We start from the raw sequence: 59,877 nt of genomic DNA, 5'->3' as shown, positions 1-59,877 counted from the left end.
CATGTTATTAAGAGGGGAGAGTGTTCGCTTTAGCAGCACAGGAAGCGGAGATGGGTTGAGAGAAGAGGGGAGAGGCTTCTCGAGGGACATGGCTGCACAGCAAGAGGATGAGGAAGCAGAGCATTGACAGGAGCGGCGGAGGGATGTGGAGATTTGGCCCAGTTCATGCCTGATGTTTTCTATTTCGCCAAAAATATTTTGGAGAGAGTGGGTGGGGGGCTTCAGAAGAGGGTAAAAGGTTTTGGAAAAGGGTTTGGCCAGTCATGTACATGAGGATCAGCCGAGGGGAGTTTCGTGGAATATGAATTCCAAGCACTGAGGTCTCCAGCTTCGGCGGGAGTGAGAGTGTGTGGTGGAATGAGGTCAGCCCGTGGAGGCTGGGTGGTGCCTGTCAGCCGCTGTGGTCCCGCCACGTGGAGGCCAGAGCTGAGGAAGCTGACGCTGAGAAAGAGGAGAGGATGTAGGGAGAGGCCAGCAGCGTTCTCCCCGGGCAGCTGGCCTCTTTTTGTAACATGCTCCAATTTGCAAAGGATTCTGGATCCTCCATCCCCTTCTGGGAGAGGAGGGGTGAGCAGCGTGGCTGGTCCATGGTCCCTCTCTCCATCTTGGCCCACCTCCTCACCATGCTTCCTCTGCTCTCGTCCTGGGGCCTCAGGTGGAAATCCCGTCCTCAGGCTCACCTTGTCCAGCTCATACTTCCTCACCTGCTCCCAACTCTGCCCTCTCTTCTGCTCAGCGTCATGGCTTCTGTGCTCTCCCTTGCTCACTGCCACATCCGTTCTCACTGCCACAGCCAGTTACCCCAGAACTTTAACTCGGTCGTGAAAGCCCCAAAGTCCTGACCTCCTCCTCCCGGTGACCTCGCCAGCTACTCTCTTGACAAAATGGACTTTGTTGGCGTGAGGTCCCCAGAGCGTCTCCCTCATCTCCCCTCCCTGCCCGCCGCTTCCCCTCTCTCTCATCCTTCTCAGGCACCCCTTGACATGTCTCCCACCTGGTTGTGACATCTTCCCCCTGCACTGGTGCTGCTGACCCTCTCCCTTCTCACCATCTAAGCCTGGGGTCAGGGGACACATAACACAACTCAAAAGTCAGGTGTATCCCCCTCTGGCAGAGTTCAGGGAGAGAGTGGCCACCAGTTAGCCAAGTCATCTCTGGAGCCTCTATATACACATATATGTGTGTCTGTACACCTATCCATTTATATATATATAAATATACAATATATATAATGGTACTTGTTAAGCACTTAGAAGCACAAATGCCAAACACTGATCTAAGTGCCGGGGTAGATAAAAGTTAATCAGGTTGGACATAGTACCTGTCCTACCTGGATCTCACAGTCTCGGAAGGAGGGAGTAGGATTTAGTCCCCATTTTACAGATGAGCTCACTGAGGTACAGAAAAGTCAGTCAATTGTGTTTAGTGAGCGCTTACTCTGTGCAGAGCAATGAGAGTGAAATAGAACAGTATAACAGACACATTCCCTACCCACCAGAGTTTACAGTCTAGTGGGGGAGACGAACATTAATAGAAATGAATGACAGATATGTACATAAGTGCTGTAGGGCCGGGGCGGGGGGGGGGGGGTGAATAAAGGGAGTGAGTCAGGGTGACTCAGAAGGGAGTGGAAGAAAAGGAAAAGAGGTCTTGGGGAAGGCCTCTTGGAAGCTGTGTACTGTACATTAGGCTTTGAAGGTTGGGGAGAGTCACAATGTTTTTTGGACAGGAGAGAGGGTGTTCCAGGCCATAAGCAGGACATGGGTGAAGGTTGGTGGCGAGATAGATGAGATGGAAATACAGTGAGAAGGTTGGCATTAGAAGAGCGAAGTGTGTGGTTTGAGTCAGAGAGAGTAGCGAGGTGAGGTAGGAGGGGTAGAGAAGTGAAGTGATTTACCCAAGGTGTGGCAGGTTCAGGTCAAAGGCGGGGCAAGAACCCAGGTCGTTCTGACTCCCGGGCCCGTGCTTTTTCCATTAGGCCACACCGCTTCTCTGGCCTGAGCAGGGTGGGCGGCCGCACTGCCGATGGAAATATTGTCGTTGGTCTGAAGTGGGGCGAGGCTGAAGGCAGGGAGGTCCGTGAGGAGGCTGATGCAGTACTCGAGACAGGATACGATTAGTGCTTGGACCAGTGTGGTAGCAGTTGGGAAAGGAAGAGACAGAGTCTAAAGAGATGCCGTGAAGGTAAAACTGACGGGATCTGTGGCAGACTGAACCCATGAGTTGAGGATAATGCCAAGTTTGCAGGCTTGAGACGGAGGGTGAGGGTGTTGTCTACAGTGATGGGAAAGTCAGTGAGGAGGAGAGGTCTGGGGATGGGAACGTGAGTTCAGTTTGGACATGTCACCTTTGAGGTGTCAGCAGGACATCCGGGTAGAGATGGCCTGAAAGCTGGAGGAAATGCGGGTCTGCAGAGGAGGGGAGAGGGCCGGGCTGGAGAAGTGGATTTGGGAATAATCTGCGTAGAGATGACAGCTGCAGCCGTGTGAGCAAATGACTTCTCCAAGGGTTCTAGTCCAGGCTGCCACTTACCCGCTGGGTGGTCTTGGGCAAGTTACTTGAATTGTCTGTGCCTCATTTTGCTCATTTGTAAAATGGGGATTAAATATCCATTCTCTCTCCATCTGAGGCTGTGAGCCCCGAGCGGGACAGGGACTGTGTCTGATGGGATTGTACTGTAACTACCCCCGGTGCTTAGCATACAGGAATTACTTAAAACAATGCCACAGCCATTAGTACAGTCGTGCAGGGTGAGGGTGTTAGGCGGCAGTCCTGCACAGCCTCCGCTCTGTCTCCAAACTTGCAGTTCCCTTGGAGCCTCCTCCGACCCGAATCTCCCCACAGAGAAGAAACACTACCAGGAGTGGTACATCAGCGACACACCGGACGGGGACCGGTCCTCCCCGGGCAGCGTCGAAAGCGGAGGGGCCCAAGGCGGTGGGCGGACTAGGAGGAGGAGAAGCAGGAGCCCCCCCACAGCTGGACTCGTGTAGAGGCTCTGCGGGCAGTCGCCAGTCCTCCGGGAGCGAGGTGGGCTCGGGGCAGCAGGTGTCCGGCGAGATGAGCGTGGACGGGCCCAGCTCCAGCAGCAACGGTGATGCCCTGGGGAGAGACGACGGGGTCCCCGACGGCCACAGTGAGTGGGTCGGGGCACCGTTGGGAAGGGGCTGCAGGCGGTGGCGAACTCCCCAGCCTGCCTCCCCACCTGACCCTTTCCTCTCTGCTGCAGAGTTGGGGCCGGTGTCGGATAAGCCTGGGGACACCGTCTGGGGATACCCCTGGGACTGGGGCCAGTGGGACGGGTCAGATGACGGGCTATCTGTGGACGGCCCTGCCTTTGGCTATCTGAACAACTGTGGTGGTGAGGAGGGTCCGGGCCCAGGGGGTGGAGTCGGGCATCGGGGATCTGGGGTGGAGAGAGAGACGGGCAAACAGACCTCCCGCCCAGATCTAATGTGAAAGGCTCCAGGGGAGGGTGGATTCGTTGTGCAGCATGATAGAGTGAAAAGAGCACAGACCTGGGAGTTAGAAGGTCATGGGTTCTAATCCCCACCCTGCCACTCGTCTGCTCCATGACTTAGGGCAAGTCACTTCACTTCTCTGAGAAGCAGCGTGGCTCAGTGGAAAGAGCACGGGCTTTGGAGTCAGGGCTCATGAGTTCGAATCCCACCTCTGCCACTTGTCGGCTGTGTGACTGTGGGCAAGTCACTTAACTTCTCTGTGCCTCAGTTCCCTCATCTGTAAAATGGGGATGAAGACTGTGAGCCCCACGTGGGACAACCTGATTCCCCTATGTCTACCCCAGCGCTTAGAACAGTGCTCGGCACGTAGTAAGTGCTTAACAAATACCAACATTATTATTCTCTGGGCCTCAGTTACCTCATCTGGAAAATGGGGATTGAGACTGTGAGTCTTACATGAGACAGGGACTTTGTCCAACCTCATTTGATAATAATAATAACGTTGGTATTTGTTATTTGGTATTTGCCGAGCACTGTTCTAAGATCTGGGGTAGATATAGGGTAATCAGGTTGTCCCACATGAGGTTCACAGTCTTAATCCCCATTTTACAGATGTGGTAACTGAGGCACCGCAAAATTAAGTGACTTGCCCAAAGTCACACCGCTGAGAGGTGGCGGAACCGGGATTAGAACCCATGACCTCTGAATCCTAAACCCGTACTTTTTCCACTGAGCCATGCTGCTTCTCTGCGTTTGCTTGTACCCACCACAGCACTTAGTACAGTGCCTGGCACATAGTAAGTGCTTAACAAATACCAAATGCCTGCCCCCTCTGCTTTCATTCATCCCCCTAGCTGCACAGGGACAGCTTCAGGGGAAAGTGGCCCAGTTGGTGAATTAGGCAGGGGCCAGTTGTACTGCCTGGTGGGTCACAGGGTCGGAAGGAAGAGCCAGAGCAGGCCCTGCGTTGCAGATGCAGGTCCTGCCCTGAGGTGGGAAGAAGAAGGTCCTGCCCCACATGGACTAGGGCAGATGCAGGCCCCAGACTGAGGTGGGTAGACTCTGGCCCTGCCCCTCGCAGAAGTGGGCAGTTGCAGACCTCGCTTGTAGTGCGTGGTCACAGGCCCCACCCCAAGTGAAGTCCGGTGGACACAGGTCCGGCCTGCAGGAGTTCCGGGTCTGGTTGGCACAGACCAGCCGTGTCCAGCAGAGGTCATTATGGAACCTCCGCCTCCAGCCGCCGCCAGCTTAGTGCTCCATCCTGTTGCCCCAGACCGGAGCTTGGTCACAAGCCCTGGGTGAGGGTCCTCTGTGCAGGTATGTGCTTGTGCTCTCATATCAAAGCAAACAATCAATCCATGGTAGTATCGAGCACTCACTGTTTGCAGAGCACTGAACTAAGCACATTTTTATGGTGTTTCTTAAGCACTTACTACGTCCCAGGCACCGTACTAAGCGCTGGAGTAGATACAAGCTACCCGGGGTGGGCCCAGTCCATGTCCCCCATGGGCCTTGCGGTCTTAATCCCCATTTTACGGTAGAGGTAACTGAGGCACAGAGAAGTGAAGTGAATTGCCCAAAGTCACTCAGCAGACTAGTGGTAGCGGTGGGATTAGAACCCAGGTCCTTCTGGCACCCAGTCCTGGGCTTGATCCACTAGGTCATGCTGCTTATTGAGCATTTATTCTGTGCAGAGCACTGTACTAAATCCTTGGGACAATATAATATAACAGATTTGGTAGTCACGATTCCTGTCTACATTTCTGCTTTCTAGATGGGAAGACAAACATTAAAATAAATGAATAAATCATTTATGGATATGTACATAGTGGATAGAGCATGGGTTTGGGAGTCAGGTCATGAATTCTAATCCTGGCTACTCCAACCTGTCTACTTTGTGACCTGGGGTAAGTCACTTCACTTCTTGAGGCCTCACTTTCTGCATCTGTAAAATGGGGATAGAGACTGTGAGCCCCACATAGGACGGGGACTATATCCAACCTGTTTTGCTTATATCCGCCCCAGCACTTAGCAAAGTGCTTGACATATAGTAAGTGCTTAACAAATACTGTATTATTATTATTAAGTGTGGTAAGGCTGAGGATGAATAATATTAATAGTAATAGAAATAATTTTTTAATTTGTTCAGCGCTTACTCTGTTCCACGAACTGTACTAAGCACTGGGATAGATCCAAGATAATCAGGTCCCACATAGGGCTCACATTTTAAGTAGGAAGTCTAAGTAGTCTAAGATGAGGGGGGGTGCCCAAAGGGTAGAGATCCAACAAGGCAGGAAGCACGTGGCCACCTAAAATTCCTGGCTTAGTGGCACTTGGACCAGCCCACTGGCCTCTCTGTTCGTGCCAGCCTCCGGCTCACTTGAGGGCATCTGAGTGCCGGAAACACGGACTCTTTCTGAGACTGGAGAAATCAGGAGTGCCCAGCCCCCACCGCACTCCTTGCAGTCTCCTGCCCCATTCTGGCCTCTGTGGGCCTCCATTCCAGCCAGCCCCATCCCTGGAGGGCGTGCTGGAGACATTCTCCCTTCCTCACCTCAGTTGCACTGGCAGCCTGCTCTCTCACCTCCCGTCCCCTAACAGTGAGCAAGGTTGGATCTTGCTTCAGGGGTAGCTGGGAGCAGCAGGGGTCAAGAGGGAGGACATGGGGCTTCCCCCGGCCCCCCTCCCAGCCTCCTGTCTCTCTCCACTCCAGTCCACACTTCACTCTGCTCTCTGGATCATTTTCCTACAAAAACGTTCAGCCCATATTTCCCCTCTCCTCAAAAACTACAGTGTTTGCCCATCCACCTCCAAATCAAACAAAAACTCTCCTCACCAATAGTTTTAAAGCACTCTGTCTCCTCGCCCCCTTCTACTTCACCTCACTACTCTCATACTACAACCAGCACACACACTTTGCTCCTCTAATGCTAACCTCACTGTGCCTCGATCTCGTTTATCTCGCTGCCGACCCCTCACCCACATCCTGCTTCTGGCCTGGAATGCCCTCCTTTCTCAAATCTGACAGACAATGACTCTCCCCACTTATGAAGTCTTATTGAAAGCACATCTCCTCCAAGAGACCTTCCCTTTCCTCTTTTCCCACTTTTCCCACAGATTAAGCCCCTTTCCTCTTTTCCCACTGCCTTCTGTGTTGCCCTGACTTGCTCCCTTTATTCATCCCCCATCCCACAGCACTTATGTACTTATCTGTCATTTGTTTTATGTTAATGTCAGCCTTCCCCTCTAAATTGTAAGCTCCTTGTGGGCAGGGAATGTGTCTGTTAATTGTTATAGTGTACTCTCCCAAGGACTTGGTACAGTGCTCTGCACGCAGCAAGCACTCAAAAAATACAATTGAATGAGTGAATGAATTACCAATGGCCAAAAGGCTACCCGGCCTCCCCGTCCCCCTCTCCCCACTGCATTCTGACCTCCACGCCATGAGGGGAGGGAGGGAAGGGGACTCTGTAGGGCCGAAGCATGGATGGAGCAGGTGCCTGATCCTGGGGTGGGAGGATGGAGGGACACTGCCCGGGCAAGTGCCCAGGTCGATGCCCGGGTTAGCCCATTCTTGAAACTGGTATTCCCCTTTTCTGACCCCATCTCCCTGCAGGCCCACTGCAGGACGCCATCGCTGTGGTTCAGATCACGCTGCTGAAAACCATGGGACAGAGTGCAGATGCTCTCCATCAGGTAGGATGGCCCGCCCGGGCAGGTGGGCTTCAGAGCGGCCCTGCCGGGAACCGGGCAGATACAGTTGGCATCACACGTAGCATAGCCTAGTGATGACCTACCCATCACTAGGAGAAGCAGTGTGCCCTAGTGGATAGAGCACAGGCCTGGGAGTTAGAGGGACCTGGGATCTTATCCTGGCTCTGCCACTTGTCTGCTGGGTGACCTTGGGGAAATCATTTTACTTCTCTGGGCTTCAGTTCCCTCATCTGTAAAATGGGGATTAAGACTGTGAGGCCCACATGGGATAACTTGATTACCTTATATTTACCCCAGTGCTTAGAACAGTGCTTGACACATAGTAAGCACTTAACAAATACCATTATTATTATTATCATAGTTACGATTATCATTATTACTTTCATTATTATAACCACTACCTTGCTGAGGTCTGCCCAGGACCAGAACTCAGAGCCTTTTTCCGAGGGGGAGATTCCAGGCCTTCCTCTCACTCCAGACATCTTGGGTTCCCCTCCTAGCCCCCTCTAAACAGAGGTGGCACTCCTGAGCTGGCCCAGAGGACGGTTTGGTGCCAGAGCCGGAGGCATCCTGGGCCTCTGTGAAGGGGGCAGGGGATGGATTAGATTGCTGGAAACCAGGCTGTTCGAGCCCTGATGTTTGGTCACCCATGCCAGCCAACCTGTCTAGATGCAGATGGCAGAGCAGTCTGCAGGGCAGGGGCAGGGAATGGGATGGGACAGAGCGGAAAAGCAGCTGACCGGAGGCTGGGGCAGTGAGCCGGTCAATTCTACTGGGAGCCTGTCCTCAGAGGACCCCAGAGCTGATGGACGGGCTGGGCTGGGGGACGCCGTAGTCCAGAGGGCCGGCCTTACTCGACTTCTGCCCCATCCTGCCCCCCTGCAGATCACCGCGGGAGGCTGCCGGGACTCCCACAGCCGCAGTTTGGATGACGTCCATCTTGGCCGGTGCCAGGGCCAACTCTCGCCCCCGGGCCCCACCCTGGGCTCCCCCGCCTTCCACAGCTACACCTTCGGCTATGTTCCAGAGGGCAAAGCGCTGGCCTCCAGCCCTGCCCACCAGCTGGCGGGGGGTGGGACCCAGGGGGACCTGTACAGGAGTAGGTCTGGCCAATGCATATCCCTGAGCCTCCTGGGGGATGACGGAATTTGCCATGTAGGCAGGGAGGTGCTGGGGCCACCTCCTACTCTGTGCTGGCATCCCTCTCCCTTCTTCCTCTCTGCCCCATAGTGATCCCACCAGGGCCCGGACGGACCCTACCCCATCTCCGGCCCGGTCACCCGCCTCCAGTCACTTTGGTGTGTGACACGGCCGGCGGGCCATTCCAGGGAGTTTGGTGGCCGGCAGGTTCATGTTTGGGTGTCACCTGTCACATCTGAGTGGGATGGAAGGACCCCATTATCCCAGACGCGCTTAACTGCTGCCTGAGTTTCTGCATCTTCTGCTGGGATAACCAGCTGGTTTCCGGCTGCTGAGCTGGATATGGGGAAGAATCCCAGAAATCCCTTCCAGCTGCACCTTTTGAGAAGGTGGTGTGGTGTGTTGGGGTGATGATGCGGGTTGGTGTGGGGGGGGGGCAGATTGGTGCTCGATATTGAACTCTCCCCTGCCTCTCCATCAAGAACTCTAGGCCCATCCTGCCTTTTTTGGAGGGGGTGGAGTTGCCCTTTTTATGTGACATGCCCAGTTCTGCCATTCTGGAACAGGGGGTCATAGGGTCCCATTCCTAGCAGTATATCTTCAGAATCTGGGGCTCGGGGGGCCAGCTGAGATGCCCCCTCGGTCCTGATAGCAGAGTGGTCTCCGGGGAGACACCAGAGTTCCTTCTGGGCAGAGGAATTGGCTCTACTACCCTCCTTCCTCCAGGCTATTGACTTCTCCTCCCTCTTGGGACCCAGTGTTCCCTTTTCCAGTTGTTCCTAGGGCTGCCCAGGTATTGGGTTCCTGGTCTCGAACATTGCTGGCGGGCCAGTGTGGGGGGAGTACCTCCTTGCTTTCCTCCCCACCCCAGGATGATGCCCTGGCCCACTAGGGCTGCCGAGAAAGCCAGCATAGTATGGGTGGGGCTGTGCTCTAGGGGTCTGGTGTTGCAGGGAGGGATGAGGAGAGAGGCTTCAGTCACCATCCCCATGTGATTCCCAGGACACCTTGGATGCAGAGGGGGAAGGGATGGACTCTGTCCTTGTGGACCCCTGCCGCTCCCTGCCCCAAGCAACCGACTTTCTGCTTGCGAGAGTGCCTGAGTCCCACTCTAGAAAGTCTTGGCTCCTGCCCATAGTTACAAGCCCACACCTCATCCTCAATGACCAGAGACGGGCAGGGGCAACGCTGCCCAGGACTTTCCCCCTTTGCCCACTCCCTTGGCCATTTTCTACGGAATTATTTGAGCACCTCCTCCTCCCCCGAGAAGAGCCCACGGACCCCAAACAGACTACCTTGCTTGCCAAAATGGCCACCAGCCCCCAGACCACCCTCACAGTCTTCCTGGATCAGGCTGGTAGGGTGGAGGGGCCAGCTGCCACCCTGATATTTGAATTCCCATCCCCTTGGGAATGGTGGTCCAGGCTGGGGCCTCAGCGGTCCACGGTCTCTCCCTCATCCTCTAGTCGAAAGGTCACGTGCAGAGCCTGAAGCTACTGGTGACGGCTTAGGTCAAACCTTGGCTTCGGCCAAAGGCTAGTGAAAGCCATCCCTCCCCCAGGCCAGCCGGCTCTCTTAACGGAGTGGTCTCGGGTGCTTGCTTGTGGAAAGGAGGAGGAGGGCTCCGGCCAGGTAAGGCCGTGACACCTGGGACCTTTTAGCTTCTGACATTTGCCTCAGCCCACAGGGCCGGCGACACCACGAGTTGTAAGTGCCATCCGGTTTCCCCAGGCTCTCTTCTCCAGCCACAGACTGAAGAGGAACTGGGCTCTGGCACTGGCAGGCCCAGAGGGGCCTAGGATGACTCCTCCCCCCCTCCCCCCCAGCCCCAGAAGGCCAACGAGCTGCTTTGGGGCTAAGGTGGGCCCTGGGTTGGCTTGGTGGGGATTTCATTCCTAAAAGAGCAGTTGGGAGCAGGAAAAAATCTTTGCTGCTACCTTTCTTTTGAAGGGTCCCATTTTCAGGGCCGGGGCGATCCCAGATGTCTGGTGAAATGGTCTCTGTGCTGGACACAAAGACTCCATCTCAGGGACTGTGGGGGTTTGGTTGGGGGTGGGAGGGGTTTTGTGGGTCTGTGTCTCCTCCCCCTTGGGCCAGCACCGGACCCAGTCAGACTGTGCAGCGAGCTCGTCTCTGCCGGATAAGACTGCCGAACTACTCTATCTTTGCCCAAATCAACCTCCTCTTCAAGTTGGAAAGTATAAAGACCGCATCGCTGTAAAACCATTATCATACCTACCTTTGAATCTCTGCAGGTTGATCAGGGGTGTACATGCTGAATTTTGTGCCAAGAGGTTCCTCTTTTTCCTAGAACATATCGGTTTGGAGGAACAGGCCAACAACAGGCCGCGGGGTTCCCTAGTGTCATTTCCCCTCTGAAGGACGTTCCTTTCTGTGAAAAGCAAGCTGCGAAAGGATCTGCGTGCCAATAAAGAAGCTGCAAACAGCCTTTTTAGTCTGGTGACTCGTTTGCTGAACGTGGTGATAAAAACTGTGGTATTTGTTCAACGCTTATTATGTGCCAGGCACTGTACTGAGCACTGAGGTGGATACAAGCAAATTGGGTTTGACACAGTCCCTGTCTCACATGGGGCTCACAGTCTCAACCCCCATTTTACAGATGAGGGAACTGAGGCCCAATTAAGTGACTTGTCCAAAGTCACACCGCAGACAAGTGGCGGAGCCGGAATTAGAACCCGTGACCTTCTGACTCCCAGGCATGTGCTCTATCCACTAGGCCGTGCCATTTCTGCGGAAGGAAGGGGGATGAGACAGCTGGCAGTGGGGATGGAGAAGGCACAGAGGTCACTGGTGGGATACCAGAGGTAAGAGACAGGGTTATCTGATGCTTTTGTCTTGGTCTCCCCAAAGGTTCAGTTGCTGAAAACATTGGGTACAAGACCAGCTTGATTGGGATGAAAACAAGAACAGTAGCAGCCTCCACAAGACCTGGGGAAGGTCATAGCAGTTTCTGCTGGAGCCGTCGCTGTGACTGCGGTGGTGACTGGGCTCTTAGCCACCAAGAGCCAGAAATTCTGCTCCTCTTGCCGAGGTACCCTCCTGATCTGGGACCTCATCTTTTAGGTGGCCTCAGTGTTTTGTTTCATCTCTCCTTACATGTCTGTCATAACTTCCCTCTCTCTGTTTCTATTTTTAGATAGTGAGTCCCCTGTGGGACAGGAACAGGGTTTAATTCCCACTTGTGTATTCTTTCCCAGCATTTGGTAGAGTGCTCTGCACTCAGTAAGCATTTAATAGCATTCCTACTGGGACTCTAAGTGATTAGACTGTGGCAGACGAGGATAAAATCAGGAGCCAGAGCACTTCCAAAACCACAGAAAATGTACAAGCTGAGAGGTGGGGAGAGGCCATGGGTGGTGAAAAGTTCACAACAGTTGGGCAGAGGAGGAGACGAGGAATGGCTGCCTCGGTGACTGATGGTGTCAACCCTGGGCCGGGATCCGACCAAGCCGCATCTCCCTGCCCCTCACATGATCAGTTGCTCGTATTTAGTGAGCATTTGCTGTAGGCAGAGCACTGTGATAGTAATAATTATGCTATTGGTTTAGTGCTTGGTTATGCTATGTGTCAAGCACTATACTAAGCACTAGGGTGGATGCAAGTTGGTTGGGTTGGACACAGTCTCTGTCTCATGTGGGGCTCACAATCTCAAGAGGGAGAGCGAGAGCCGGGGGGGGGGGGGGGCAGGGAGAGCACGGTGGGTCACTCTGACGGGCCCGTCCACCTGCGGATCCCCTCCAGAGCTGGAGGAGGTCCAGGCCCTGAGTCCCATAGCTTCAGTTGGTCACCCCTCCTCTCAACCCTGACCTGGAGGGACCCAGGCGCCCCCCGCGAGAAGCCAGGCGCCAAGCATGTGGCCGCCATCTTCAGCCATCTGCTTATTCCTCACGTTGTTGATGCTTTCTCTGTCAAGTCCTGATTATTATCCTGATGCTTGTTATGAGCTTTTTATATGTCCAGCACTATTCTAAGCACTGGGGTAGTTAATCCCGTTGGACACTGTCCCTGTCCTGCACTGGACTTGGTCTAAGTGATGATGATAATAACAACGATAAAGGTATTTGTTAAGCACTATGTGCAAAGCATTCTGCTAAGCACTGGGGAAGAGAGAAAATGATCAGATAAGATAATCAGATAAGAGAGCAGCTTGGCCTGGTGGCAAGAGCACGGACTTGGGAGTCAGAGGTTGTGGGTTCCAATCCCAGCTCTGCCACTTCTTTGCTGTGTGACCTTGGGCAAATCAATTAATCTCTCTGTTCCTCAGTTACCTCATCTGTAAAATGGGGATTAAGACTGTGAGCCGCCTGTGGGGCAGCCCGATGACCTTATATCTACCCCAGTGCTTAGAACAGTGCTTGGCACATAGTAAATGCTTAACAAATACTATAATTATAATTATTATGATTATCATCTGATAATTCCAACCCAATTATCTTGTACCCACCCCAGCGCTTAGAAGAGTGCCTGGTACACAGTAAGCGCTTGAGAAATACCGTATTTATTATTATTATTGCTAGATGAGAAGTAGAGCACAGGTCTGGGGCTCAGGTCTGGGAGTCAGAAGGATCTGGATTCTAATCTCTGCCTCTTGTCTGCTGTGTTACTCTGGGTGAGTCACTTCATTTCTCTAGGTCTCAGTTACCTCCTCTGTAAAATAGGGATTAAGATTGTGAGCCCCATGCAGGACAGGTACATGCGGGACAACCTGATAAGCTTGTATCTACCCCAGTGTCTGGCACATAGTAAGCACTTCACAAATACCATTAAAAAATATGGTTCCTGTCACACATGGAACTCATGCTTAACTTCTCTGTGCCTAAGTTACCTCCTTTGTAAAATGGGAATGAAGCCTGTGAGCCCCACATGGGACAACCTGATCTATCCCAGCACTTTGAACAGTGCTTGGCACCTAGTAAGCGCTTAAAGAAGCGCTTAAAGGGTTGCTTAGAGAAGCAGCGTGGCTCAGTGGAAAGAGCACGGGCTTTGGAGTCAGAGGTCATGAGTTCGAATCCCAGCTCTGCCACTTGTCAGCTGTGTGACTGTGGGCAAGTCACTTAACTTCTCTGGGCCTCAGTTACCTCATCTGTAAAATGGGGATTAAGACTGTGAGCCCCATGTGGGACAACCTGATTTCCCCATGTCTCCCCCAGCGCTTAGAACAGTGCTCTGCACATAGTAAGCGCTTAACAAATACCAACATTATTATTATTAAATGCCATTACTATTATTATCATTATTATTATTATTAAAGGGGAGGGAGAAGAGGAATTTTGTCCCCATTTTCCAGATGAGGAAATTGACACAGATGGTAAGTGACTTGCCCACTAGCATAGCAGACAAGTGGCAGGGGCAGGATTAGAATCGGGCCTCCTGACTCCCAATCCCGGCTCTCGCCATAAAGCACACTAAGTCAGGTATGAAGTTCTGGGGGAAGGGAGGAGGACATTGGCTCAGATGTCCCTGGGTGGCCTCTCCCCCCGGGGGCTCACACTGTCTAGCGGAGGGTGGGCAGAGGACGGAGGGTGGGCAGAGGATGCGACGGGAATGAGTCACTGGGCAGTCACAGCCTCCACAGCCCTGCAGGGAGGGTCTGTGTTATTATGCCTAGGCATGGAGAAGCAGCGTGATTTAGCGGAAAGAGTCCGGGGTTGGGAAACAGAGGGCATGGGTTCTAATCCCGCTTCTGCCACTTGTCAGCTGTGTGACTTTGGGCAAGTCACTTTACTTCTCTGGGCCTCAGTTCCCTCATCTGTAAAATGGGGATGAAGTCTGTGAGCCCTACGTGGGATACCCTAATTACCTTGTACTACCCCAGTGCTTAGAACAGTGCTTTGCACATAGTAAGCGCTTAACAAATGTCATTATTATTATGGGTAAGTTGTGTGGCGGCGATTGCAGGCTCCGGACTGCCCCGCTTGTGACCCCGGCCGCTCGGAGCCAGCAGCAGCACTGTGGCTGCGGGCGGGACCTGCTCAATGTGTGTGTGCTCAACCGCAGCTGCTCGCTGACCTGCGGAAATCACTCTGCCACCGCTTGGGTCACGACACCAGGGCCTCAGGAGGGGACACGGCACGCAGGGCCAGGCCCAGAGCCTCAGGGGGAGACCCAGCGAGCAGGCCCGGGGCCTCAGATGGCAAAACCCACATCCTTTCCTTTTGTCCTGTGTTAAGCTGTTCGGGGTTTATTTACAGCAGGCCACCTTTTTCAGAGTGCAGCCGGTGAACAGTTATCGCAGCTGGGTCTGGGGGCGAGGGGACCGGGGAGACCCTTCATTTCCTTCCCATCCGTGAGGTCCCCGTCCTGGGCACGTTTTGGATCCACTTGTCCGCAGGCAGCCCAGCGTGGTGAAAAGTCAGTGGTTGCGTAAGGAGGACAGGACAGGGCCGCTCGTCAGCTGTTCCAAACGCTGTTGGCAGGTTCTCTACTCCAGGGCATCATTACTGCCTTCTCCGGTTTCTGCCCTTCGGTGGGAGGTTGGAACAGGCGATGAGCAAACGTCCAGTAATGCAACGTCCATCCCTGGGGCAGGGGGAGTGTGCATCCCCTAGGCTGAATCACTAGTGCGACAATGGCTCATGATAATAATAATAATTACCATATTTTTCAGCATTTGCTATGTGCCAGGCTCTGCTCTAAGCCCTAGAGTAGATGATGGGGTTGGACACAGTCTGTGTCTCACGTGGGGCTCACATTCTTAATCCCCATTTTAATCTTAATAATAATGGTACTTAATAAGCTCCCCTCTCAGGGTGGCACCTGGAGAGTGTCCAGTACTCTACCAGTCTCGACTCTGGGAGGGAGAGTCGAGCAGAGGCTTGTCCGTTCCATTCCATTCCTAGCTTGGGCAGTGATCAGCGTGTGGAAAATGATCTGCTACAAGACCAAACTCTCCTGTGCTGGGCGGTAGCAGCGTGGGAGAGAGTCGAGGGCGGAGACTCAAGTTTACTGCGCGGAAGATAGCAATGACAAACCGCTTCCAGATTTTCACCAAGAAAACTCTGGGGATACACTAACAGAGCGAATGCCGATGGAGGCAGGATGCTCTGGGACAGATGAGGCCACGGTGTCGCGGAGGCTAGGAGACCACTCGACAGCATAAGACAAAACTTCTCCCATAGGAGGGAGAACAAGTAATTCCAGTTTTCCAGTTGAGGAAATGGAAGCCCAGAGAACCTTACTGCTACGGGCTCTCGTTATATCCCGGCTAGACTACTGTGTCAGCCTTCTCTCTGACCTCCCTTCCTCCTCTCTCACCCCGCTCCGGTCTATTCTTCACTCCGCTGCCCGGCTCATCTTCCTGCAGAAACGATCTGGCAATGTCACTCCCCTTCTTAAACAACTCCAGTGGTTGCCTATCGACCTCCGCTCCAAACAAAAACTCCTCACTCTAGGCTTCAAGGCTCTCCATCACCTTGCCCCTTCCTACCTCTCCTCCCTTCTCTCTTTCTACCGCCCACCCCGCACACTCCGCTCCTCTGCCGCCCACCTCCTCACCGTCCCTCGGTCTCACCTATGTCGCCGTCGACCCCTGGGCCACGTCCTCCCGCGGTCCTGGAACGCCCGCCTTCCTCACCTCCGCCAAACTGATTCTCTTCCCCTCTTCAAAACCCTACTTAAAACTCACCTCCTCCAAGAGGCCTTCCCAGACTGAGCTCCTCTTCTCCCTCTACTCCCTCTACCACCCCCTGTTCACCTCTCTGCAGCTAAACCCTCTTTTCCCCCTTTCCCTCTGCTCCTCCCCCTCCCCCTTCCCATCCCCTCAGCACTGTACTCGTCCGCTCAACTGTATATATTTCCATTACCCTATTTATTTTGTTAATGAAATGTACATCGCCTTGATTCTATTTAGTCGCCATTGTTTTTACGAGATGTTCTTCCCCTCGACTCTATTTATTGCCATTGTTCTCGTCTGTCGGTCTCCCCCGATTAGACCGTAAGCCCGTCAAACGGCAGGGACTGTCTCTATCTGTTGCCGACTTGTTCATTCCAAGCGCTTAGTACAGTGCTCTGCACATAGTAAGCGCTCAATAAATACTATTGAATGAATGAATGAAGTGACTTTCCCAGGTCACCCAGCAAGCAATTGGCAGAGCCGAGACTTGAACCCAGCTCCTTCTGAGTCCTAGACCCGAGCTCTGTCCGCTAAGCCATGCTGCTTCTCTTTATTGGAGGCAAGCTTACCTTCCCTCTCCCCTACTGTCTCCCACACCCCAAAGAGAGAGGGATGATGGCAAGAGGGGCATTTCACCCAGATTTCAGAGAATTTCAATCCTGTGCCAATGTCTTCAGTGGTCTCGGGGAGGGATAGAAGGACCTGAACCAGTAAATAATTCCACTAACTGAGGTCAAAAAATTCAATTACCTGGACTTGGAAGGTAAAAAGTTTTTTTTCTGCCCTTTGTTGTGAAGAAATTGCTAGGGTAGACCTGATCTAAAAGCTTCGCATGTTAGATTCCCCAACACATTCCCCATTTATCTTGTACCTCATCACTGGCCTTAGTATCTGCAATTTGTGGTTAGGTTGCTATTTCTTCCAAGTGGCTAAACTCATTCCATAAAAAGTAGCTTTTGTTCAGCTGGGAGCATTTGGTCCAGGAGCCAGGTAAAAGAGCTAAGGGATCCTAGCATTCAACTGAAACCAATTCAGGAATTTCCAAAAAGATAATCTATCTTTCCGTGGTCAGTCACAGCTCAAGTCCATGAACATGCCTTACCTGTCACTAATCAGTCTGTCAGTCAATGGTATTTATTGTCTGCTGTGTGACCTCGGGCAAGTCTCTTAGCTTCTCTGTGCTTCTGTTTCCTCATCTGGAAAATGTGGATTCACATTCACATTCAATCCCTGTTCTCCCTTCTACCTAAGCTGTGTGCCCTGTGTGGACTGTGTCCAACCTGATCCTCCTGTATCTGCCCCAGAGCTTGACACACAGTTGATTTCAACACCAGGCCTTTCATCGTTGTACCTGTTTAGAGCTTTGTGTGTACCCTAGTTGAAAGCACAGACTAGCCAGGTTCCGTAGGGAATTAGCTCCGTATGGGCGGGGAATATGTTCATTTATTGTTGCATTGTATTCTCCCAAGTGCTTAGTACAGTGCTCTGCACTCACTAAACACTCAGTAAATATAATTGAATGAATGAATGGATGTTTAGCACTAGTCCCCACTCCCGGGTTTTCCCTCCCAGTCACACCCCAACCCTGCTGGGACCACCTAGATGCAGTGTGGCCCAGTGGATAGAGCCCGGGCCTAGGAGTCGGAAGGACCCGGGTTCTAATTCCACCTCTACCGGTCATCTACTTGGAGATCTTGGCTAAGTCACTTGACTCCTCTAGGCCTCAGTTACCTGATCTGGAAAATGAGGATTAAGACTGAGCCCCATGTGGGACAGATACCGTGTCCAACCTGATTAGCTTGTATCTCCCCACAGTGCTTAGAATAATGCTTGGTGCAGAGTAAGTGTTTTACAAATGTCATCATTGCTGTCGTTATCAGTATGTGTGTCCTCTGGCAGACAGCAGCAGTTGTGCGACCTTTACCCCGGTAACAGTGGGTGTCCTCCAGCCACCATTTTCTGTCTGGAGCCTGAGACCCCTTGCAGGCCACTGGGCGACATCACTGGGGCTCCCTTAGGGATGGTAGATGCCCCTGAGCTCCCGTCCCCTCTAGTCTCAGTCCACCCACCCTCTCACCCTCTCCCCTCAGCCAAGATCCCCAGGTCTTGCCCATTTTATGGCCTTCGGTCCAGTTCTCGGCCAGTCCGTCCCCTGACAAATACCATTAATGCACTGGACACCGTTTACACCCGTTTTTAATTTTCAAATCCCAGGATCCAGAATAGGGTCCCCAATTTACAATTGGGACGAGACAGGGAAAGTGGAACGGGTCTGAAACTTGGGCATAGTCCACCTCCATGTGCCTGCTTGCCCAGGTCTCCAGGAGTTGCCAATTAAGAATGAAAGCAACCCAGATGGCAACTTGCTGTCTCATTAGCCCTTAGAGGGCAGAGATTGTATCTGTTCACTCTCGTGAGCTCTTCCAGTTTTCTTAATACAATGCTTAATACACAGTAAGTGCTTAATAAATAACAATAATAATAATAATGTTGGTATTTGTTAAGCACTTACTATTTGCCGAGCACTGTTCTAAGCACTGGGGTAGATACAGAGTAATCAGGTTGTCCCACGTGAGGCTCACAGTCTTAATCCCCATTTTACAGATGAGGTAACTGAGGCACCGAGAAGTTAAGTGACTTGCCCACAGTCACACAGCTGACAGGTTGTGGAGTAGGGATTTGAACCCATGACCCCTGACTCCCAAGCCCGTGCTCTTTCCCCTGAGCTATGCTGCTTCTCTAAATACTGTTGACTGACTGACTGACTGTTGGAGTGAAACCTGTCTCTTATATTAATAATAATAATAATAGTTGTGGTATTTGTTAAGCATTTATTATGTGCCAAGTACTGTTCCAAGCACTGGGGTAGATACAAGCTAATGAGGCTGGACACAGAGTCTGCCCCACCTGGAGCTCAGAGTCTCAATCACCATTTTACAGATGAGGTACCTGAGGTACAGAGAAGTGAAGTGACTTGCCCAAGGTCACACAGCAGAGATGTGGCCCCTTGTTCCATCCTCTGCACCCTAAAACTGGAAACCTGTTCTAATATAAGTTCATTCATTCATTCAGTCGTATTTATTGAGCGCTTACTGTGTGCTGAGCATTCTACTAAGCACTTGGAGTGTACAGTTTGGCAACAGAGACAATCCCTGTCCACCAAAGGGCTCACAGTCTAAAAGGAGGAGACAGACAACAAGACAAAACAAGTAGTCAGGCATCAATACCATCAAGATAAATAGAATCATAGATATATACCCATCATTAAGAAAATAAATAGAGTAATAAATACTATATACAAATATGCACAAGTGCTGTGGAGAGGGGAAGGGGGAAGAGCAGAGGAGAGGGAGTAGGGGGAATGGGGAGGGGAGGAGGAGCAGAGGGAAAGGGAGGGCTCAGTCAAGGATGGCCTCCTGGAGGAGGTGAGCTCTCAGTAGGGCCTGGAAGTCCTGAAGTCCTCAGTAAGTCCTGAGGGGCCTTGCGTGGCATGTCCCAACCCCAGGCATTCTGGGAGGGGACACCCGAGAACCCCACGCCAGACCTGCTGTGTCACCTCGGGTGAGTCCCAGGCCCGAGAAAAGGTGGCCAGTAGAATGGCCGTTTGCCCGATCTGACCCTTCACCTAATCCAATTCTCGGCCAATACAGTACGGGTCAGTATCCAACACCTTCCTGCCCACCATTTGTATTTTCCACGCCCAGCCTCCCTCCGCTCACGTACTCCCACTACCGAGTTCCACGGCTCGGAAGCCGTGCCTGTGCTTCCGGGGAGAAAGAACCAAGGATCGGGAGGACTTCCGAGAAGCAGCGTGACCTTCTGGAAAGAGCCCGGGACAAGGAGTCAAAGGACCTGAGTTCCAATCCCGGCTCCGCCAAACGCCAGCTTGGACAAGTGGCTGTGTACTTCTCTGGGCCTCAGTTCTCCTGCTTAGACTGTGAGCCCCATAAGGGACAGGGATTGGGTCTGACCTAATTCACATGTATCTGACTGAGTGCTGAGAATGGTGTTGAACACATAGGAAGCGCTTAACAGATGGCATTAAAAAAGTGTTGCGTGAGACTTGTGACATCCCAGGAACCAGTGCTTAGTACAGGGCTGGGCACAGAGCAAGTGCTTACCAAATACCATTATTATTATCTGTCCAAGATCTGCAAGGGAAATCAGTGGCCACCCAGTGACTGTCCTTAAAGCTGACTCACCCTTCCTTCCTGTCTCTGCTCCCGCTTCTCTCCAGCCCCCATGCCTGTGTTTTCCCTCCACTCTCCCCAGGCTTCTGCAGGAAAAGCCCCCCAAAGCTGGCCTCCTCTACCAACTTCTTACACCAACAGTCCTTCCTCGGGAAGCTGAGTGGGACAGGAGCAGTGCAGCCTAGTGAAAAGGGCCCAGGCCTGGGAGTCAGAGGACCTGGGTTCCAACCCTGGGTCTGCTCCCCATCTGCTGCGTGACCATGGACGAGTGGCTTCACTTCTCTGGGCCTCAGTCACCTCATCTGTATCAAGGGGGGTCAAGAATGCAAGCCCCATGTGGGGCAGGGACAGTGCCCAACCCCACTATCTGGTATCCCCATAGTGCCCAGCATGGTGCCTGGTACTTAGGAAGTGCTTAACGAATACCACTGAACAGGAAACAGAAAAGAAAAAGGAGAGGCAGAGTGGAGGAAACAGTGGGGCCTGAGACTGGAGATGTCTCAGTGAAGAGTTAGATTTCATTGATTGATTGATTCGTTCATTCACTCATCCACTTTTATTTATTGAGTATCCTCCCGGGTGCAAAGCATTGTACTAAGCTCTGGAAAAGTACTAGCTGAGAATTAGACCTGATCCTCAAGGAGTTTGTGAATGGGTTGCAGGTGTCTCTAATTCAGGTTGTTTTTCCAGATCCCTTTAATGATGAGCAGCTGCAAATCCCCTTCTCCTTAATAACCTTCTGCCTCTTCCTTCCTTGATCCTAAGCAATTCAGTCTCTCCATTAGGTGCTTTTCACTGGGGCAGGTGTCACTGCTCCTTTAAAGCCCCAGAGGCTGCTGGCCATTTTGCTACCTCATATAGGGTCTGAGGAGCTTTTTCCTCTAGGCTGTGGCAAGGAGAGGGAGTAGGTTCTTCTCAGTTTTGAGAGAGCAGTATTTGTAATGTTCCCTTGCTTAGGTTTTCTTTTGTTGAGGTTTGTTAGTTTGTGCCTATGCAACTGGTAGTGCTGTGGGGTTTTGTGGAGGGAGGTTGGTGCTTTGGGGGGCAACTTAAGGCTGGGCTTATTGGTGAAGGAGTGGGTTGTGGGGGAGTTGGTTTCAGATGCATGACTCAGAAACTATGTGGGTGCTGCTGTGGTAGATTTATAATAATCATCAAAATAATTATTATGGTATTAAGCACTTATTACAAGCCATGCTCTGTTCTGAGTGTTGGGTTAGATACGAGTTAATCAAGTTGTTCTGTGAGGGGCTCACAATCTTAACCCCCAGTTTACAGATGAGGCGAGGCCCAGAGAAGTGAAGTGATCTACCTAAAGTCACACAGTAGACAGGCAGAGGAGTTAGGATTAGAATCCACATTCTCTGACTCCAGAGCTTGTGTTCCTGCCACTAGGCTGTGTGGTTTATGGGTGGGCTTAAGGTTTGGTTATCGGGTTGTTTTACTGATTATGGTGACTGAGGGGGTTGGGATGGGGTGGCATTATTCTTTCATTTGTATTTAGAGAGAGTTTACTGTGTGCAGAGCACAGTAGTAAGTACTTGGAAAGTACCATTGAGCGATAATCCCTGTCTACCCCAGATTTACACTCTGGAAGGGGTGAGACAACCATCAAAACAGTTAAACAGCCATCAAGGGTTTGAAGTTGAGGAGGAGGGAGGGGAGACCCTAGTCTGGGGGTGATTGAAAGAGTGGTGGTGACATTGTTGGGGAGGGAATTGCAGTTGGGAGTTATATTTTATTTCTCCAAGTACTTAGTGCTTTGCCCACGGTAAGTTCTCCATCAATATGATGGAGTTTGGGTGTGCACTGACCATTTATTCAATCATCTTTATTAAGTGCTTATTGTGTGCCAAGCACTGTACTAAGTGCTGGGAAAGAACAGGGCAGCACGAAGATGAGATGGTCCTCTCCTACAAGGGGCTGGGGTGGAGCGGGGTGGGAAGGGGGGGAAGATTTGGGTTGATAATCTAGGGTTGTGACCCCCCCCCCCCAAGTGGAACAATCTGTTTAACTTGTATCTTTTCCAGCGTTTAGAACAGTGCTTGGCACAAAGTGCTTAAATAGTTTAATAATTATTGTTATTATTACTACATATGCAAGAGAATGTGGAGAAAGTTGGAGTTGGTATGTGGAGGTGGCTCCAGGGCTGGATAGACAATGTTGACTGCATCAATGAAGCGTATGCTGCAAAGAGGGCTGAGAGTGGTCTGGGGAATGTGTTCGATACCGCTGAGTTGTTCATGTTGCCGATGTGGTGGCGATGTTATCTGTTGAGCGCTTACTATGTGTGAAGCACTCGAGTGTGGTAGGTATCCAGTATATCTCTGGAGCGAGCAAGTGGAGGGGTTGCGATGCTATGAAGTGTACTCTGGGGGTGGTGGGGACGATTGGTGCTCTGGGGCTGGAGACGAGGGCTTAGGGTTGGGGCAAAAACGATGGGGTGCATGGACATGCATGCTCACTGTCTCTGTGTGTGTCTCTGTGTGTATCTCTGTCATTGTGCCCTTCTTCTTGGGCTTTTGCCAGCTCCCAGTTAGTTAGTGTTTCCCACTCGACCATAAAGTCACCAAGGCCAGTGACTTTCCACGTTCTCAACACTGCACCCTGCGCCTGGAAGGTGCTAGAAGGTGAGGGGCTGTTTTTGAAAGGTTCATGCTCCTTGTCAGCCCCAGGTGAGCACACATCCAGTCATCACGTGCTTTCCCCCCCCCCCCGCCTTGCGTGCGCCTTGGGGCTTCCCCCCCACCCGCCTTGCGTGCGCCTTGGGGCCTCCCCCGCCCCGGTTGCGTGCGCCTGGGGCCTCCCCCGCCCCGGTTGCGTGCGCCTGGGGCCTCCTCCCCCGCCCCCGTTGCGTGCGCCTGGGGCCTCCTCCCCCGCCCCCGTTGCGTGCGCCTTGGGGCTCCCCCCCCGCCTTGCGTGCGCCTGGGGCCTCCCCCGCCCCCGTTGCGTGCGCCTTGGGGGCTCCCCCCCCCCGCCTTGCGTGCGCCCTGGGGGGTCCCCCCCCGCCTTGCGTGCGCCTTGGGGGCTCCCCCCCCCGCCTTGCGTGCGCCTTGGGGGGTCCCCCCCCCGCCTTGCGTGCGCCCTGGGGGGTCCCCCCCCCGCCTTGCGTGCGCCCTGGGGGGTCCCCCCCCGCCTTGCGTGCGCCTTGGGGGCTCCCCCCCCGCCTTGCGTGCGCCTTGGGGGCTCCCCCCCCCCGCCTTGCGTGCGCCTTGGGGGGTCCCCCCCCCCCCGCCTTGCGTGCGCCTTGGGGCTCCCCCCCCCCGCCTTGCGTGCGCCTTGGGGGCTCCCCCCCCCCGCCTTGCGTGCGCCTTGGGGGCTCTCCCCCCCCCCCGCCTTGCGTGCGCCTTGGGGGCTCTCCCCCCCCCCCCGCCTTGCGTGCGCCTTGGGGCTCCCCCCCCGCCTTGCGTGCGCCTTGGGGGCTCTCCCCCCCCCGCCTTGCGTGCGCCTTGGGGGCTCTCCCCCCCCCCCCCCCGCCTTGCGTGCGCCTTGTGCCCTCTTCCCCTCCCTTGCGTGTGCTTTTTGTCCTCCTCCCCTCCCTTGCGTGCGTCTTTTTCAATGGATTTAGGACTTTGGATCGGTCCCAGAAGCATCAGTATGGGAGTATCAGAGTGTGAGACCCCCGGGGCAGGATCCAAAACCTGTCGCCGGGGGAGTGGTGGGACGACGGTATCATTTGTGTGTGTCTCATGGGATCTAAAACTGGAAGCCCCTCGAGTGGGATTGTGCTGACCTCAGCTGGCTGGCCAGGGCGCAGTGGAAAGAGCACGGCCTTTGGAGTTTGGAGTCAGGGCTCATGAGTTCGAATCCCAGCTCTGCCACTTGTCAGCTGTGTGACTGTGGGCAAGTCACTTAACTTCTCTGTGCCTCAGTTCCCTCATCTGTAAAATGGGGATGAAGACTGTGAGCCCCGTGTGGGACAACCTGATTCCCCTGTGTCTACCCCAGCGCTTAGAACAGTGTTCTGTACATAGTAAGTGCTTAACAAATACCAACATTATTATTTTCTTTTTGAGCTTCTCGATCACTGTAGCCCATGCTACGAGTCTCTTCTTCAACTCCCATTCTAGCTCCCCAAAAGCCCAGGAATGAGTTGGGGTGCCGTAGCCCTACCCGTGTGCAATAATAGGCTATGAGTTTGTGGTGGAGAGGGAATGCATCTGTTACACTGTACCATCCTGAGCGCTTACTGCAGTGCTCTGTGCCTGACTATGACACAGTGCGGTTGTAGTGGCAGAAACTGAGTCACCAACAGCAATCATTGAGTACTTAATAGGGCCTAAACCCTGGGAGACTGAGTTGGAGCCTATTCTGCGGAAGAATTCTCGATGACTTCTCTCGCTGCTTGTCTTGGCACCTAATGAAATGGGTGTAATTTATTTCCCTTAATGTCTGTCTTCCCCCTCTACAGGACAGTACAAGTGTAGTAGTGGGCAGAGAATATGTCGATTGTGATATCGTGCTCTGCTCCATCTAAGTGCCGGATAAATACGACCGACTGAAATAGGCCTCTAACCCCCATCCTGTTCATCATGTGGTATTCTGTCAAAGAGCCTTCATTAATCCCTTTTGCTGTCTTAGTGCACTACTGCTGCGCTTCACTGTCTGTACTGACTTAAGATGTTTTTTATGTACTCGTACTGCCCTTTCAAGCTTACCTGGGGTTCAGGGTGCACAGCTTCATGTACTGACCCTGCATATGCCATTGCACCAGTGTGTAACTCGATTTTAATGTCTTGGCACGTAGACTGAAAGCTTCTGGAGAGCAGGCGCCGTGTGTGCTCCGTGTTGAACTCTTTAAAGCATCTGTACCTTGTTCCAGAGTCAGTGCTTCCTGCCTCTAGACTGTTAACTTGTTGTTGGCAGGGCCCTTGCCTGTCGTTCTATTGTACTCTCCCAAGGGTATATGGCAAGCACAGTGCTCTGCACGTGGAGGTCAAATACAATCAGCTGGCTGACTTAGGTTGTAAGCTCCCAGTGGGCAGAGGCTGTGTCCCCCCTGCAAAGAAGGTGCTTAATGGGTTATGGTTTTCCTCAAGGCTGAGCAAATTTGGGGTCAGCTGCCCCAATGGGATGCTACCATTGGAGTGGAGGCGAAGTGGGGGTGATGGCCCACATTGGTACTGGTAAGTGTTGAGGGACTTGGCTGCATGAGGAAAAAAGGCACAAGTCCAGTTCTTTTTGCCCCCCACCCCCCGGGAGAAGTTTCTCGGGCAATCCTGCTTAGAGGTAAGACTCTGGGGAACTGGGTATCTGGGTGTATGGGGGGGAAGGGTTCCACAGGGGCAAGACGGGAGCTGGGGGAAACCCAGACTGCCTGGCGTGTCCAAGCCAGCCAGGGTCTCCCCGGCAGGACCTCTGAGTGGCAGTTGGTCTGTCCTATGTCGACGCCTCTCTGTCTTGGAGGGGGGTTTCTCTTGTGCTTGCTTCTCTCTCTCCTTTTTTTTCATTTCTCTCTCTCTCTCTCGTGCTTTCTCTCTCTCTCTCTCTCTCTCTCGTGCTTTCTCTCTCTCTCTCTCTCTCTCTCTCGTGCTTTCTCTCTCTCTCTCTCTCTCTCTCTCTCGTGCTTTCTCTCTCTCTCTCTCTCTCTCTCTCTCTCGTGCTTTCTCTCTCTCTCTCTCTCTCTCTCTCTCTCTCGTGCTTTCTCTCTCTCTCTCTCTCTCTCTCTCTCGTGCTTTCTCTCTCTCTCTCTCTCTCTCTCTCGTGCTTTCTCTCTCTCTCTCTCTCTCTCTCTCTCTCTCTCTCTCTCTCTCTCTCTCTCTCTCTCTCTCGTGCTTTCTCTCTCTCTCTCTCTCTCTCTCTCTCTCTCTCGTGCTTTCTCTCTCTCTCTCTCTCTCTCTCTCTCTCTCTCGTGCTTTCTCTCTCTCTCTCTCTCTCTCTCTCTCTCTCTCTCGTGCTTTCTCTCTCTCTCTCTCTCTCTCTCTCGTGCTTTCTCTCTCTCTCTCTCTCTCTCTCTCTCTCGTGCTTTCTCTCTCTCTCTCTCTCTCTCTCTCTCTCTCTCGTGCTTTCTCTCTCTCTCTCTCTCGCATGAGCGTGTTCTCTCTTTCACGCACGCTCTTTTTTCTCTCTCTCTCTTGCTCTTTTTCTCTCTCTCTCGCTCTTTCTCTCTCTCACATTCTCTCTCGCTCTTTCTCTCTCTCACATTCTCTCTCGCTCTTTCTCTCTCTCACATTCTCTCTCGCTCTTTCTCTCTCTCTCTCTCGCTCTTTCGCTCTCTCTGTCGCACTTGCTCTTTCGCTCGCTCTTTCTCTCATGCTCGCTCTTTATCTCTCTCTCTCTCTCGCACTCTGTCCCCCCCTCCCCCAACTCAAGTTGGGGGGGCGAGGGCCCTGAGACCTGATCAGGTGTATCCTTAGGACCAAGGCAGAAGCCTGAGCTCCAGATGCATCATGGGAGACCCAGCCTCCCCGAGGACATCTTGGGAGACCCAGCCTCCCCGAGGACATCTTGGTGCGGACAGGAGGATAAGTGTTGTACCCCAAACCCTGGACTCTTGGAGCTGTGTTTGGGACAAATGAGAGGAATCAATGGTAGGTACTGAGCATTACACTAAGTGCTTGAGGCAGTATAGTGAAGGGATCCTTACTACCCCCAACACACACACACACACCCCCACACATACCCATGATCCACTGTGTCCCTACAGTTCACAAACGTGGCATGGTAGTGACCCCTGACCGGGCTCCTACCCAACCTCCAACTTCCTGTTCCTTGGCTGGAGGCCTGGACTCCTTAGGGGAGACCCATTCAGCCTCCTCTTCTGTCTCTCGCTCTGTCCTCCCCTCCATTTCCCAACTGCGACTGGTTGGCGTTCTTCCCATGGGTAGCCTGTGGCACACTTTTCAGCCTACCAATGGTCACATCGATCCCCAGGAAGCCACAGCCCGGACCTGCACCGGACCTGCACCGGACCATCCGCCCCCATGCAGAGTGGAGGACAAACCGCTCCTCACGGGATGTCATGGACATTGCCCCGGCCCCGCTATTTGGGGAGTCACCTGGCACCAGCCTGCTGCCACCGGGTCACTCCCCCACCCCCCCGCCTTTTGCCTCCTACCCCACCTTCCCCCTCAGCCCCTAACTGTATCCCCTCCCTCCAGACAATGCCATTTCCTTTGGTGGTCAAGGGTCAAACGTTGCATCATGGGTGCCACACGAATCTCTGGCAATTCCTAGACGTGATGGATGTGCGTGTGTCTCTGGTGTGAGAAGGAGGGCCGGGACCAGAGCAGGGTGAGAGGGGCCACCCCTCTTTGGAGGGGGAGGTGGGTTCTGGAAAGAGGGGTCTAGAGTTCTGGACAGGTATTCCGAGGATGGACTTCAAGACCAGGTGTGAAGTCGCCTGGGGCCCTTAATTCTATAGTCAGTGTGGCTTCCTCCAGGTCTGGTCCACTGGGAGTTATCTGCCCAGCTCTGGCTTCAAAAGTACAGACTCGCTTTCCTTGCCGAGGGGGGTGCCCCTGGGGGAGCGGGGTACAGGGACAGCAGTAGTTAAGGGTATGTGGGTTTGTATGTGTGTGTGACTGCCATCTGTCATCCATCCTTCCTGGAGGAGCCAAATGGCGGGGGGGGGGGGGGGGGCGGCAAGGGGAATAGGAGCAAATTCTAGAGTGGGAAGATGCAAAATGATTTTCCCCACTGCCGCACGGGAGGAAATGGCACAGTCTGGCCCCCTCCTCCCCTCCCTTTCCCCTTGCCTGTCTGGGCTCTATAAGGCCAAATGTATCTGGAATAAAATGTCTAGCTTCTGCATCACTCCTTAGTCACCTTGAACCAGTGGCAGGTGGCTCTGCCCCATAGGAGCGTTATAGGTTGAGGGTACCAGCTGTGTTCTCAGAGCAGGAGCCATGCCACCAGTTTCTAACTTAGAGACTGACATCATCGCACCCTCACTCCTCTCTCGCCACTACTAGATCTCATTCCTTCAGTCTCACCAAGGCAGGGTAAGGGGGTTAGAAGCTTGAGAGTTCAAGAGGTAATAATGATGCCCTTTTTCTCCTCCTTTCTCCCTCTTGCCAGCCTGCTGGGCTCTAGAGGAATGGCCCACAAGAGCATGGCTTCCTCTGATTGGATAATCTCAGATTTATCCCTTCCCCTGTCAAATTTGTCGGGCTGGGCTAGGGTGGGAGGGCAGGACCCTCTAGGCCCAAGAACCAGGGAGAGGATGGCACAGTGTTGGGTTGGGCAGGGGCTTAGACTGGAGGTTATCCCTGATTGCACCATCCACTGAATGAGTCAGTCAGTTGTACTTAAGTGAGTTGGTGTGTGACCTTATGGGTGTTTCTCAACCTCCCTGGATCTCTGCTTTCCCATCCCTGTCTTTCTAATAATAATCATCACAATAACTGTTGTTAAGTACTTACAAAGTTTTAGAATACCTGTCACTTATTTATATTCATGCCTGTCTTCCTGCTCTAGTCTGTAAGCTCTATGGGAGCAGTGAATGTGACTACTATGGTTGATTTGTAATAATAAGTGGGGTATGTGCAAAGTGCTTACAAATTGGACGTGGTCCCTAGCCCACACAGGGCCCACAGTCTCCATCACTCTTTTCCCGAGCAGGCAATTAAGGCAACTATAGAAGGTAAGTGATCTGGCCAAGGCCACTTGGCAGAGCAGGGGTGAATTAATTGTGGCCTGTGTTAAAATGCCCCCCTTCCTTCCCCCCCCCCAGGCCAGGTGCCAGGCAGTGTTCTCAGCAGGGTGGGGGGAGCGGGGTGGGGGGCGGAAAACTAACAATCAGGTTCGATACATTTGCCGGGCTGGGCACACACCCACGTAAATACATTCTATTGGGGGAGGTGGACACTAAAATGACTGTAAGACTCTTGAGACTAGGGATTGTGTCTACCCGCTCTCTTGCACTCTTCCAAGAGCTTAGTAAAGTGGTCTGTGTAAAATAAACTCTCGATTATCCATTCAAGCCTATTCAGTGATCCCTTACTGGGGCTAGAGCAGTGTACTCAGCACTTGGAAAGTACAGTACTGCAATAAAGAGACAATCCCTACCCACAAGGAGCTCACCTTCTAGAGGTGGGGTGACAGGTGTCAGTACAAATAGATAAGTGTCATTTTTAAGTGCCCCGGGCCAGGGAGATGGGGGAAGAGTAAAGGGAGCAAGTCAGGGTGATGCAGATGTGAGTGGAAGATAAGGAACAGGGGACTTAATCTGATAAACCCTCTTGGAGGAGATGTGCTTTCAGTAGGGCTTTGAAGGGAGGTGGTTGGGGGGGGGGGGGGCGGGGAGGGCAAGAGAAGAGGAAGTGTCTGGCAAATTAGAGGAGGAAGGGCATTCCAGAGGAAGGACATGAGCAAAGGGTTAGTGGCAAGACAGGCGAGATGGAGACAGTGAGAAGGTTAGCACTGGAGGAGCGAAGTGAGCGGCCTGCATTGTAGAAGAGAGAAGCAAGGTGAGAGAGGAGAGGGCAAGGGAATGGAGTGTTTTAAAGCCCTGGGAGAGGAGTTTTTGAGATGGAGGTGGATAGGCAACCACTAGAGATTTTTGAGGAGGGGCTTGAGGGGTCCTGAACATTTCTGTAGAAAAATATCTGGGGCAGCGGAGCAAAGTATGGACTGAAGTGGGGAGAGGCAGGAGATCAGAATGGAGGCTATTGGAGTAGCCTAGATGAATTTCCCATGTGCCCTCTAGAGGAGTGTCCAGTCGGCCAGGCCAAACCATCCTCCTCTAGTTAAGGCCGGGGTAGAAGAGAGGAAACGGAAATCTGTTGAGAAACCAGTTGGCTCTCACCCCCTCCTGCATAATAATAATAATAAGCGCGGTGGCGTAGAGAAGCAGCATGGCTTAGGGGAAAGAGCAAGGGTTGAGGAGCTGGAGGATGTGGGTTCTAATCCCTGCTTTTCTGCTTGCCTGCTGTGTGAATTCAGGCAAGCCACTTAACTTCTCTGTGCCTCAGTTACCTCAATTGTAAAAGGGGGATTAAGACCGTAAGCCCCATGTGGGACATGGACTAGGTCCCACTTGATTATCTTGTTATCTATCCCAGAACTTATTACAGTCCCTGGAACATAATAAAATACTTAACAAATACCATAAAAAAAGAAGGCACAACAGATATTGAATACCTATCCTACAGATTAAAAAAATTGAGGCACAGAGTGGCTTAGTCACTTAACCCAAGTTTGCACAGCAGGCGAGTGGGAGAAGCAGGATTAGAACCCAGCTCTTCTGACTCCCAGATCACCCCTCTCTCCACTAGTTGGCCTGGCTTTCCACTATCTCTGACAGGAATGGCCTCTCTCAGGGCCTGGATCTCTTCCCCACCACCCCCCCACCCCGGTGCCCCATTCCCCACCGGTGCCCCTCCCAGCCACTAGTCTGTCCCATACCTCTGTGAGAATTGGCCAGGGAAGCCAGGCTTTGGTGAAAATGGGGGGGGGGGGGAATCTTTCCAGCTCTGGACTTCTGGCTGGACACTAGAGTGTAAGCTCCTTGTGGGTGGAGAATGGGTCTGTTCATTGTTGTGCTCTCCCAAGGGCTTAGTACAGTGTTTTGCATGCAATAGACAATAAATACGATTAAATAAATGATTGAATAAAAATTGTGGGCAGAAAACCTGTCCACCGAGTCCATTGTATTCTCCCAAGCACTTAGTACAGTGCTCTGCACAGAGTAAACACTCAGTAAATACAAGTGATTGAGGAAGACCTTCCAAGAATAACTCAATCAAAGAGTACTCAGGAAGGAGATTGAGGTATTAAATCCATGCGAGGGTCGAGAGCCCCTCAGGGTTGCACCTGGAGAGCTTCCAGTACCCTACCAGTCTCGGCTATGGGAGAGAGAGTCAAACAGAGGCCTACCCATTGCATTCCTAGTTTGGGCAGTGGCTAGCGAGTGGCAGGCAATCTGTTACAAGTGAAAACTCCCCTATGCTGGGCAGCAGCTGCATGGGAGAGAGTCGAGGGTGGAGACTCAAGTTGACTGTGTGGAAGGGGGCAACGGTAAACCACTACTGTATTTTTACCTAGAAAACGCCAGGGAGACTCTATAAGAACGATTGCAGATGGAAGTGGAGCATTCCGGGAGAGAGGTGTCCATGGCGTCGCTTTGGGTGGGAGAGGACTTGTGGGCATTAGACAAGACCAAGGTCTTCAAGGGCAGACCTGCTGCTTCCAGGCAAGGGTTAAGTGAATGGGCTGTCTCACAGGTGCTACCGCTCTGAAGCTCCTCCCACTAGATTGCCTGCAGTACTCTCAGCTGGGTGACTGAGGGCTCAGCAAGTCGTAACACTGCTTTCTCTGAGGGAGGCTGAGCAGGTAAGCGGAGACTACTGCCTTTAACACAGTTTCTTGTGTTCAAACCCCATTCTCCTCCTCAACCCTCCAGGGTGGATCACCCCTAGACAGGAACCTGAAAATTTGGCTTGTTTTTCTCAGGCAGCATCACCTACTGCATCATCTATCTTGCCTTAGAATGGAGGGTGGGATCGTTCTGTTTTGACTTATATCTAAGACAGTTTTTATCCCAAGTTGTGGAAAGATGAATCCAAGGGCATCTCACCCAGGTCACAAAATCCTGAGGAAAAAAAGGCATTGTTAGACGCACACGGAGGTGTGTTTCTAAGTGTCTCTCTGTGCAGTGACGCAACTGTTGAAGAGCAGTCAGTTGTAGAGGGAATCGTGAGGCCAGGGCCATTGAGTTGTAAGGTTGAAGGGGGTCTGTTGCATGTCCAAGTGTAGTTAAAGTGAGGAGATGGAGGAAATGAAGTGATTCTGTGAAGTTTTGGAAATGTTAACTCCTCTGTGTTTCCTCATGTGGCGGGCAGCCGTGCCGGACGGTTGTGTACTAAGACGGTGTGTTCCCCCGGGAGGAAACAAACTGGATGTGATGTGACGTCCATTTCAAATACTGGAACCCCCCCCCCCCAACCTTAGTCCATGGAACGCCTAGAGCAGTGTGGTTTAGCGGGTAGAGCGCAGTCCTGGCATTCCGAAGGACCTGGCTCTCATCCTGGCTCCACCGTGGGTCTGCTGAGTGGCATGAGTGGAGCAAATCACTTGGCTTCTCTGGGCTTCATTTACCTCTTCTCTAAAACAGCAGTTAAGACCGTGAGCCCCACGTGGGACGGGGACTGTGACAGATCTGTTTAACTTGTGTCTACCCCAGCGCTGAATACAGTGCCTGGTGTGTAGTAAGTGCTTAGCAGATACCATTTTATTTTCTTAAAAACAAAGCTGAGTCTAAGGGCCACGTTCCTCATGAGGTCGACTTAGGATACTGCCCACATTCCTCCAAGCAGCCTTCCCTGACTAAGCCCTCCTTTTCTCATGTCCCTCTCCCTTCTGCGTCACCCTGTCTCGCTTCCTTCATGGTTCACCCCCTTCCAGTCCCACAGCACTTACGTCCATGTCTTTAATGGAGGTATTGATTTTCCTGTCTGTCTCCCCTGTCTGTCTCCCCTCTAGTCTCTAAGCTCTCTGTTAGGTAGGGAATGTGTCAGTTTATTGTTATAGTGTACTCTCCCTAGTCCTTAGTCCAGTGCTCTGCACACAGTGACCCCTCACCACATATATATATATATATCATATATAATGTGGCTCAGTGGAAAAAGCCCAGGCTTGGGAGTCAGAGGTCATGGTTCAAATCCCCACTCTGCCACTTGTCAGCTGTGTGACTGTGGGCAAGTCACTTAACTTCTCTGTGCCTCAGTTACCTCATTTGTAAAAATGGGGATCAAGACTGTGAGCCTCATGTGGGACAACCTGATTACCCTGTATCTACCCCAGTGCTTAGAACAGTGCTCTGCACCTAGTAAGCGCTTAACAAATACCAATATTATTATACGCTTGAACGAACGAATGAATACCTCCGTGAAGCTGAGCCTGCGCGCTCATCCAGTGAGGTCTCCCTGCTGGCCACACCCCCAAATCAGAGTGTTCTTCCAGATGGGTGCCCTTTGGATACTGCCTAAGGGCCCCTAGCAGACATGGAACAGCTGCTCTGTCGGTCCTGTCAAAGGAATTTATTCAGCTCTTACTGTGCTGCAGAGCAGTGAACTAAGACCTTGGGGCAGTAGAACAAAATGAGCAGACATGTTACTTGCCCTTAAAGAGCTTGCATTCTAGAGGGGAATCTATTATTACTACTTTGGGGAACTACTTTCCCACAGTAGTTCATTTCTGCTCCCCTGGATTTCATAATAATGTTGGTATTTGTTAAGCGCTTACTATGTACCAAGCACTGTTCTAAGCGCTGGAGTAGATACAAAGTAATTGGGTTGTCCTACATGGGGCTCACAGTCTTCATCTCCATTTTACTGATGAGGTTACTGAGGCACAGGGAAGTTAAATGACTTGCCCAAGGTCACACAGCTAAGTGGCAGCAGCATTCGAACCCAGGATCTCTGACTCCCAAGCCCGTGCTCTTTCCACTAAGCCACGCTGCTTCTCTAGCCACGCTGAGAGTAGAGCCTCCTTTTGTCTTTCAGAGGTGGAGAACACAGCTGCTTATTTCAGCAGAGTGAAGCCCTACATACACTTTCCTTTTCTTTTTTTGGTACTTGCTAAGCTATTTCTGTGTACCAGGCACTGTACTAAGCTTTGGGGTAGACAAGAGCTATTCACATTGGGCCAAGTCCTTGTCCCGCATGGGGCTCACAGTCTCAATCCCCATTTTACAGATGAAGTAACAGAGGGACAGAGAAGTGAAGTGACTCACCTGAAGTCACACAGCAGGCAAGTGTTGGAGCCAAGATTAGAACCTAGGTCCTTCTGACTCCCAGGCCTGGGCACTCTCCTCTAGGCCACGCTGCTTCCCCTGCAGGCATCGAGATGAAGGGAACGGAACTGGAGGCCCACCCGCTCAGCGGGTGTGTCCATTTGGGCAGAGGGCTCCTCGGGTGAACCCCGTCATGGTTCTGCTCCTTTCTTCCACACCTTCTGGAAGGGGGAATTCACTGCAGATGTCCCACATCTGCTCCTTTGGTCAACCGTATTCATCAGTGGTATTTACTGAGCACTTACTGTGTGCCAAGCACTGTATCAATAATAATAATTATGGTATTTACGGGCTTACTATGTGTTCGGTGCTGTACTAAACTCCGGGGTCGGGCACAGTCGTCCCACAAGGGGCTCACAGTTTCGATCCCCATTTTACAGATGAGCTAAGTGAGTGACAGCCAAGGGAAGTGACCTGCCCAAGGTCTCACAGCAGACAAGTCACAGAGCTGGGCTTGGGAGAGTGCAATGCGACCGAGTCGGCGGATCCGTTCCCGGCCTGCAACGAGCTAGGATCAGGTGCGGGAAACGGAAGGGACGGGGACGAGCCCTCGGTGGGTTGAAGAATGCAGTTTTAGATGTCCAGGCTAGATGGGAGTGCGATGGGAGCGTGAGATGCAGCACGGCCTAGTGAATAGAGCACGGGCCCGGGCATCAGAAGGCCCTAGGTGCTAATCCCGGCTCTGCTGCTCGTCTGCTGGAGAAGCAGCGTGGTTCAGTGGATAGAGCCTGGGCTTGGGAGTCAGAGGTCATGGGTTCGAATCCCAGCTCTGCCACTTGTCAGCTGGGTGACTGTGGGCAAGTCACTTAACTTCTCTGTGCCTCAGTTACCTCATCTGTAAAATGGGGATTAACTGTGAGCCTCACGTGGGACAACCTGATTACCCTGTATCTACCCCAGCGCTTAGAACAGTGTTCTGCACATAGTAAGCACTTCACAAATACCAACATTATTATTTTTAACAAATACCAACATTATTATTATTGTTATTATCTCGGGCAAAGCACTTAACTTCTCTGTGCATCGGTTACCTCATCCGTCTAATGGGGATTAAAACTGTAAACCCTATGGGGGACAGGAACTATTTCCAACCCAATTTACCTTGTATTTATCCCAGCAATCAGTACAGTGCCCGGCACATAATAAGCACTTAACAAATACCACAATTGTCATCATTACAGTCATCTCGTCGTTTGATCCGCGGGAGGGTGGAAGACACGTTGTTGGGGCCGGATGACCAAGGGGCAGATCGGACCGTCTCTCTTCCTCTCCACAGAGGCCGCTTGACGCATCTCCCCAGCTGGCAGTCTCTGGTCATGCGGCGTGGACACGGTGAGGTCCGTCCCCAGATTCACCCGGCTGTCGACGGATGGAGCCAGAGGCTGCACTGCCATGCGAAAGGGAAGGTGGTGTCTGGGTCTATTTTGCGTACTTGATGGGGTTACCCTGAGGAGAAGAAGAGTGAGGAGGGCCGGGGGGGGAATCCCTTTCTTGGGAAGGAGGCTGGTTCTGGAAACAGGGGCCGGGGCTCTGGGCGGGGAACTGGTTCCGTCTGAATTGACCCTGTCACCGAGGAGGCCCGGTGACCATAGTTCTGTAGAGCGATCGAACCTCTTTGCGCTCAAAGCCCTGTGTGCAGATCCTCAGTCTTGGGAAAAGAGACCTTTCCATGACTGACGGTGGTTTCCTCTTGGGAAGAGTGTCGCGGGAGCGGGCAGGGAGAGGAGAGGTGCAGAGTGAGGAGTAGAGTAGAGACTGTGACTGTGTCCACTCCATCCCCCTTTCTGAGAGGCAGGACCATGGGGTCTTTATTATGAAGCAATCAGCAGAGGGGTTGATTGGGGAATGCAGGGAGCAGAGAAGAAAGGCATTGTATGGGAAACAGATCCCTGTCCAGTCTGCAGCCTTGCTGGGTATCTCGGGCCCCAGGAGTACTGACAATTGTGAGAGTCTCTGGGGGACCACTGTTAAGTGCGGGGTGGAATGTAGCAGTTTAGCAGTCAGGTTTTGCCTGTACACACATCCTTCCTGGGGAAACCAGTTTTGGGGAGTTTGCCCGGGGTGGAGTGCAATAAAGGAGAAACTGCATTGTCTGCAAATCTCCTTGTTTCTTTCTCTTTTCTTCCTTCCTCTTCTTCTTCCCAGCTCTGAGATCACTGGTTTTCCTCGATGACTACGGGAGAGACACACTGGTTGTTCAAGGCACCTCCATGATCTGAAGCCCCATTGTCATGCAGAGAGGGCACCGGTCGTATTTTCAGATCTGGGAGCGGGGGGGCGGGTAGGGAAGACCCCTGACCCCATGGAGAGATGGAACTATGCTACCTCTCCAGTGGGAAGGGTTTTCCTGTAGGTGTGGGCATTCACATGAACAGTAGGGTTAAGTCTTGGGGGGAGAAGGGTTAGGTGGAGGCTGCCGTACTGTGTTCACAGGTCGGTTCTGGAAAAAAGAGGTCTGGACTTTGTGCAGGTTGCTGCCTTTGTCATGACTGTGGGACCAAGAAGAAGCAGGGCCGTTAATTCTAAGGATGGGTCACACCTTCCTGCAGCCAGTGTGCCGTCAGCAAGGTCACCCTGCAAACCCCCAATCCCTGGAGAAGGGACTGGACTGGGCCTGCTGGTGGTGGCTTCCGCGAGGTCGGACTAGTGTCGGGAGGAAGTAAGGGTGGCATAGAAAGGCCCAGGCCATTCTTCTCTGAGAAGCAGAGCTGGGCAAGTTCCTATCCAAGTCCAGATCAGCAGAGGTGTGAGTGGGGAGGAGCAGATCGGGCTTTGTACTGAAAATTGGCTTGGATAGTTGTGCGGGACTTGCAGTCTTTGAAGAATGAGCCACTCCTGATCTAACAGGGCTGGGATTCTGAGGCGAGGGAAGCCGAGTATTAACAGGGCAGAGTGTAACACTCTCTTGAGCTGTGGTGGTCTGTCTGTACACTTAAACTCACCTGAGAATAGCATCAGTGTTTGGGATGAGGTGGGGTGGTGGCAGGGGGGAAGTGCTTCCAAAAAACCAACAAGAACAACAACAAAAAGGTGGTCTGTAATCTCCCTCTGGTTCTCCAGCTTAGAGACCATTGAGTCTGCTGGAGACTGAGGAGTTTAGCCACAGAGGGCAGGATAGAGTAGCCAGGACACTGAATTGTTCACTAATCCTCATGTGTATTTTCAGGCCAGGTTCCACTACTCCCGATAATATTCAGCCAGGACTGGCAGGGAAGCTCCAGGAACACCTCGCTTCCATCAGACCCATGCTCCAGACTCTACTGCTCTCTACTCAGGGGAGGCCTTGGTGATGAGTCACAGATCTCTCCCTGCACTGGATCTGTGTCCCATTGGGTCAGATGTAGACAGGAGTCCCACAGCACCCACACCCTGCAGCACAAACGCGGAAAAGGAGGACTCAAGTGAGAACCGGACCAGCTATTACTCTCCAAACAGTGGCTGATTAACCCCTCTCCCTGGTCTTGAGGACCATCCCATTGCAGTGTGGATACAGTTAAATCAATTCTCACATTTCCTCCACCCTGGAGATCTAGAACTGGGAGACATGTGCGTGGCTCAGTGGAAAGAGCATGGGCTTTGGAGTCAGAGGTCATGAGTTCGAATCCCAGCTCTGCCACTTGTCAGCTGTGTGACTGTGGGCAAGTCACTTAACTTCTCTGTGCCTCAGTTACCTCAACTGTAAAATGGGGATTAAGACCGTGAGCCCCACGTGGGACCACCTGATTCCCCTGTGTCTACCCCAGCGCTTAGAACAGTGCTCTGCACATAGTAAGCGCTGAACAAATGCCAACGTTATTATTATTATTACATGTGGCCACCGTAAAAGGAAGGTTTTATATATATATGTACATATATGTGTGTGTGTGAGAGAGAGAGAGAGACGGGGTTAGCTTTTGGGCTAGGATAGTGAGGCAACATTGCCATTCTTGGTATGGAGGCTGGTTCTGGAAGCCGAGGCTCTGTTCAAGGAACTGGTTCTGTTGGACTCACCTGCAGGACTGAAAAGACCTGGGGCCCTTAATTCTATAGATGGGTCATATCTTCCCGTACCCACCGTCCCGTCTGCGGGTTCACCCCGCACATCCTCAGACCTTGGAGGAGGGACCCTTTTGGGTCTGACAGCTCTGGCTACGTGTCCACTCCAAGCGGAGCGTTGCGGACTCCGGTCCGAGACCAAGTCAGTAGGGGTGTGGGTTTAGTACCAGTGAGGCTTAATACCAGCAGTTGAGTTGTGCTGGACCTCCAGTCTCTGGAGAATGAGCTCCTCTTGGAGTAACAGAACTGAGGTTCTGATGAGGGGGACGCTGAGTATTGATGGGACAGGGTGTTGTGGTCAGATTATCTTGGGTAGTCTGTCTCTACACCTCACTTCTCCTGATGATAGGTTCAGTTTTTGTTGGGAGAGAGGCAAAATGGTGTCTTCAAAAAAACCTAGGGTGTCTTCAATCTCCTGCCCCTCCCTCTCCAGCTATGAGTTGTCTGAGCCGGTCATAGACCGAAGTGTTTGGCCACAGAGGTGGACTTCGGAGGGCAGTGTGGGGGAACCTGGTTTTTCAGGCTCACTAATCCACGTGTGTCTTTTAAGGCTAGATTCCACAAATCCAGCTGGGTTTCAGTCAGGACTGGTGGAGAAGCTTCCATCAGACCCAAGCACTACTACATTCTACCCAGAGGAAGGTTCTGCAGTGAGTCCTGTGTCTTGGTGTTTTGGAGAGGAGGGAGAAGGGAGCCACGAGTTTGTCCGTTCGGCTCAGACCTAGAAAGGAACCCATAGCAACGATCTTAGCAGTGCACAGCTTGGGGTAGGATGATTGAGGGGTTTATCTGACTGACGGTTACACTCCAAACAGAGGCCACTCAATGCATCACCCAGGCCTTGAGTACCATCCCCTTGCAGTGTGAGCACAGTTGAATCAACTGACAGAATTACCTTGCCTTTGAGAGATAGAGCTGTGGGCTACTTTGGCACTATTAAGGGAAGGTTTTGTTTTTGTGTTTGTGTGTGTGTGTGTGTGTATGTGTGGCTGGGTGTGGGGGAGAAGGAGAGTGAGAATCTGTCCTGTAGCCTCAGACACAGATATGATGTCTGCTCCCCGGTCCCCTCCAAAAATACTAGCTTGTCTGCAATTTTCTATGCCTCCTTTTCCAGCTCTGAGAAAGACCAGAGATAGCCCATCAGGAATGATGAAATATTGAAACACAACAAGTATCTACAAAATCAAAACAAAATCAGCTCTCTTCCTCTTCTCTCCTTCCCTTCTGCATTTATTACAGTACCTCCAGCGTTTAGTACAGTGCCTGGCACACAGTAAGTGCTTACCAATACTATAATTGCTGTAATAAGTATTGTTATTAAGTAGAGGAAATGAGGGCTTAGCTGGGGAAGACCTCTTGGAGGAGATGTGATTTTAAGAGGGCCCTGAAGGGGGGGGAGAGAGATGGTTTGCCCGCTTAGACGGGCCAGGATGCCTTGACTATTCTTTAGGTTTGGTGTCAGGGGCCGAGAAATGGGATCTATTAGGCGAGAACTAAGATAGAACAGCAAGAGGTGGGGTGGGAGGGGTCAAGCCAGAGATGAGACGCTGTGGACAGCTGTTAGGAATTTCTGTTTCTCTGAACAAATGCTTTCATAATAATGGTATTTGTTAAGTATTTACCATGTGTCAGGTTCCGTACTAAGTGCTAGGTGGATATAAGCCAGTTGAGTGGGACATAGTCCCTGATCCATCTGGGCTCATAGTCTCAATCCCCATTTTACAGATGAGGGAACTGAGACACAGAGAAGTGAAGTGATTTGCCCAGGGTTACACAGCAGACAAGTGGAAGAGCTGGTATTAGAACCCACGGCCTAGATGCTAGAGATGCTATCCGCTATCCTATCTCCTATCCTACCCTATTTTGCCCACAGCCATCTTCTCCTCCTCCAGTGATGTGGCTGGAGCTTCTTCCCGGGACACCTGACCTCTCTCCCAGTTGCTTCTATTCAGATAGATTAGTGATGTCGGGCCTCGGCCCCTCCCTGCCCTATATAAGCTTCCTGGGCCTAACTCTGCCCCAGACTGAGTGTGTTTGCTTCTGTGTAAGCGTCTGGTGAGTTTAGGAAAAGAAGGGAGTTAGGGGGGGAAGTGTTGAGTTTTGGGTCCCCTTGAATCTGCTTTCTGGCTAACTGGGAGCTCTTCTGGGCCAGGTAATTTCCCCCAAAGGCCTCCCTGCAGGGCCATTCTGTCCAGGGTTATCATCCCTCAACTATCCTGACCTCATTGATGCCTGTGGGGAGGGTGAGGGGGGATAATTACCCTATTTATTTTGTTAATGAAATGTACATCGCCTTGATTCTATTTAGTTGCCATTGTTTTTATGAGATGTTCTTCCCCTTGACTCTATTTATTGCCATTGTTCTTGTCTGTCTGTCTCCCCCGATTAGACTGTAAGCCCATCAAAGGGCAGGGACTGTATCTGTTGCCGACTTGTTCATTCCAAGCACTTAGTACAGTGCTCTGCACATAAAAAGCGCTCAATAAATACTATTGAATGAATAATGGGGTGAAGGGCCTGACACTCCCTCTCAGAAGGCGTCCTGGCCACTCAAACTGCCACTTTGATCTCCTGCCTCTGTTTTAAAACTTCCACAGCCACAGAGACACTTGATTCATTCATTCAATCAATCGTATTTATTGAGCGCTTGCTGTGTGCAGAGCACTCTACTAAGTGCTTGGAATGTACAATTCGGCAGCAGGTAGAGACAATTCCTGCCCAGCCACAGGCTCACAGTCTAAAAGGAGAAAGACAGACAGTAAAACAAAACAAGTAGACATCGCCAAGATCCGCCCTTTCCTCTCCACCCAAACGGCTACCTTACTATTACGGGCTCTCGTTATATCCCGGCTAGACTACTGTGTCAGCCTTCTCTCTGACCTCCCTTCCTCCTCTCTCGCCCCGCTCCGGTCTATTCTTCACTCCGCTGCCCGGCTCATCTTCCTGCAGAAACGATCTGGGCATGTCACTCCCCTTCTTAAACAACTCCAGTGGTTGCCTATCGACCTCCGCTCCAAACAAAAACTCCTCACTCTAGGCTTCAAGGCTCTCCATCACCTTGCCCCTTCCTACCTCTCCTCCCTTCTCTCTTTCTACCGCCCACCCCGCATGCTCCGCTCTTCTGCCACCCACCTCCTCCCCGTCCCTCGGTCTCGCCTATCCCGCCGTCGACCCCTGGGCCACGTCCTCCCGCGGTCCTGGAACGCCCTCCCTCCTCACCTCCGCCAAACTGATTCTCTTTCCCTCTTCAAAACCTTACTTAAAAATCACCTCCTCCAAGAGGCCTTCCCAGACTGAGCTCCTCTTCCCCCTCTACTCCCTCTGCCATCCCCCCTTTACCTCTCCGCAGCTAAAGCCTCATTTTCCCCTTTTCCCTCTGCTCCTCCACCTCTCCCTTCCCATCCCCACAGCACTGTACCCGTCCGCTCAACTGTATATATTTTCGTTACCCTATTTATTTTGTTAATGAATTGTACATCGCCTTGATTCTATTTAGTTGCCATTGTTTTTACGAGATGTTCTTCCCCTTGACGCTGTTTAGTGCCATTGTTCTTGTCTGTCCGTCTCCCCCGATTAGACTGTAAGCCCGTCAAACGGCAGGGACTGTCTCTATCTGTTGCCGACTTGTTCATCCCAAGCGCTTAGTACAGTGCTCTGCACATAGTAAGCGCTCAATAAATACTATTGAATGAATGAATCAGTACCATCAAAATAGATAAATAGAATCATAGGTATATCTGCACATCATTAATAAAATAGAGTGATAAATAATAGATACAAATATGCACAAGTGCTGCGGGGAGGGGAAGGGAGTAGAGCAGAGGGAGGGAGGAGGGGCAATGGGGAGGGGAGGAGGGGCAGAGGGAAAGGGAAGGCTCAGTCTGGGAAGGGCTCCTGGAGGAGGTGAGCTCTCAGGGCTTTGAAGAGGGGAAGAGAGTTAGTTTGGTGGATGTGAGGTGGAAGGGCATTCCAGGTCAGTGGTAGGACTTGGGCCAGGGGTCGACGGCGAGTCAGGCGAGAACAAGGCACAGTGAAGAGGTTAACGGCAGAGGAGCGGAGTGTACAGGGTGGGCTGTAGAAGGAGAGAAGGGAGGTGAGGTAGGAGGGGGCCTCACTCTTCTCCCTCTACAACTCAGCCCACACACTTCACTCTAGAGGTGAGCTACTCATCATGCCTTTCTAAGTGTCTCTCTCTCTCCTTTTCTCTTCTTTCTCTCGTTTATTCTCCTTTTGACCCTCAAATTCCTCCTTAACTTTCTCATGTGGCAGACCAGGGCCTTCCATCTTTAAGGATCTTCTGGAATGACATCTTCTCCAGGAGGCAGTGCATGGTTAACATTTCATCCTTGGATCCTTTACCCCCCACCCCCCACCAAACTGCCACCTCAGTGTTCTCATCTCTTAAAGACTTGGGCATTCACTAATCCTAAGCTCCTATGATATCTTGACACTAAAATAGCCAGTAGGAAGAAGACCTAGAATATGACAGCTGTTTGCCCTGCTAAACCTTAAACTGTGTGCATCGTGGGATTGACTTTGAGGTGTCAGGGTGCCCTTCATTCATTGAATTCAATTTATTGAGCACTTACTGTGTGCAGAGCATTGTACTAAAGCCTTGGGAGAGTACAGTATCAAAATCAATATACCCAGTCCCTGCCCACAACAAGCTCACAGTCTAGAGGGAGAGAGAGACATTAATATAAGTGAGGATAGGAGGGGGGATGAAAAAAACGGTCGGGGTGACAAGCCAGGCGCTGGGAGGGGGGTGCTCCTGTCTCTTGGCACCAAGGCCGGCTCTGGATCTGGGAGCCCGTGTTCCATCCTGGGAATAGATTCTGTCGACCGGACCGTGGGCCGGAGAAGAGCCGGGGCCCTTGAATCTATAGATGGATCAGACCTTCCTGAATTCACAGTCTGGTCTTCAGCATCACTCCACACAGAACTCTGACCCCCAGAGAAAGGAGCCCTTTGGTGCTGATGGTGGGGAGGGCCTGGGGAGAAGGGGGCATGGTTGAATATTCAATATCAGGTTTTGTGTGTCTATGTGTGGCCCATCACTTGTGGAGAAGAGCATTTTAGGGAATCTAGGCTGAGCCCATCATTCGGGGGTTAGAAGAGCAATGGTTGTTCATGGTAATTGCCTTGTCAGTGCAAGTAGTTTCCTCACCTGAAGGCATTGGAAGAGTGGTTTGAGGGAGACTCATGTGGGGTTCAGGGTCTTTTGGGTGTAAAGCGTACGTAAACTGAGAATTAAAAGGAGCATGTAAACCCTCCATTTGACCCAGGCTTGCCAAAAAGGTTGGTCCAAAGCCCTGTGTTTCAAGATGTTGTGAAACGCCTCATGATGTTGATAACAGTAATAATGGCATTTAAGGGCTTACTATGTGTCAGGCACGCTACTGAGTGCCTGGGTGGATGCTAGCAAATCGGGTTGGACACAGCCCCCTGTCACACCTGGGGCTCGTAGTTTTAATCCCCATTTTACAGATGAAGTAACTGAGATAGAAAAGGGAAGTGACTAGCTCAAGGTAAAACAGCAGACAGGTGTCACAGCCAGACTAGAAACCAAGGTCTTTCTGAATCCCGGACAGGAGTCCCACAGCACCAACGCCCTGCAGGGCACAGTTCGGGGTAGGTTGATGGGAGGGAGAATCTGACCGGCTATTATTCTGCAAACAGAGGCTGCTCAACACCTCGCCCTGGCCTTGAGGATCATCCCCGCGCAGTGTAAGTCCAGTCGAATCAATTCTCTGATTTCCCCTACCCTGGAGAGATGGAACTGTGGGCCATGGGGCCCTCCACAAAGGCAAGGTTTTTTGGTTGTTTTTTTTTTTCGTCTGTGTGTGTGTGTGAGAGAGAGAGAGAAAAAAGAGGGTAGTCTTTGGACAACAACAGGACGAGGTTATCCCTCTTGTTATGGAGTCTGGTTCTTGGAACTGGGCCTGGCACTCTGTGCGGGGAACTGGTTCTGTCTGACTTGACTGTGGGACTGAGAAGACTCAGGGCCCTTAATTCTAGAGATGGATCAAACCTCTCGGCAGCCACAGCCCCATGTGCAGGGTCAACCTGAGCAGCCTCAGGCCCTGGGGAAGGGACATGTCTGAGCTTGCCAGTGGTGGCTCTTGGGAGTCTAGAATCAGGCAGGAAGACTATAAATGTATCTCCTCCATTCCTCTCTGAAAAGCCGAGTTCTGAGATGGAGTTGTCACAGGTGCAGACAGGGTGTGTGAAGTGCAGGCATTGTACTCAAAACTGAAAGAGTCCAGTTTGGGTTGGACCTCCAGTCCCTAGAATCTTGGACTAACAGATTTGGGAGGGATGGTTAAGTATTAGTAAGGTAGAGTTTTGCTTGGAGCTTAACTGCGATTATGCTCATAAACATCACCTTTTCTGGTGTTGCGGTTACTGGGAGGAGAGAGAATTAGTGCTTGGTCACACACAAAAAGTTGTCTGACATCCCTACTCTCCTCTCTCCAGGTTTGAGATGATTGATTCTCCCGGAGGCACGAGCATCTGGTGATTTTTAGATGTGATCCTCAGCTGTGGACAGAGAACATGGTGAGAAACCCAAATCTTCATGATCACTAATCCAGGTGTCCCCGCCGAGGTTTCAGAACTGCATCCGTGACCGTGGACAAGCTCCACTTATAAACCCAACTCCACAGGACTGACGCTCCAGGGTCCAGTACCATGTTGCCAGATGAGTCCTCGGCAGTGAGTCCAGACAGCTCGGAGATCCGGCTGGAAATCCCGCAGCCTCAAAGCCTGGCAGTGCACAAGTTGGGGTGGATGACGGAGGGAAGAATCTGACTAGCTATTCCTCTCTCTCCAGAGGCTGCCCAGTGCGTTTCCCGGGCCCTGAGGACCATCCCTGTACAGTTTGGACTGTCAGGTCAATTCTCGGGAATTGCCCTGCCGTTGAGAGAGAGCTGCAGGCTGCACTGTCATCTCAAAGGAAAGGTGTTCGTCCGGTGTGTGTGTGTGTGTGTCTGTGTGTGTGTGTACGTGTACACATGCACGAAGAGGGGTGAGGTGGTTTAATTAGGTGGGGAGATATAACAGTGAGGAAGTGGTTGCCATTGCCACACAGAAGCTGGTTCTGAAAATGGGGACTGGGACTCTGTGCAAGGCATAGGTTCTATTTGACTTGATTTGGGGACTGAAGACCCGGGGCCTTGAATTCTAAGAGGCATCGAAGTCTTGCCTTCAGAGCCACCCTGCCCATCTTCAATCACCAAAGCGGCGATTGTTCTGCGTCTGACAATGGCTTCTGGGGAAGCTAGGTAGCTGATGCTTTGTCAGAAGTAAGGCAGGGCCGGTCACTGTTTACCTCATCTGCTGCTGAGAAATTGAGCTGTTGGGATTTGTAGGAGATGGATGTTAGTTGTTAAGAGTCACAGTGAGGCGTAGTGAATAAGTTGCCTTGACAACCAAGCATACAGGATGGGGAGCTGAAAATGCAGACAGTTTACTAGAAGCAACTTCTGTCCAATGTACAAGTGTGCCCGATATCCCTGGCGTCGGGAATACCAGCCCTACAGGCCCAATAGTTGTGGTGAGAGGGAAGAGGAAGGGGTCTTTGAGAGGGAGAGGGCTCTAGTGTGAAGAGTAGGGTAGAGCTTAGTAGTGAACATCCTCTCAATGGAACTGCCTTGTGCATCTCTAGCTCCCACAGAAGGGGCCTTTCCATATCTGCTAGGGCTTGCTCCCGGAGGCTGGGGGGGTGGGGGTGTGTGTGAGAGAGAAGGAGCAAACACCATCACACAATGGAGACCTCTTGACCTTTGAGTCCAGGCCTCTTGCAGCCTGGGAGTGTGGGGAGCCAGTGGTAGGGGTAAGGAAGAGTGGAGAAGACAGTGATTCTGTGACTGTCCTCTCATGCCTCATCGCTGTATTGTACTTGCCCAAGCGCTTAGAACAGTGCTCTGCGCATAGTAAGAGCATAATAAATACAATCGATTGAATGAATGAATGAATGATGGTTGATGAGGGGGTGGTGGAGGAATGTCTGTGTTTTGGAGAAACTGCATTTTCTGCATCTCCAAATATTTACTTCTCAACTTGCAGGAGTCCTAGCAGTCGACTCATGTCGGGGAGTGCCGTTGGTGGGAATCGAGGCCCTGGGGCCCCATCGACCATCTCAGAGCCGGTAAGAATAAACTGAACTTTGCGCTTTCCTCTGCTCGACAACAATGACTCCCCACCCTCGTTGACTCCCGTGCCTATTGGCTTCACCATATATTCTAGACACAAATCCTGCCTTAAACCCGCAGTGACCCCAACTCCCTTCTTGATGTAGAGGTACCTGGCAGTGCTTAAGACTGTATTCTGCACTTCAGGTGTATTTAATCAATACTATCACTCCTATCATAGAATCCAGTGACACCAGAGCCACTGGATTGGCCCTGTCCCCATATCTTCCTCACATCCACCCTCATCCTTCTCGGCTATTTATCTGCCCGATTTCAAAGTCACTTCCGCACACTTTCTCTGATTTTTCCTTTCCTTCACCCCACCTGAACACTCACCTACTTTTCTTCCCTTCATGAATATAATCTTCAACCAGACTCTCTGTGCCGAATTACTTCCTTCCCCACTGCTTTCAGACATTCCCACTCTTCCCCTAGTTTGACAAAAAAAAGGCTATCACTCCACAGTCCTCTCACAGTTCACGGGGGAGATGAGAAGGACAGCGCCCAAAGAATCGACTAGGTCATGACTGACTTGCCGGCTGGTTGTTCCATCGGACGCAGACCTCTAGAGGTCTTCGTGGCCATGAGAATCTTCACAGTGCAACGTGGGGATGAAGTGGATGGCACCCCAAGCCTGTCCAGAGACTGAGCTAAGAACCATCTCTTGCCCCCTACCCAGCAATGTCATTTACTTGGGAGGCAGAGGTCATGGGTTCTAAGCCCACCTCCCCCACCCCCCGGCTATGTACCTGTGGGCAAGTCACTTAACCCCTCGGTGCCTCAGTGACCTCATCTGTAAAATGCGGATTAAGACTGTGAACCTCACGTGGGACAACTTGATTACCCTGTATCTACCCCGGTGCTTAGAACGGTGCTTGACACATAGTAAGCGCTTAAAATACCAACAATATTATTATTATTTACTTGAGGCTATATATTGTATTGCCCGAGGCTCTCGGCTGTCTCCTCCAGAGAGTGATGGGCTTGTGGAGGGTATATGCGTGCATTATGGGGTTGTCTTTAGTGGGTGAAAGTGCTAGCGGAGCGGCCTCTGGTCTCTCAGCGCCGCGGCCGGCCCTGGATCCGGGAACCGGTTTCCGTACCCGGAATAGATTCTGCTGACCGGCCCGTGGGCTGGAGAAGACCCGGGGCCCTTAAATCTCTAGGCGGGTCAAACCTACCTGAGTCCACAGTCCAGTCTTCAGCATCTCCTGCACACAACTCTGGCCCCCAGAGAAAGGATCCCTTTGGTGCTGATGTGGCGGCAGGGCCTGGGGAAAAAAGGGACCCAATATAACGAATAGGTGAATTTGCAATGTCGGGTTTTCTGTGTCTGTGGGTGTCCCATCACTTGTGGAGGAGGAGCATTGTAGGGAATCCGTGCTGAGACCAAATCAGGGTGGGCTGGAAGCGTGACAGTGGTTCATGGAATTTTTGCCTTGTTGGTGCAAGGAGTTTCCTCGCCCGCAAGCATTGGAGCGATTGTTTGAGGGAGCCTTATGTGGGGTTCCGGGCATTTTGGGTATCAAGAGCTGGTGTCAAATGAGAGTTGAAAGGAGCTTCTAGACCCTGCATTCAACCTAGGGCTGCAGAATAGGTTGCTCCAAAGTCCTGAGTGGCAAGGTTTTGTGAAACTCAAATGATGATCATAATATTGGTATACTCAGGGTGGGCCAGGCACTGTACTAAGCATGGGAGTGGTCAGAAGCAAATTAGGTTAGACAGGGTCCCGCCCAACACGAGGCTCCTAATATTAATACCCATTTTACAGTTGAAGTAATGGAGGTACAGAGCAGTTAAATGATATGCCCAAGGTCACACAGCTGACAAGTGATAGGGCCAGGCTTCATTCATTTATTCATTCAATTGTATTTATTGAGCGCTTACTTGTGCAGAGCACTGTACTAAGCACTTGGAAAGTGCAATTCTGCAACAAATGGAGACAATCCCTACCTAACAACAACAGGCTCAGAGTCTAGAAAGTCTAGAAGCGGGGAGACAGAAAACAAAACAAGTACACAGGCATCAGTAGCATCAATATAAATAAATAGAATTATAGATATATACATATCTCTAATAAAATAAATAGAATAAATATGTACATATAAACAAGTGCTGTGGGTCGGGGCCGGGGGGGTGGGGTAGTAGAGTAGAGGGAGGGAGTCGGGAGAATAAGAGGGGAGAAAGAGCAGAGGAAAAGGGGGGGCTCAGTCTGGGAGGGCCTCCTGGAAGGGATGAGCTCTCAGTAGGATCCTGAGGCAGGGAATTGTGCTAGTTTGGCCGATTTGAGGGGGCGGGGAGGGGGCGCGCATTCCGGGCCAGAGGTAGGACGTGGGCCTGGGCTTGACGGCGGGACAGAAGAGAACGAGGCACCATGTGAGGTTAGTGACAGAGGAGTGGAGTGTGCAGGCTGGGTTATAGAAGGAGAGAAGGGAGGTGAGGTGGGAGGGGGCAAGGTGATGGAGAGCTTTGAGGCCAATAGTGAGACGACACCCAGATCTACATCTCCTCCCCTGTTCTCTCTCCCTCCCTCCAAGCTCGCCTCTCCTTCTGCCTTCAGGACACTGCCACCCGGCTGTCCGCCCGTCATCTAAAACTCAACGTGTCCAAGACTGAGCTCCTTATCTCCCCTCCCAAACCCTGTCCTCCCCCTGACTTTCCCAGTACTGTGGACGGCACTACCATTCTTCCTGTCTCACAAGCCCACAGACTCGGTGTCATCCTTGACTCCGCTCGTTCATTCACCCCACACATCCAATCCGTCACCAAAACCTCCCGGTCTCAACTTCATGTCTCCAAGATCCACCCTTTTCTCTCCATCCAAACCGTTACCTTGTGGGTACAATCTCTCATCATAACCCGATTAGATTATTGCATCAGCCTCCTTTCTGATCTCCCAACCTCCTGTCTCTCCCGGCTCGGCTGTATACTTGACTCGGCCGCCCGGATTATCTTTCTACAGAAATGCTCTGGGTGTGTCACCCCCCTCCTTAACAATCTCCACTGGTAGCCTATCGACCTTCACATGAAGCAAGAGCTCCTCACTATTGGCTTCAAAGCTCTCCATCACTTTGCCTCTTCCTATCTCACCTCGCTGCTCTCCTCCTACAGCCCACCCTGCACACTCCCCTCCTCTGCCGCTAACTTCCTCACTGTGCCTCGTTCTCACATATCCCGCCGTCGACCCCTGGCCCACGTCCCACCTCTGGCCTGGAATGCCCTCCATCCTCACATCCGCCGAACTAGCTCTCTTCCCCCTCCTCCCCGCTTCAAAGCCCTCCTGAGAGTTCACCTCGTCCAGGAGGGCTTCCCAGACTGGGCCCCCCTTTTCCTCTGCTCTTCCTCCCCTCCTCATCTCCCCTCCTCCCTCTTTGCTCTAACCCCTTCCCTGCCCCACAGCACTTGGGTATATTTGTACATATTTATAATTCTGTTTATTTTATTAATGAGGTGTATATATCTCTCATTCTATTTATCTATTTTGATGCTATTGATGCCTGTCTACTTGTTCTGTTTTGCTGTCTGTCTCCCCCTTCTAGACTGTGAGCCCATCGTTGGGTAGGGATTGTCTCTGTTGCCAAATTCTATTTTCTAAGCACTTAGTTCAGTGCTCTGCACCCAGTAAGCACTCAGAAAAGACAATTGAGTGAATGAATGAAAGGAGCAGGGTGGGGTGGCATTAATGCATTCATTCCGTTCATCTCTAAGAAACAGAGCCTTGAGGACTCCTGCCTGAGTCCAAGTCAGCAGCGGTGTGGGTTGGGATGTGAAGAACAGTGAGGCTTGGTACTGAAAGTTGACTTCTGCAGTTGTGCTGGACTTGCAGTCTCTGGAGAAGAAGCCCCTCCTGGAGTAAGAGAACTGGGGTTCTGAGGGGGCCCACTAAAAGTGAAAAAGGCAGAAAGTTGCTGTCAGCTTACCTGGGGCGGTGACTGCTTTTTGGGGACGAGGGGGAAAACAGCAAATCAAAAACCAGGTTTTCTGCAATCTCCTCCTCCATCTCCAGCTGTGAGAGCTGTTGCTCTTGGAGACTGTTGTGCAGTAACAGATGAGGACCTCAGAGGACAGGATGGGGGAACCCGGTCCCTCGGGCTCAATGATTCACTTGTCTCTTCCAGGGCCAGTTTCCTCAACCACAAATGGGTTTCAGCCAAGACCGGTGGAGAAGCTCCGTTAACACCTGACTTCCCTCAGAGCGATGCTCCGGGCTCCTCGGCCGAGCACCCAGAGGAGATTTTGGTGATGAATCCCAAGTTTGTGCCCACACCCTTACCAACTCCGTGTCTCACCGGCTCTGACTCAAAAAGAAGTCCTGCAACGCATTGCTTGGGCAGGGTGACAAAGGGAGGAATCTGACCGACTATTTCTCTCCAAACTGGTGCTGTTAAATGCATGACCTGGCCTTGAGGATCATCCCCTGCGGTGTGAGCACAGTCAAGTCAATCTCCAGACTCGCTCCACCAGACTATGTGCACCATGTGGCCATTACAATGGGAAGGATTTTTATGTGTGTGTGTTTGTGTGTGTGTGTGTGTGTGAGAGAGAGAGAGAGAGAGAATATATTGGAGTTGGCTTTGGGAGAAGGACATTTTAGGAGAAGTCTACCGCTTTATAGGGAGGCTGGTTCTGGAAATTGGGCCTGGGGCTCTGTGCAGGGAACTGGCTTTGTCTGACTTGACTGTGGGACTGAGCAGATCTGGGGCTCTCAATTCTCTAGATGGGTCAGACTTCCCTATGCCCACAGTCCTTTCAGCAGGGTCAACCTGCTCAGCCTCAGGCTCTGGGGAAGGGATCTGTCTGGGCCTGTCAGTAGTGGTTTCTGGGAGTCCAGTGTCTGAAGTGAGGCAGGAAGACTGGCTCTTAGACTATTCTCTTTCTCTCCGAAACAGAGACTTCTGAGATTGAGTTGTCACAGCTATGGACAGGGAGCCCAGAAGGTAGGTCTCGTATTCACAAATGAAAATAGTCCAGTTAGGGTTGGACTTCCAGTCCCTGGAGTACAAGCCCTTTGTGGACCAACAGATTGGGACGGGGAGGCTAAGTATTAGTCAGGTAGAGTTTTGTATTCAGCTTGGGTGAATGATGGTCTGTTTCTGGAGACCGCACATCTGATGGTGTTAGGGTCTTTTGGAGGAGGGAGAATTGAGTGCTTAGCAAAAAAAAGTCATCTGAAATGCTTACCCTTCTCTCTCCAGCTTGGAGACCACTGATTCTCCTGGAGACATGAGCGTCTGGTGATTTAGATGTGGTCCTCAGCTGCGGACACAAGGGCAGGGTGAGAAACCCAAACCTTTGGGATCACTGATCTAGGTGTCCCCGCCAGGGTTTGAGATGGGCATCGGCCAAGACCGGCGGAGCAGCTCTAATTATTCCCCACCGTCATCAGACCAACGTTCCGAGGTCCGGTACCGTGTTGTGGGAGGAGGCCTTGGGCGGCGAGTCCCCCCCAGTTGCGTGGCCAAGAGGCTCCGAGACCCGTCAGGAAGTCCCGCAGCCTAAAAGCCGGGCGGTGCCCAGGTTGGGGGTGGGATGACTGAGGAGAGACTTTGACCGGCTACCGCTCCCTCGCCAGAAGCTGCCCAATACGCTTGGCCGGCCTCGATGATCATCCCTCCGCAGTTTGGACAGTCGGGTCAATTCTCGAACTTTCCCTGCTCACAAGCTGGAGCCGTGGTCTGTATCCTACCTCACAGAGAAGGGGTGTGCGTGGCTGTGTGTGAGAAGGGAGGGTTGGGGGGGATGGAAAAGTGGGGAAGAGGATGCCACTGTTGACATAGAAGGTGGTTCTGGAAATGGGGTCTGGGGCTCTGTGCAGGGCACTGGTTCTGTTTGTCTTGACTATGGGACTGAACACCTGGAGCCCTTAATTCTGTCAACAGATCAAACCTCCTGTGCCTCCAGTTTTGCCTTCAGAATGACCCTGCACGTCCATAGGCCCTGAAGAAGGAACTCTTCTTTGTCTGACAAAGGTTTCTCAAGGGAAACCAGGTAAGGGGCCCTTTGTCAGGAATGAGGCAGGGATTGTCACTAGTCTGCCTCATTCTCTGCTGAGAAATTGACTATTATTGGGATTTTAGTAGGAAATAGATGTCATGATGAGACACAATGAGGTGCAGTAGATAGATTACCTTGAGAGTGAAGCATACAGGCTGGGGAGCTGAAACTGCAGGCACTGTACTCGAAACTGAATTCTGTCCAATGCATAAATGTGCCAGGTATCTCTGGGCCAGGAATACCAGCCCTACAGGCTGGGCACGGGGTGGATTCTGGGGCAGAGAGGGGTCCAGTGTGAAGAGTAGGGTAGAGCATATTAGTGAACAGTCCTCTCATTGAAGCTGCCTTGTACATCCCTAGCTCCCACAGAAGGGAGCATATCTGCTAGGGGTTGCTCCCAGAGGAGTGGGAGGTAAGGGTCAAGATTGATGGGGGTGGGGTGTGTCTGTCTGTCTGTCTCTCTGGCATTAAATCCATTCTTCTCTGAGGTCCTGTAGCCTCAACCCTGAGTCTCAGTAGAGAGCATAGGAAGATGTGGTCCGGTGTACTGCAGGCCTTCCCACTCCCCTGTTTAGTCTGCCATTTTACTGGAGACCTCTTGCCCTTTGAGTCCAGCTCTTCCTCAGATTGGAAGTTTGGGGATCGAACGTCAGGGGTAGGGAAGAGTGGAGAATTCAGGGGATCCATGTCCTTCCTCTCGCGTCTGTTGAACAATAGGTTGATGGGGGGGGGGGGGGGCGGTGGAGCGGGGAGCAATGTCCCTAGTTGGAAGAAACTGCATTCTTTGCATCTCCTCCCATTTGCTTCTCAACTTTCAGGAGCAGTTACAGACCACTCAGGCCCGGGGACACTGTCGGGGGGAATCCAGGCTCCAGGCCCTCCTCGACCATCTCATAGCCGGTGCGAATGAATCTGACTTGGTATTCTCTTGTTCTCAGCAGTGCGGATTCCCCTCCCTCATTGACTCCCATGCCAGTCGCCTTCATCTTCTGTTCTGGACTTCTAACTAGAGTCAGAGGAAGAGCAAGGAAAACCAACTTTCTTCCCCAACTTCCTCCTTGTCATGGAGGCAACTGGCAGTCCTGAATACTGTGCTCTGTTGTTACTATGACTGTTATTAGTGGTACTATGCTATCACTACCACCAAAGACTCTAGTGACACTGAAGCCACTGGATTTGCCCTGTCCCCCAGTGTTCCTCTTCCTTCCCAGCTCTCTCTCAGCTGCCTGATTTCAGAGCACGGGCTTTGGAGTCAGAGGTCATGAGTTTGAATCCCAGCTCTGCCACTTGTCAGCTGTGTGACTGTGGGCAAGTCACTTCACTTCTCTGTGCCTCAGTGACCTCATCTGTAAAATGGGGATTAAGACTGTGAGCCCCACGTGGGACATCCTGATTCCCCTGTGTCTACCCCAGGGCTTAGAACAGTGCTCAGCACATAGTAAGTGCTTAACAAATACCAACATTAAAATCAGGCCCCTCAAACCTGGCCTCTGATATCTCTTGATCTCATTGCCTGAACACTTCCATCCAGTTTTCTTGCCTTCCTGATGAGCATCTAAACCAGTCCTTCTGCCGAATCAATTCCTTCCCCACTGCTTTTCATTCATGCCCACACTTCAGTTAGTCTTAAGCAAGATGAACAAACCACAAAAAACCCTGCCCGGTACCCCATAATCCCGCCCCCCCCCCCCACCCCCGCTCCACCCCCCCAACACTGCTCACTCCATTCCCTTCCTACCATTCTCTGTTCTTGTCCAAAACTCAAGCATGGGTCCTTTATACTAGCTGCCTCTTGTTCCTTTTCAACCACCTCCTCTATCCCTCAAAAACCAAGCTCCACTCGCTTGAGAATACAGATTTCCTCCTCATCCTTATCCTTGCCCTCCTTCTCGTCCTTAAGAATAGTAATAATAACAGTGATTTTTATTAAAAGTGCTTACTGGGTCAAGCCCTCTATTAGCACAGGGGTGAATAGAAGCTAATTGGGTTGGACAGAGTCCCTGTCCTACATGAGGCTCATAGCATTAATGCCTATTTTACAGACGAGGTAACTGAGGCTGAGAAGTGAATTAATAATAATGTTGGTATTTGTTAAGCGCTTACTATGTGCCGAGCACTGTTCTAAGCGCTGCGGTAGACACAGGGGAATCAGGTTGTCCCACATGGGGCTCACAGTCTTAATCCCCATTTTACAGATGAGGTAACTGAGGCACCGAGAAGTTAAGTGACTTGCCCAAAGTCACACAGCTGACAAGTGGCCGAGCCGGGATTTGAACCCATGACCTCTGACTCCAAAGCCCGTGCTCTTCCCACTGAGCCACGCTGCTTTTGCCTCACCTGAGGTCATACAGTGGATGAGAGGCAGAGCGGGGATTAGAACCCAGGTCCTTCTGATTAACAGGTCCCCATTCTAGCCACTAGGCCATTATACTCTTCCTGCTCCTCTTTCCTAACTCTGTCAGGATGCCTTTCTCTTCCATTTTCTTTCTGCCTAGTGGCTGCTTCTTACACCGTGGACCACCCTGTTCACCTGTGAACACTACGTATTGGCAATCTCCCCCACACATCCCCCTCCTGGTTTTCCTTGTCTGGCCTCTTTTTCCTGCTCTTGCTCTGGCATTTCCTCTCCCTCCTCTTACCTGTGGGTGGCCCCCAAGGTTGGTTCCTCTTCTCTTCCCGTGCTATCCCCCCTCCCTTAGACCTTAGATAGTCCCACAGATACCCACTTCTTCTCCCCCTGCAACTCAGCCCACCCACTCGACCCTTGAGGTGAGCTACTCACGGGGCCTCTCCCTTAGTTCTGCCCTCTTGCGTTCTCACTCTCCTCCTGCTCGTCCTTTTTTCCTTAGACCCTCAAACTCCTCCCCAACCTTCTCATGTGGCAGAAGGATCTTCTGCGATAACCTCTTCTCCAGGAGGCAGTGCATGATGAATCTTTCAGCTCTCCATCTTATTTCCCCCCCTACATAGTGCCACTTTAATGCTCTCGTGGATGAGAGACTTGGGCATTCACTAACCCTAACCTGCTATGGCACCTAGACCCTAAAAAAATATTACCAGTAGGGAGAAGTTCTAGAATATGACAGAGATCTCTTTCCCCTAGTAGACTCTACTCTCCTGAAGGACAGGGAGCAACATACAGAGTGATTGATTGCAAGGTCTCTAACTGATCCGAACGTATTTTGGGTGTAGGGTCGGCCACCGCTGACGTGCATGGGTCAGGACCGGTGAAGAGACATCAGTCTTTCCCGGGAGATGGACATTTTCTTATCCGTAGGGCCAGAGGATGCCCAGAGAGTCACCGTGAGTATCGAGGCCTTTCTGGAATGAACAAGATGTTCCTCAAAGACGTTGTCTGGACTTGGGCTCAGAGGAGCCGGGATAGAGAGTCCAAGTCATCTGGGTCATCCTTTTTGACCAACAGTCGCTTCCGTTTCCAGGGCAGCTGAGACCAGAGGGAGGGTGCCCAAAGAACGGATTGGGTCATGTCCAACCAAAGGCCGGCCGTTGCCCCGGATGCAGACCAGGCGGGGTCACCATGACCCTGGGGACCTTCAGGGTCGAGGGTGGATGTCCCATCACCTCTGAAATCTCCCGCGTCTCTGGCCTCTCTCACGGCTTAATATGACTAAACCGGGACTGTTCATTTTTCCACCTCAGCGGCGTATCTGTCCATAATACGTTGCTGTACGATAATGTCTATCTCCCCCTCTAGCTCACAGAGTGGGGAAGAACTGTGGTAGTTGATGGCTATACTGTACCCTCCCAAAGGCTGTGTACAGTGTAAGAGTTGTATAAAAACGGCAGATTGGCCGCGAGAGCCCCCGCGATGTCTGAGGAGTCTGCCAGAATGGGTGCGTGGGGTGGCATGGGGGTTGTTGGGTGGGTGGATGGATGGGGGTTACTGGGGGGATGGGATGGGAAGATGGGTGTGGGGTGAGGATGGGGGTGAGAGAGGGAAGAGGGACTTTGGAAGAGATGGAGGTGTGGGTGTGATGTGGGCATTGGGAAGAGGGGGTGGGACGTTGGGGGATCGTGGGTGGGTGATGGGCTGGATGTGGCGTGTGGAGGAGACAGAGACGTGGGGCATGGGGGGTAGGATGGGCAGTGAAGAGTCTGGGCTGGGGATGATGTAGTATTATTATTACTGCTATTGTATTTATTAAGTGCTTACGCTATGCCAAGGCCTGTTTTAAGCACTGGGTCAGATACAAGGTAATCAGGTTGTCCCACTTGGGGCTCGTGGTCTTAATCCCCATTTGATGGTTGAGGGAATTGAGGTACAGAGAAGTTAAGCGAGTTGCCCAAGGTCACACAGCAGATGAGAGCAAAGTGGGGATTAGAACCCGTGTCCTCTGACTCCCAAGCCTGTGCTCTTGCCACTATAGTTTAGGGGGTGAGGGACCAGGGGGGCAGTGGGGAATCTGGGGTAGGGGGTGGGGGATGTGTTTGTGGCAGGTGTGGCACCTGGGGTCCCAAGTTGGATACTGGGGAGCACGGATGGGTTAGTGGGGCCTGTGTGGGGATATTTTGCCTCCTGGAAATGAGTAGTGTGGGCTCCACGATCGTATGTGGGATAACTGGCTCCCAGGTGGCATATTAATGGACCTGGGACCCTGGAGGGCCAACGTCAGTTATTTGGCCCCTCAAGGCCCCAGGTCACTTTGTTATGCCCCCTGAGGCCCCTGTGTGTCATAGCAACCCCCCGGTGGCCCATATGGGTTATTTACGCTGTGCCCCTCCCCCCGTCTCCCACCCCGAGGTCGATTGGTTCATTTGATACTTGAGGGGCCCCTGTGGATTATTAGCTCCCAACCCTGGGGTCCCAGGCAGCTCAACTGGCGGCTTCACTTTCTGCTGGGCAGCTGGCCCGAGCCCCGCTCGGGTTCTGGTGAGGTGAGGGGAGGAGGAGGGGAGGAGGCCGGCTGGAGCTGTGGTAGGTGTCGGACTGCTCCCCGAAGTGAGGGTGGTGCCTGCTGGGATTCGGGGAAGGGAGGGGCTGAGGAAGGGCTTGTTGGGGGTTGTGAGCTAGAATCAGGAGTGAAAGACGGTGGTCCTCACACCACTCGAAGACTGTCCTCCAGGGCCGAGTCTCCATCTAGCCAGGCGGGCGGCAGTTTGGGAAATGGAGGGGTATCGGGCTTGGGGAATAGAAGGAGAGCGGGACGTGCTGCCACTGTGAGTCCTTAGGGCGGAAGGAGCACTTTCTGACTCCATACGGGTGTCTCTTTGTTGTTTTCTTTCTCAGTAGAGAGATTCCAGGGCAGATGTTCTTTTCTCTCACCCCCACTCCCCATCCCCAGAGGAGCCTCTGGATGGTCATGGGAAACGTCTCTCTGGGCGCTCGGTCCCAGAAGGAACTGTGGACTAGAATCCCAGTCTGGAGCCGCCAGGGAGGACAGCTCCTCTTCTCTCCCCGACCCGGCAGCGAGCGGCTTGGGTGTGGATGACCCCGGTGAGTGCAGGTGGGATTTGAGGCAGGGGATGCTCAGTGCATTTCTAGAGTTCTGAAGAGTGGATCCAACTGTCTGATTCCAGGAACCGCGACCCACTCATGTGAAGAAATGGAACCAGGAGCTGCACTGCCTCTCCAAAGGGAAGATGGAGTGGGCATGTGTTTGTCTACGTGTACACGCGTGATGGGGATTCATCTTACGAAGCAGGGGCTGCTGCTCTCAGCGCAGGGGTTCATTCTGAAAATGGGAGTTAACACAGCCAATTCATTCTGCTAGACTTGACTCTGGGACCCGAGAAGACGCAGGGACCTTAAAGGTTCGGGGGGGGGGGGGGTCAAACATCCCTGTGCCCCCAGTCTGGGTTCGACCTCACTAACTGGTCTCTATCCCGGTGCTTAGAACAGTGCTTGGTACATAGTAAGCGCTTAATAAGTACCACGATCATCAACCTCAGGGAGCAGAAGGTAGGCATTCTCCCGGAACCAGATTTCCGTCCAGTCGGCAGTCTCGCCGGGTATGTCGGGCACCGGGATTAGTGACGGTCGTGAGGGTCTCTGGGGGGTCCGGTATTGAGCGAGTGGCAGTGAGCGGAATCCACCTGTCAGTTTGTATTTGTACACTCATGCTTCCTGGGGCAGCCAGTTCTGGGATGAAAGTGTTTGCGAGAACAGGAACTATGTTGTCTGCAAAAGCCCTCCCCACTTCTTCCCAGCTCTGAGATGACTGGTTTGCCTGGATAACTAAGGAGAGGGGCTCACTGGGTGCTCAAGGCACCTCCACGATCCAAACCCGGGCTGCTCAGGCAGCGAGGCCACGCACGTTCAGATCTAGGAAGGAAGGGAGACCCCCGCCCCTATTGCGCGATGAAGCCGAGCCGCCACCCCCAGAGGGAAGGGTGTTTTGCGGAGGCGCGTGCGTTCATGTGAACGGTGGGGTTAAGTGTGCAGGGAAGAGGGGTTAGGGGGAGGCTGGTTCTGGAAACGAGAACCCAGGGTTCCGGGCCAGCCGATGCCTCGGTTCAACGTAACCGTGGTACCCGGAAGGCCCGGGGCCATTAATTCTACGGATGGGTCCTACCTTCCTGCATCCACGGTCCCGTTGGCAAGATCACCCTGCACCCCCGCAGGCCCCAGAGAAGGGTCCAGATTGGGTCTGCTGGTCGTGGCTTCAGAGCGGTTTAGCATCCGGAGTTGGACAAGGGTAGCATTAACCTATCCACACCATTCTCCGAGATGCAAGGCTATGCGGGCTCCTGTTCAAGTCAGTAGGGGTGTGGGTAGGAAGGGGCAGAGCGGTTGGACTCGGTCCTAGAAGGAGACTCGTGCAGTTGTTCTGGACCTCCAGTCCTTGGAGAATGAGTCCCTCCTCCTGGAATAGCAGAGCTGGGGGGTTTGAAGAGGAGGCAGCTCCGTATTAATAGGGCAGAGCTTAGCTGTGGGGGTCTATCTGTACAGTTAACCATGCCTGAGACCAGCATCAGTGTTCGGGGTGGGGCCGGTGGTGGCAAAGTGTTTGGGGGGGCGGAAAAGCTTGCAGTCTGCTGAGTCTCTGCTGGAGGCTGAAGAGTTTAGCCATAGATGTGGACCTCAGAGGGCAGGATAAGGGAACGCTAATCCATGCGTGTCTTCCAAAGTCAGTCTCCTCAACCCCAAATGGATTTCAGCCAAGACCAGGGGAGAAGCTCCAGGAACAATTCACTTACATCACCAGACACTTAGAGGACCCAGTCGGGCTGGTGAGTCCCAAGCTTTTGCCCACACCCCTCTGGCCCCATGACTTTCCAGCTCACACCCAGAAAGAAGCCCCACAAAACCCAACTTGGGGCAGGATGAGCAAGGTGGAATCTAACCAGCTGTTACTCTTCAAGCAGATGCTGCTCAGTGCATCACTCTGGCCAGGAAGACTGTCCTCTTATGTTGTAAGCACAGTCATGTCAATCTCGGGACTTGCATCGTGTGTGTGTGTGTGTGTGTGTGAGTGTCTGAGTGAGAGAGAGAGAGAGTAATAAGGTTAGCTTTTGGAAAAGATAATGAGGAGGAGGCAAGTCAATTCCCAGACTTACCTCACCAGCGAGAGATTGAATTGTGTGGACCATGTTGCCACCACAAAGGGAAGGATTGCGTCGGGGGCAGGGGGGGGGCGAGGGTGTGTGTGTGTGTGTGTGTGAGAGAGAGAGAGCGTGAGAGAGAGAGAGAGAATTATGGGGTTAGCTTCTGAGGAAGGATAGTCAGGAGAAGGCTGTCACTCTCAGTACAGAGGCAGGTTCTGGAAACAGGGCCTCGGGGTCCTTGCAGAAAACCAGTTCTGTCTGACTGGACTGTGGGACT

General features: G+C 52.2%; 1 protein-coding gene and 3 long non-coding RNA genes across 8 annotated transcripts; all 4 read left to right on the top strand.

Moving 5' to 3' along the window:
• Positions 1-20,904: 20,904 nt before the first annotated feature.
• Positions 20,905-27,534, top strand: LOC114808898. Of its 3 annotated transcripts, none has more exons than XM_029057157.2 (4): positions 20,905-21,111; positions 22,668-22,813; positions 26,495-26,668; positions 26,966-27,534. In XM_029057157.2, exons 1-4 carry the CDS (start codon positions 21,080-21,082, stop codon positions 27,217-27,219), a joined length of 606 nt encoding a protein of 201 aa, XP_028912990.1. In that variant the 5' UTR covers positions 20,905-21,079; the 3' UTR covers positions 27,220-27,534. The 3 variants fall into 3 exon arrangements, 2 of the variants coding, with proteins under 2 accessions (XP_028912990.1, XP_028912988.1); XM_029057155.2 differs by having other exon boundaries at positions 20,906-21,111; positions 27,012-27,534; XR_003756663.2 differs by lacking the exons at positions 20,905-21,111; positions 22,668-22,813 and adding an exon at positions 24,120-25,367 and having other exon boundaries at positions 27,012-27,534.
• Positions 27,535-35,085: 7,551 nt separating this feature from the next.
• LOC120638201 lies at positions 35,086-37,446 on the top strand. Its single transcript, XR_005659722.1, has 3 exons — positions 35,086-35,279; positions 36,019-36,532; positions 37,040-37,446. It is a non-coding gene; the product is annotated as an uncharacterized LOC120638201 (long non-coding RNA).
• Positions 37,447-43,486: 6,040 nt separating this feature from the next.
• Positions 43,487-44,782, top strand: LOC114808897. The gene is made up of 3 exons (XR_003756660.2): positions 43,487-43,635; positions 44,386-44,466; positions 44,741-44,782. It is a non-coding gene; the product is annotated as an uncharacterized LOC114808897 (long non-coding RNA).
• A 1,181-nt stretch (positions 44,783-45,963) lies between these two features.
• LOC103168966 lies at positions 45,964-57,864 on the top strand. 3 transcript variants are annotated; one of them, XR_005659723.1, is made up of 10 exons: positions 45,964-46,057; positions 50,219-50,339; positions 50,990-51,037; positions 51,296-51,773; positions 51,980-52,088; positions 52,913-52,994; positions 55,287-55,397; positions 55,810-55,948; positions 57,343-57,549; positions 57,633-57,864. It is a non-coding gene; the product is annotated as an uncharacterized LOC103168966 (long non-coding RNA). The 3 variants fall into 3 exon arrangements; XR_005659725.1 differs by lacking the exons at positions 55,810-55,948; positions 57,343-57,549; positions 57,633-57,864 and adding an exon at positions 55,535-55,588; XR_005659724.1 differs by lacking the exons at positions 50,219-50,339; positions 50,990-51,037 and having other exon boundaries at positions 45,973-46,057.
• The last annotated feature ends 2,013 nt before the right edge of the window (positions 57,865-59,877 follow it).

This window comes from Ornithorhynchus anatinus, unplaced genomic scaffold, assembly GCF_004115215.2.
Source record: "Ornithorhynchus anatinus isolate Pmale09 unplaced genomic scaffold, mOrnAna1.pri.v4 scaffold_356_arrow_ctg1, whole genome shotgun sequence".
Taxonomy (NCBI): domain Eukaryota; kingdom Metazoa; phylum Chordata; class Mammalia; order Monotremata; family Ornithorhynchidae; genus Ornithorhynchus; species Ornithorhynchus anatinus.
Note: the sequence above shows the minus strand (reverse complement) of the source record. Positions and strands in the feature narration are given on the sequence as shown.

Bases quoted from the DNA above. Each gene is read 5' to 3' on its own strand.
- LOC114808898 (XM_029057155.2), top strand. From the start codon at position 21,080: ATGTTCCCTTGCTTAGGTTTTCTTTTGTTGAG. The intron at 21,112-22,667 runs GTTTGTTAGTTT...GGCTTTTGCCAG, and splicing joins TTAGGTTTTCTTTTGTTGAG to CTCCCAGTTAGTTAGTGTTT. The intron at 22,814-26,494 runs GTGAGCACACAT...GTGTATCCTTAG, and splicing joins ATGCTCCTTGTCAGCCCCAG to GACCAAGGCAGAAGCCTGAG.